This window comes from Canis lupus, chromosome 14 (assembly GCF_011100685.1).
Source record: "Canis lupus familiaris isolate Mischka breed German Shepherd chromosome 14, alternate assembly UU_Cfam_GSD_1.0, whole genome shotgun sequence".
NCBI lineage: Eukaryota > Metazoa > Chordata > Mammalia > Carnivora > Canidae > Canis > Canis lupus.
In genome coordinates, this window is record NC_049235.1 from 18,558,543 (window position 1) to 18,619,490 (window position 60,948).

General features: G+C 37.6%; 1 protein-coding gene and 1 pseudogene across 1 annotated transcript; both read right to left on the bottom strand.

Moving 5' to 3' along the window:
• Nucleotides 1-6,203: 6,203 nt before the first annotated feature.
• Nucleotides 6,204-12,262, bottom strand: LOC119876986 (annotated as a pseudogene).
• A 26,915-nt stretch (nucleotides 12,263-39,177) lies between these two features.
• On the bottom strand, nucleotides 39,178-60,681 carry SAMD9L (sterile alpha motif domain containing 9 like). Its single transcript, XM_038556828.1, has 2 exons — nucleotides 60,470-60,681; nucleotides 39,178-44,268 (listed from the first exon to the last, which is right to left on the bottom strand). Exon 2 carries the CDS (start codon nucleotides 44,246-44,248, stop codon nucleotides 39,491-39,493), a length of 4,758 nt encoding a protein of 1,585 aa, XP_038412756.1. The 5' UTR covers nucleotides 44,249-44,268; nucleotides 60,470-60,681; the 3' UTR covers nucleotides 39,178-39,490.
• Nucleotides 60,682-60,948: the final 267 nt, after the last annotated feature.

Here is a 60,948-nt window from a genome sequence, read left to right on the forward strand (position 1 = left end):
AGGTTATAGACTCACATGCAATTGTTAAATAATAAAGATCCAATGATATAGTTAAGATACAGACAATTTTATTCCTGTAAGGATCACTTCTATTGCCTTTTTATAATCCATTTTTCTTACTACTTGCCCAGACTGGAAGTTAACACCTGGCAACCAATAGCCTGTTCTCCAATTCTATAATTTTGTTATTTCAAGAATGTTGTATGAATTGAATCATTCAGTATATAAGCTTTTGGGACTAGTTTTTTTAAAAAAAAATACTCTACCAATTCTCAAGTTGTTGAGTGTATAAATAGTTTGTTTCATTTTATTGCTGAGTGACATTTCATAGTATGAAATGTCTATAGTTTAGCTATTTATTTTGGAAAACATTTGGGTTATTTCCAGTTTGGAAATATCATAAATAAAGCTGTTTTAAACATTTACGTACTGGTTTTGGGATGAACATAAATTTTTGTTTCTCTGGGATAAATTCCCAGGAGTGCAATTGTTGGATTGCATAATAGTTGCATAGTTAGGTTTTTAAGGAAATGGCCAACAGTCTTCCAGAGTGGCTGTATCATTTTATATCCCATCTATGATGCATGAGTTTTTCTGCATTCTGCTAGTATTTGGTGTTGGCACTATTTTTTTTTTATGTTAGATATTCTGATAAGTATGTAGTGATATTGCATTGTAGTTTTGGTCTGCATTTCCCTAATGGCTAATGATGTTGAACATCACTTCATGTGCTTATTTGTATGTCCTCTTTGAATGAAGTATCTCATTGTCTTTTTATGTCCCTGCCATTTCTAATTGGAATGGGTATTTTGTTTTGTTTTTTAACAATTGAGATTTGAGGTTTCTTTATATATTCTGGATAATAGTCCTTTGTTAGTTATGTGGTTTGCAAATATTTTCTTCCATTTTGTATCCTGTCTTTTCACTTTCACAGAGGACCTTTCATACAGTCAAAAATTTTTAAGTCCAATTTATCACTTTTTCTTTCCATGGATGGTGGTTTTTTTTTTTAAGATTTTATTTATTCATGAGACACAGAGAGAGAGAGAGAGAGAGAGAGAGAGAGAGAGAGAAAGAGAGAGGCAGAGACACAGGCAGAGAGAAGCAGGCCCCATGCAGGGAGCGTGACTCAGGACTAGATCCCGGGACCCTAGAATCACGCCCTGGGCCGAAGGCAGGTGCTCAACCACTGAGCCACCCAGGGATCCCCCGATGGTGCTTTTGATATCGTCTAAGAACGCTGTCTGGCCCTAGATACTAAAGATTTTCTCTTATTTTTTTTTCCTGAAAGTTTATAATTTTATAAAGTTAAAATATTAAACCTAAACTTTTGACTCATTTTGGGTTAATTTTTGCATAAGGTATGAGGTTTAGGCTGAGGCTCATTTTCTTAGCCTATGGATGTCTAATCACTCTAGCACCATTTGTTGAAAAGGCTATCTTTCATCCGTTGAATTACTCTTACAACCTTGTCAAAGATTCATGTGGGTCTATGTATAAGTTCTCTATTCTGTCCCATTGATCTATGTATCTATCTCTCTGCCAACACTGCACAGCTTTGATCACTATATAAGTCTTGAAGTCAGATATATTGATTCCTCCCACTTTATTCTTTTTAAAAATTGTTTTAGCTCTTCTTTTTAAAAAAAAAAAAAGATTTTAATTTACTTATTCATGAGAGATACAGAGAGAGACATACGCAGAGGGAGAGGCAGGATCCCAGGACCTGATCATGACCTGAGCTGAAGGCAGATGCTCAATCACTGAGCCACCCAGGTGCCCGTTTTAGCTATTCTACTTCCTTTGCCTTTCCATATAAGTTTTACAACAATCTTATCTATATCTACAGAGAATCTTGCTAAGATTTTGATAGAAGTTGCATCGAAACTATAAATCAGGGCAGCCCCAGTGGCCCAGCGGTTTAGTGCTGCCCTCAGCCTGGGGTGTGATCCTGGATATCCCGGATTGAGTCCCACATCAGGCTCCCTGCATGTAACCGTGCTTCTCCCTCTGCTGTGTCTCTGCCTCTCTCTGTGTGTCTGTCATGAATATATAAATAAAATCTTTTTTAAAAAAATAAAAATAAAACTATAAATCAATTTGGGAGGAATAGATACATACCTATACTATGTTCAGTCTTCTAGTTCATGAACATAATGTGTCTTTCCATTTATTTAGAACTCTTATTTCTTTCATTAGCATTTTGTAATTTTTGGCCTAGGAGTTATACACGTTTTGTTAAACTTACATTTAAGTATTTCAGTTTTTTTGATGATTACTAAAAGTATTGATGTTTCATTTTAGTGTCCATTGCTCATATATAGAAAGACAATTTTTTAATAATAATTTTTTGAGTATAGTTGACCAGGGTTACATTATTTCCAGTTACAACATAGTCATTCAACATCTCTATATGTTATGCTATGCTTACTGAAGGTATAGCTACCAACTGTCACGATGCAATGCTATTACAATACCATTCACTTACTCCCTATGCTGTGCCTTTTATTCCTGTGATATATCCATTCCACAATTGGAAGACTGTATCTCCCACTCCTCTTCATCCATTTTGCCCATTCCTTCATCTCCCTTTTATCTGGCAACCATCAGTTTGTTCACTGTAGTTATAGGTCTGATTCTGTTCTTTGTTTATTCTTGTTTTTTGGCTTTTAGACTTCACATGTAAATGAAAGCATTTGGTGTTTGACTTTCTCAGTGTGACATATTTTGCCTAGCATAATATGCTCTAGGTCTATCCATGTTGTCACAAATGACAAGATCTCATCCTTTTTATGGCTGTGTAGTATTCCATCACACGTATTTGCACACCCCCCACTCCCTACCCACATACACATCTTCTTTAACCATTAATCTATCAGTGGACACTTAGGTTGCTTCCATATCTTGCCATAGGGATGCATATATTTTTAAAATAAATTTCTATGGTTTTGGGGGCAAATACTCAGTAGTAGAATTATTGGATCATATGGTATTTCTATTTTTAATGTTTTGAGGAACTTTCATACTGTTTTCCATAACAGTTCTACCAATTAACATTCTCACCAACAATGCATGAGGGGCTCTTTTTCTTCACATCCTTGTCAATACTTGCTTCTTATCTTTTTGACTTTAGACATTCTGACAAATATAAGGTCTCATTGTGGTTTTAATATGCATTTCTTTGATTATTAGTGATACTGATTTTGTATGTTTATTTTGTATCTGGTGACCTTGTCTCGCTGAACTCACTTATTAGTTCAAAATGATTTTTTTTATAGGTTCCTTTGGATTTTGTATGTAGAAAATCATGTCACAAATTATGTCTTCCTTTCTGATCTGATATGTTTTTATTTGCCTTATTGAATTAGCTCAGACTTCTAGTTTAATGCTGCATGAGAGTTGTAAGAAGAGCTATCTTTGCTTTATTATCAATTTTAGTGGAAAAGGATTCATTCAGTCTTTTCAGTTAAGTATGATGTTAGCGGTATATATACATATATATGTTTTTGTAGATGCTTTTTATTAAGTTGAAGAAGTGCCCCTCTATTCCTAGTTTTCTGTGAGATTTATCACAAATGAATGTTGACTAGTATCACATGCTTTTTCTTTGTCAGTTCATATGATCATGTGATTTTCTACTATAGCTTGCTAATAATGACAATTGACTATTTTTTTATAGTTGATTAATATTTCAGTATTTAATCAGTCTTACATCCCTGCTAAAAGCCCCATTTGCCATGGTATATGATTCTTTCATACGTTGCTGAGTTATATTTGCTTATATTTTGCTAAAAGTCTTTGTGTTTATGTTTATGAGGAATATTGATCTCTACTTTTTTGGAGGTAGGCTGTCTCTGGTTTTGGCATCAGAGTAATTTCAAGTCCATAAAATAAATTGGGAGTTTTTCTTTTATTTTCTAGAAGAGATTGTTTAGAATTGGTGTTAATTCTTCTTTAATTTCTTCGTAGAATTCTCCAGTGAAACTTCATTTTGGGAGTTTTAAAATTATACATTCAATTTCCTTAGGAGTTACAGCGTTATTCAAACGATCTATTTCACATCGAGTGAGATATAGCAGTTTGCGCTTTTCTGAGAATCGGTCAGCTTCATCTAAGTTGTCATATTCATGTGTGTAGAGTTGTTCCCTTATGTTACATATACGTAGTATTCCCTTATTATTCTTTTGATGTCATCATAATGTGTAGTGATATCCCTCTTTCATTCCTGATAAAGGTGATTTATTTCTTTTCTCTCTCCCTACCCCTTTGTCAGTCTTGCTAAAGGCAGGGTCTAATGTCCATTTAATGGATATTTTCTAATTACCAGCTTTTTAAAAAGTTGATTTTCTCTATTTTTATTCTGAATTGAATTTCACTGAATTCTGCTCTTACCTTTGACCATTGTATCTATGTCTTGGTGTGGTTGTCTTTGTGTTTATTCAGTTGAAGTTTGCTCAGTGTTTTGAATCTGTAGATTTCTGCCTTTTGCCAAATTTGGGAAGTTTTCAGCCATTATTTTCTCCAGTACTTTCTCAGTCTCACTCTTTCTCTATTCCTTCTAGGATTCCCATGAAATGAATATTTGATATTTTTGTTATGATCTCACAGGTCCTGAGTCTCTCTGAATCCCACCCACCCACCTTGCCCCCAGTCTATTTTCTTTTTCTTACTCAGAGGGGGTGATTTCTATTGCTCTATCTATAAGTTCATTAATTCTTTCTCTTGTCCCCTGAACTCTACTGCTGGGTCCATCCATTGAGTTTTCTATTTTCATTATTGTGTTTTTAGCTCTAAAATTTCCATCTGGCTCTTTTTTATATCTTCCATTTCCTTGCTGAATCTATTTCTTTGCTGAAACTTTCTACTTTTTTATTTGTTTTAAGAATCTTCATAATTCCTAATTAAAGCATTTTTATGATAGCTGATTTAAAATCTTTCTTAGAAAATTCTAATCTTTGGGGACCTGGGTGGCTCTATTGATAAAGCATGTGGTTCTCGATCTTGGGGTTGTAAATTCAAGCCCCACATTGGATGCAGAGCCTACTTAAAAAAGAAAGAAAGAAAGAAAAATCTTATTTTTTTGCTATCTTGGTATTAACATCAATCAATTGTAGTTTATCATTCATGTTGAGGTTTTCCTGGTAATTGGTATGATAATTTTTATATTAAAACCTGGTACTTGGGTATTATGTTCTGAGGCTTTAAATCTTATTTAAACCTGTCTTACTTGGCTTTTTGTGATACTACTCTGTCAGAGAAAGAGGGAGTGCCCCTTGCCTCATTACTCCCAAGTAGGGATGGTGATCCACCTTCCTCCCTTGGCTTCCATTGACATTCAAGTGGGGGCATTACTACTGAGTAAGAGTGGAAGTTTCAGGTTTCCCAGTAGGTGCTGATAACACCCTGGCATTATATTATTTCTTTGATCTCTAGGTCTCTAGTTTACCTTTTTTTCTCCACCTTTCAGAGCCACCTTTTATATTCAGTGGAAGGAATAAGAAAAAGTATGTTTATTCCATCTTCCTAGAAGATGAAATTAATCTTTTTTACTTTATAATTATGTTTCTTTTTCATTCATTGTATATTTAATAATCTTTGATCAATTACATCAGAACTTGTCCTATGTTATTGGTTTTTACGAATAACCAGTTTTTGCTTTATTGATCTTCTGTTTTCTTCTTTTCTAAAACATCAATTTCTGCCTTTATCTTCATTATAATCTCTTTTATTTCTTTGAGTTTATTCTATATTTTCTAATTTATACCTACCTGATTATTTTTCATTCTTTTTATATTATTTAGAATAAGCAATTAAGGCTATACATTTCTTACCATGCAATACTTTTGCTGCATTTTGCAAGTTTTGAAATGTAATGTCTAAATTTTTATTCAGCTATAAGCACTTTAAAATTTCAGTTTTGATTTTTCTCTTTACCTCATGAACTTTTTTTAACTTCCAAATGTATAGCAGTGGTTCTATGTAGTTATTTTTATTATCCACTTCAAACTTTCTTGCATTACAGAGAATATGAGTCTCTATTAACCTTACTAGTTGAAGTTATTAAGGCCTCATCTTTAGACAATAAATTACCACACACTCAATAAAATACTAGCCCTAATTGCAGCCTCCTTGACAGTTGGGCATCTTTGCTAGAGAAGATTAAAATGATCTCAGGTATTTTAGCCATTGCCTATTTTCTAACCCTAGCAGAAAAAAAGGATCAGAAATGGAAAAGAGTATACATTCATAGTTTTATTGCAGGATTGTTCAAAGAGAAAAGTATATTTGCCTACTATATCTTCCATGGTGATTATAGCATCTTCTTGATTTTTGATAAGATATCCCACTAGCCCAGAAAACCTGTCTGCTTTTAAGATTTCTAGGCTTCTTCGAAACACATCTATTTGAAGTGGCAAACTTAGCCTTGATTTGAGGTTTTTTGACTTCCCTAAGAGACCAACTATATCTGCAAATTTCTTAAAATATATAGCCATCTTTCCTCAGGTTTTGGTCTGTTCATTTTGCTTAATGTTGTTCATGAATTTTAGAAGGACAAAATAATCATCAAAAAGTTCAAAGGATTTTTTTCAAAGAAAACTGCAAGTTATTTAGATAAGGAATAAAGTTCTTAAGTGTTAATTTATTTATGTTATTTTTAAAAAGATTTTATTTATTTATTCATGAGAGACAGAGAGAGAGAGAGACAGGGAGAGGGAGAAGCAGGCTCCATGTAGGGAGCCCGATGAGGGACTCCATCCTGGGACTCCCGGATCACGCCCTGGGCTGAAGGCAGGCGCTAAACTGCTGAGCCACCCAGGGATCCCCTTAGGTGTTAATTTAAATTCATTATTTGGATCTCCAGGAATATCATTATTGATATAAAGTTGATCATATTTCTTTTAGAAAGTTCATTTTTATTGTCAAAAACCGAGGGGATGAGCTGGAGAATCTGGATTGTGTAGAGCCCAACTTCTATCTCCCCTTGATATCCAGCTATCTTGTAGTTTGATATCATATTTTTGACTTCTGGTAAAGCTTTTCCGTCACTTTATACTCTGTATTTTCACTTTGTTGTTGAAATTCTTTGAATGCACTTGAGGCATATACTGCTAATCCAGAATATCAGCTAAATCAGCAAGTAAAATATTCCTGTTTCTTCCATTATCTTCTATTCCCCAACTTATTTTACTTTTGTAGACTTGACCCAGTGTATCTGAGAGATAAGAAGTCTCAGGCCCTATCTTTTATTTATTTATTTTTGCTTGATTTGCCCAATTTTGAGCATTGCAAAGTCCTTCTCTTTAATGTGGAAGTGTCTTGCAAAGGCTTGGCAAAGAAGGTATTTTGACTGAACTGATGAACACCTTCAAGCAATACTTCTTTAATTGCCATATTTCCTTCATTTTTATATAATGCTTTAATAAATGGGGAAAACCAAGTTCCAGTTTCATCTTCATGTTCGTTGTGGTGTCTAGGGAGCAGCAAGGCTTGCAGATCTTGGAAAAATTTGCTTTTTCTTTTTTTTTTTATTTAATTTTTTTATTGGTGTTCAATTTGCCAACATATAGAATAATACCCAGTGCTCATCCCGTCAAGTGTCCACCTCATTGCCCGTCACCCAGTCACCCCCACCCCCTGCCCACTTCCCCTTCCACCACCCCTAGTTCATTTCCCAGAGTTAGGAGTCTTTCATGTTCTGTCTCCCTTTCTGATATTTCCCACTCATTTTTTCTCCTTTCCCCTTTATTCCCTTTCACTATTTTTTATATTCCCCAAACGAATGAGAACATATAATGTTTGTCCTTCTCCGATTGACTTACTTCACTCAGCATAATCCCCTCCAGTTCCATCCACGTCGAAGCAAATGGTGGGTATTTGTCGTTTCTAATGGCTGAGTAATATTCCATTGTATACATAGACCACATCTTCTTTATCCATTCATCTTTCGATGGACACCGAGGCTCCTTCCACAGTTTGGCTATTGTGGACATTGCTGCTAGAAACATCGGGGTGCAGGTGTCCCAGCGTTTCATTGCATCTGTATCTTTGGGGTAAATCCCCAGCAGTGCAATTGCTGGGTCGTAGGGCAGGTCTATTTTTAACTCTTTGAGGAACCTCCACACAGTTTTCCAAAGTGGCTGCACCAGTTCACATTCCCACCAACAGTGCAGGAGGGTTCCCCTTTCTCCACATCCTCTCCAACATTTGTGGTTTCCTACCTTGTTAATTTTCCCCATTCTCACTGGTGTGAGGTGGTATCTCATTGTGGTTTTGATTTGTATTTCCCTGATGGCAAGTGATGCGGAGCATTTCCTCATGTGCTTGTTGGCCATGTCTATGTCTTCCTCTGTGAGATTTCTGTTCATGGCCCATTTCATGATTGGATTGTTTTTTCTTAAACCAGTATCATAGAATACGTTTTCTGTTAACATATCTAGAATAATTTGGCTTTTATCCAAGTGATAGCTTATCTTCTGTTCCTCCAGTGAGGAAATCACATTCAAAGGTTGAATAATATGTAATACATAGTACTTCCCACATTCCACCTCTGTTTTTATCCAAACAGGTAGTTAGTGCCTACCTTGTCTTCAAGTTTTTCTGTTTGCCAGAAAGCCTTCTTTTTGTGATTCCTAAGAATTTTTCACACTATCATAGTGAAATGGTGCTATCAGGCATATATGAATTAAGAAGAACCAGAAAAGAAGAGGTTTGTTTCTTGGTAGAAGTATTTTGTCTTAATACCCACCATTTGCTTCAATGTGGATGGAACTGGAAGGTATTATGCTGAGTGAAGTAAGTCAATTGGAGAAGGACAAACATTGTATGTTCTCATTCACTTGGGGAATATAAATAATAGTGAAAGGGAATATAAGGGAAGGGAGAATAAATGTGTGGGAAATATCAGAAAGGGAGACAGAACATAAAGACTCCTAACTCTGGGAAACGAACTAGGGGTGGTGGAAGGGGAGGAGGGCGGGGGGTGGGGGTGAATGGGTGATGGGCACTGAGGGGGGCACTTGACAGGATGAGCACTGCGTGTTATTCTGTATGTTGGCAAATTGAACACCAATAAAAAATAAATTTATTATATAAAAAAAGAAACATTTGTTCTATTACCAAGGCTTTGCCTGGAATGTCATGTATAAGAGAGATATGCATGAACTCAGACATGACCAGAAAGCTTTAAGGAACTAACATTGACTTTATGGACCCAATAAAGCTCCTTGAAAAAAAAAAGAAGAAGTATCTTGTCTTTTCAGGATGTGCCTGGCTACATTTTCTTTCTTTCTTTTTTCTTTTTTTGAATTTTATTTATTTATTCATGAGAGACACAGAGAGGCAGAGACCTAGGCAGAGGGAGAAACAGGCTCCTCACAGGGAGCCTGATGTGGGACTTGATCCGAGGACCCCAAAATCAAGCCCTGAGCTGAAGGCAGCCACTCAACTGCTGAACCATCCAGACATCTCTATTTTCTTTCTTTAAATTCCTTTTTTATTTTTCTTTCTGGGCACATTTTCTATGTATTTTTTAACTAAAAGTTATTTTTCATGATGATGAAGAAATATAAATCTTTAAAGTTTTTATGTTGCACTTCAATTTTTTTCTATTTAAACTCTATTCTTTGGGAGATGGTTGTTGTATTAGTGAGATCTTAGTGCTTTTTTTCAGGATTCTTTGATCTCATGCAAGTTAAGAGGATCACTGGAAGTTTCTCATATCCAATGTAGTTATTAGCTACTGCTAATAGAGGCTTAGAGAAGATAGATACTGTTTTGTTTTTTATTTTTATTTTTAAAAAAGATTTTATTTATTTATTCATGAGGTAGAGAGAGAGGCAGAGACATAGGCAGAGGGAGAAGCGGGCTCCACGCAGGGAGCCCGATGCAGGACTCGATCCGGGGACTCCAGGACCACGGCCTGGGCTGAAAGCAGGTGCTAAACCACTGAGTCACCCAGGGATCCCCTGTTTTGTTCTTTAAATCATCACCAAGAAGCAATCCAACTAAGTTTTCCTGATGGTTGATTGCCCCTAAGGTGACTAAATTAGTCACTTGTTCTCCAATTTCAGAAAAATCCTGTCTCGTTTTTCAACATAGTACCTCTGAATTTCTTCCTTAGTTCCCAAAGAATATGCACAGCCAAGATAGTCCCCCAATAGCCTGGATGATGATATGGATGAATAATTTTGGCAGATGTCGGTTTAGAAGAATTTGCCCAGTTTTGAATCATTGTTTCAAATTTTTTGTATTTATCCTTTTTGACAGAAGGAAAGTTGAAATTCCACCATGATACTTTACCACCTTAATAGAAGTCTTCCTCTTTTGATGCCTAGAATTCAAATACTTTATTTTTGTTCCTCTCTCAGAATTTCATATTCATTTTTACAGAGAAATTCCAGAGTGGTAATTATGACAACTTCTTCCCTTTTCAGAAGGACGGTTAAATGAACCAATAGATGGCAAAAATCTCTTTCAGGATTGAGTGACAGATTTTAGTTCAAGAATAGTGCCATTTATTTCTTCAAGATTTAAGTCAGAAATACATTAGCTTGACAAACCACTTTGCTGTTTTGTTAATTCTGCTTCAAGTAGATCTTTCCATCCCTGACATATGTGTGAATGTACACAAATACACAACATATTTTTCATTCTTTTGGGATCTCGATAGAAAGCACAGAAGTCTCAAGGAGGCAGTCTCGTGGGCTATCAATGGAAGAGATTAATAGAGTCATAGAGAGTAATAGTCTTTCTCTTTGTCAGGGACTTGGATCTAAGGGTTTATATTTTTCACTGTTATGGTATAACCTCCTGCCATTGCTGAAAATCCAGCTGCATTACTGATAAAGGTTCAGACTAGAAATCTGTGCATTTTATGTAGTTTTCCCCTCCACAGATAGACTTGGAAAGTGAAGGTTTGCTACTTGGCTTTCTTTGCAAGCTTTGCCCCTTTGCTTACAGATTTGGGATTAAACTCCAATAGAGCAAACATTTTAATTTCCTTTAGGAAATCTAGGTGTTTCATTTGGATGGAATTATTTGTTACAAGAATGTGTACCAGTTGTGGTATATATTATCAAACAAATCCTGATTTTCTGTCAACAATTTAACAAGTGTTCATCCCTTACTCTCCTTTTTATTTTTTTCACTTTGCTTTTTCTTCTGCCTCTTTTCTACACCTGCTAGTGCTTTTAAATCTAATTTAAATGCTCTGAAATCTTCATTATTTTTCATCATGTCCTTAGAGTTGGCCCCATCTTGCATGAAGACTAAATGTTTTGGATTTTGTTTCCCTGTTCTGTTGTTGTGATTTTGTATCTTAGTCTAGAAATAGTCATGTTCACATTCAGAGTACTTTGGAATGACATTCACTTCAATAACAAATCTGTCAGACAGATTTTACTATTCGGCAGTAAAATGTCTACAAACCTTGGCTCTCAATTGTACTTCTTTGCTTTTTGGACCTGATGGTCTTCAAAATACTAGTGGATCATCAGTTTGAATCGGTCAGTAAGGGCTTTCTTGGTGCAATTGGTGACTTTCATGTCAACAGTTTTTCCATGGGGTTTGCCTTTGACTCCAAAATGAATGGTGCCATTAGTAGGTGAATTTCATACAAGCTGAAGCAAATTGAAAAATTTGTTGCTGAATTTCACCTTAACATTTTTTCTGTGGCTATTTGTGAAGGCTTTGAATTCATGTATTGGATCAATGAAGTTGAGTGGTGGTCCTGTTTCAGGATGCAGACTAAAACTCAATTTGTAGTGATATGAGTCACGAATTCATCAAAAAGTATGATACACATGTTAATTCTCTGGATGGCTGATTTTCCTTTGTGTCAGCTATTTCATCTTCCATGAACTTAGTTTTTAGTGGCTGAGAACCTTTAGTAACTGTACTCATTGTAGAGGCATTAGCTATAGCTGATTTCTCTTTATCATTTTGTTTTTGCTTTGAAATTTCTCCATTTTCCTCTTGCATAAAAGGTTGTATTTTAGGAACATTTTTACTACCTTTTTCATCTTACATGTCTGAATAGGATCTTCAGAAGATGTTTTCTGTAAATCTTGAATAGGTTGAATGTCCATGTGATATGCCCAAATCAACAAGGTGATTTTTACCACTTCAAGATTGCTCCATGTGCATCTTTTGCAGGCAAGGTTTTCCTATATTTTTGATCAATTCTATGACTTTCCAACCATCTATTTACATCTTCTTTTGCCCAGTCATTTGTAATTTTTGGCAGGTTCAGTGGTGCTGTCATTCTGATAGCTGTCTATAGAAAAGGAAATATGATTTAGTATTTTTATAAGTAAAATTTCAAATAATTAACTAATTTTTAATAGGTTATATATAAAAATATATGTATAACTATAAAAATTTCTTACAAAATTCAGAATGTTTAAAAAGATATATATGCCATCTAATTATCTTCCTGAGAGGAAATTACCATTACCAGTTTCTTCCGTATCCTATCAGAAAAATACTTCCAAACAAGTACATAAGCACTTTTTTTCACACAAAGGGCAATATACTATACACGATTCCCTTTACTTGTTTTATTCACTAACTATATCTTGGGGATACTTCCAGTCAATATGTAAATAGAGATGTTTCATCCTCATTAATGGTTGTTTGCTATAATGTGTGTTAGCTATATTGTTTAAAAATACTCAACTCAGCTATAGAAAATAAGAGAAACAAAGGAGGATATATGTAACTGAATAGAGAAAGTTGTATGAAGTAAGGAGGACATAGAAACTAAGTATAGAAGCAAGTAGTTTGTGAATTATGTTATGATAGATGTATATAAAGAAATAGAGCATATGAGTGTTAAACATAGTTAGGAAGGGATGGAAGGGCTAAAAAGATATCAAATATTCATAAGATACACTTGAAGCATTTGGTATTTTTAAGGTCTTAATTGGATCACCTATTGGCGACACCCATTCTGATCCCTTGCATTTTCTGCTCAAGGAACATAAACAAGATCCACAGTAGCTTGTCAGGCTACGAGGAGTCATATCTGTGTTCAGGCATATGTGCCTCTCTGCGTCCCTCTGGTTAAAGCAAATGTATGCATTGACTCAGTGTGTCTTCTATCTGGAACCGCTTTGGACAGACCTCAACTCTGGTTCTCAAAATTACACAATCAGTGGAGAATGCTGATACGGCAGAAGGGGAGAGAGAGAGGATATATGATCTTGCATAATTTAAGTAGGAAGATTCTTCTACTCTTTTTTGCCTTATCCAAGCATGTTATCCATCTCTTCCCCCCTACTTTTTGCTGTGTATTTTAATTGATTTTAAAAGTCATATGCCTCAAGCATCTTAATCTGGTCTGTGAGCCATTCTGTTCCATGACTTCTGAAATAGTTTCTTGGGTAGTGATCTTGGAAGCTACTATTATATCAGAGTAATTTTTTTCACATAATAATTGATAATGGTTGATCCCTGAGCAATAATAAATGACATTGCATTGCTATTTGGTCTGCAAATTGGCAGTCTAGAATCTGGAAAATTGCTGGCCATCAGGGTTATAGAAACATAGCAATGGTTAGAAAAAACAAAATCTAAATAATAATAGTTAGCTTTAAGTATGATTCAAAAATGGCTCAAAAAATATGAGCCATTACAATGAATCCATCATGAGAGAAATCAAATTAACAGAGGAAGAAAGCCTGGAGAATTATGGCAAATAGGTTATATAAGCCCACTTCCATGGAATAATACATAGGAATATTGCCTCCCAGTTGTAGATATAAATTCAGATTAGGATTTACCTTCCTTTCCAAACATCACAGCAATGGTCCAAAGTTAAGGCTATTATTTTTTTGGTTAGTAACTCCTGTTGCATAGAAAGTGAAGAAAAGGGATCCCTGGGTAGTGCAGCAGTTTGGCGCCTGCCTTTGGCCCAGGGCGCGATCCTGGAGACCCGGGATCGAATCCCACGTCGGGCTCCGGGTGCATGGAGCCTGCTTCTCCCTCTGCCTGTGTCTCTGCCTCTCTCTCTCTCTCTCTCTCTCTCTGTGTGACTATCATAAATAAATAAAAATTTAAAAAAAGAAAGTGAAGAAAAACATATCTTATAGCTATGCTAATGTCAAATAGGCAAAGATATGCAAAATTGGTGGATTTTACTCCCTTACAAATACTATGACAACCAGAAACCCAAACAATTTAATGCATTCCAAAAAAATAAATAAAAGCTAGGCCTGTAGAGATCAGGAAGCTGACATATAAAATAAGCTGGGAAGAGAAAAAAGAGAATGAAGGGAGGAAAAATGCTTTAGGTATACAAATCTTGAAAGTAAACTCCGTTTTAGGACTACATCAAACTTAAAAAACTGCATCAAAAGACACAATTAGGAGGAGGGGCAAGATGGCGGAAGAGTAGGGTCCCCAAGTCACCTGTCTCCACCAACTTACCTAGATAACCTTCAAATCCTCCTGAAAATCTCCGAATTCGGCCTGAGATTTAAAGAGAGACCAGCTGGAATGCTACACTGAGAAGAGTTCGCGCTTCTATCAGGTAGGAAGACGGGGAAAAAGAAATAAAGGAACAAAGGCCTCCAAGGGGGAGGGGCCCGCGAGGAGCCGGGCTGAGGCCGGGGCGAGTGTCCCCAGGACAGGAGAGCCCCGTCCCGGAGACGCAGGAGCTGCACCGACCTTCCCGGGGGAAAGGGGCTCGCGGGGAGGTGGAGCAGGACCCGGGAGGGCGGGGATGCCCTCGGGCTCCCGGGGACAGTAACAGACACCTGCGCCCCGGGAGATGCGCCGAGCTCCCTAAGGGCTGCAGCGCACGGCGGGACCCGGAGCAGCTCGGAGGGGGGAGGCGGCGGCTCCGCGGAGGGGGCTGCGGGGCGGGAGCGCGAATCCAACAGCGCAGGCCCCGGAGCACAGGGCGCCGGGACACAGCCCAGGATCTGGCCTCCCCCGGGACAGGCAGAGGCCGGGAGGGCCCAGGACCCCAAGGACGCCCCTGCCCCAGCTGAGCAGATCAGCGGCCCCGCCCCGGAGCCTCCAGGCCCTGCAGACGGAGAGCTCCGGAGTTCCTGCGGGGGCTGAATCCAGGTTTCCAGAGCTGGCCCCGCCACTAGGGCTGTTGCTCCTGGGGCCTCACGGGGTAAACAACCCCCACTGAGCCCTGCACCAGGCAGGGGCAGAGCAGCTCCCCCAAGTGCTAACGCCTGAAAATCAGCACAACAGGCCCCTCCCCCAGAGGGCCAGCTGGACGGACAAGTTCCAGGGGAAGTCACGGGACTTAAAGTATACAGAATCAGAAGATACTCCCCCGTGGTTCTTTTTTTCTTTTTTTTTTTTTTTTGTTCTTATTTTGTTTTGTTTTGTTTTGTTTTGTTTTGCTTTTTGATTTGTTTCCTTCCCCCACCCCCCTTTTTTTCCTTTCTTTTTCTTTCTCTTTTTCTTCTTTTTTTTCGTTTTTTTCTTCCTTTTTTTTTCCCATCTTTCTCTTTTCTTTCCTTCTTTCTCTCCTCTGTTTTTCTCCTTTTCCCAATACAACTTGCTTTTGGCCACTCTGCACTGAGCAAAATGACTAGAAGGAAAACCTCCCTCAAAAGAAAGAATCAGAAACAGTCCTCTCTCCCACAGAGTTACAAAATCTGGATTACAATTCAATGTCAGAAAGCCAATTCAGAAGCACTATTATACAGCTACTGGTGGCTCTAGAAAAAAGCATAAAGGACTCAAGAGACTTCATGACTGCAGAATTTAGAGCTAATCAGGCAGAAATTAAAAATCAATTGAATGAGATGCAATCCAAACTAGAAGTCCTAACGACGAGGGTTAACAAGGTGGAAGAACGAGTGAGTGACATAGAAAACAAGTTGATAGCAAAGAGGGAAACTGAGGAAAAAAGAGACAAACAAAAGACCATGAAGATAGATTAAGTGAAATAAACGACAGCCTGAGGAAGAAAAACTTCCGTTTAATTGGTGTTCCCGAGGGCGCCGAAAGGGCCAGAGGGCCAGAATATGTATTGGAACAAATTCTAGCTGAAAACTTTCCTAATCTGGGAAGGGAAACAGGCATTCAGATCCAGGAAATAGAGAGATCCCCCCCTAAAATCAATAAAAACCGTTCAACACCTCGACATTTAATAGTGAAGCTTGCAAATTCCAAAGATAAAGAGAAGATTCTTAAAGCAGCAAGAGACAAGAAATCCCTGACTTTTATGGGGAGGAGTATTAGGGTAACAGCAGACCTCTCCACAGAGACCTGGCAGGCCAGAAAGGGCTGGCAGGATATATTCAGGGTCCTAAATGAGAAGAACATGCAACCAAGAATATTTTATCCAGCAAGGCTCTCATTCAAAATGGAAGGAGAGATAAAGAGCTTCCAAGACAGGCAGGAACTGAAAGAATATGTGACCTCCAAACCAGCTCTGCAAGAAATTTTAAGGGGTACTCGTAAAATTCCCCTTTAAGAAGAAGTTCAGTGGAACAATCCACAAAAACAAGGACTGAATAGATATCATGATGACACTAAACTCATATCTCTCAATAGTAACTCTGAATGTGAACGGGATTAATGACCCCATCAAAAGGCACAGGGTTTCAGACTGGATAAAAAAGCAGGACCCATCTATTTGCTGTCTACAAGAGACTCATTTTATACAGGACACCTACAGCCTGAAAATAAAAGGTTGGAGAACCATTTACCATTCGAATGGTCCTCAAAAGAAAGCAGGAGTAGCCATCCTTATATCAGATAAACTAAAATTTACCCCGAAGACTCTAGTGAGAGATGAAGAGGGACACTATATCATACTTAAAGGATCTATTCAACAAGAGGACTTAACAATCCTCAATATATATGCCCCGAATGTGGGAGCTGCCAAATATATAAATCAATTATTAACCAAAGTGAAGAAATACTTAGATAATAATACACTTATACTTGGTGATTTCAATCTAGCTCTTTCTATACTCGATAGGTCTTCTAAGCACAACATCTCCAAAGAAACGAGAGCTTTAAATGATACACTGGACAAGATGGATTTCACAGATATCTACAGAACTTCACATCCAAACTCAGCTGAATACACATTCTTCTCAAGTGCACATGGAACTTTCTCCAGAATAGACCACATATTGGGTCACAAATCGGGTCTGAACCGATACCAAAAGATTGGGATCGTCCCCTGCATATTCTCAGACCATAATGCCTTGAAATTAGAACTAAATCACAACAAGAAGTTTGGAAGGACCTCAAACACGTGGAGGTTAAAGACCATCCTGCTAAAAGATGAAAGGGTCAACCAGGAAATTAAGGAAGAATTAAAAAGATTCATGGAAACTAATGAGAATGAAGATACAACCGTTCAAAATCTTTGGGATGCAGCAAAAGCCGTCCTAAGGGGGAAATATATCGCAATACAAGCATCCATTCAAAAACTGGAAAGAACTCAAATACAAAAGCTAACCTTACACCTAAAGGAGCTAGAGAAAAAACAGCAAATAGATCCTACACCAGGAGAAGAAGAGAGTTAATAAAGATTCGAGCAGAACTCAACGAAATCGAGACCAGAAGAACTGTGGAACAGATCAACAGAACCAGGAGTTGGTTCTTTGAAAGAATTAATAAGATAGATAAACCATTAGCCAGCCTTATTAAAAAGAAGAGAGAGAAGACTCAAATTAATAAAATCATGAATGAGAAAGGAGAGATCACTACCAACACCAAGGAAATACAAACGATTTTAAAAACATATTATGAACAGCTATACGCCAACAAATTAGGCAATCTAGAAGAAATGGACGCATTCCTGGAAAGCCACAAACTACCAAAACTGGAACAGGAAGAAATAGAAAACCTGAACAGGCCAATAGCCAGGGAGGAAATTGAAGCAGTCATCAAAAACCTCCCAAGACACAAGAGTCCAGGGCCAGATGGCTTCCCAGGGGAATTTTATCAAACGTTTAAAGAAGAAACCATACCTATTCTCCTAAAGCTGTTTGGAAAGATAGAAAGAGATGGAGTACTTCCAAATTCGTTCTGTGAGGCCAGCATCACCTTAATTCCAAAACCAGACAAAGACCCCACCAAAAAGGAGAATTACAGACCAATATCCCTGATGAACATGGATGCAAAAATTCTCAACAAGATACTGGTCAATAGGATCCAACAATACATTAAGAAAATTATTCACCATGACCAAGTAGGATTTACCCCCGGGACACAAGGCTGGTTCAACACCCGTAAAACAATCAATGTGATTCATCATATCAGCAAGAGAAAAACCAAGAACCATATGATCCTCTCATTAGATGCAGAGAAAGCTTTTGACAAAATACAGCATCCATTCCTGATCAAAACTCTTCAGAGTGTAGGGATAGAGGGAACATTCCTCAACATCTTAAAAGCCATCTACGAAAAGCCCACAGCAAATATCATTCTCAATGGGGAAGCACTGGGAGCCTTTCCCCTAAGATCAGGAACAAGACAGGGATGTCCACTCTCACCACTGCTGTTCAACATAGTACTGGAAGTCCTAGCCTCAGCAATCAGACAACAAAAAGACATTAAAGGCATTCCAATTGGCAAAGAAGAAGTCAAACTCTCCCTCTTCGCCGATGACATGATACTCTACATAGAAAACCCAAAAGTCTCCACCCCAAGATTGCTAGAACTCATACAGCAATTCGGTAGCGTGGCAGGATACAAAATCAATGCCCAGAAATCAGTGGCATTTCTATACACTAACAATGAGACTGAAGAAAGAGAAATTAAGGAGTCAATCCCATTTACAAGTTGCACCCAAAAGCATAACATACCTAGGAATAAACCTAACCAAAGATGTAAAGGATCTATACCCTCAAAACTCTAGAACACTTCTGAAAGAAATTGAGGAAGACACAAAGAGATGGAAAAATATTCCATGCTCATGGATTGGCAGAATTAATATTGTGAAAATGTCAATGTTACCCAGGGCAATTTACACGTTTAATGCAATCCCTATCAAAATACCATGGACTTTCTTCAGAGAGTTAGAACAAATTATTTTAAGATTTGTGTGGAATCAGAAAAGACCCCGAATAGCCAGGGGAATTTTGAAAAAGAAAACCATATCTGGGGGCATCACAATGCCTGATTTCAGGTTGGACTACAAAGCTGTGGTAATCAAGACAGTGTGGTACTGGCAGAAGAACAGACACATAGATCAATGGAATAGAATAGAGAACCCAGAAGTGGACCCTGAACTTTATGGTCAACTAATATTCGATAAAGGAGGAAAGACTATCCATTGGAAGAGAGACAGTCTCTTCAATAAATGGTGCTGGGAAAATTGGACATCCACATGCAGAAGAATGAAACTAGACCACTCTCTTTCACCATACACAAAGATAAACTCAAAATGGATGAAAGATCTAAATGTGAGACAAGATTCCATCAAAATCCTAGAGAAGAACACAGGCAACACCCTTTTTGAACTCGGCCACAGTAACTTCTTGCAAGATACATCCACGAAGGCAAAAGAAACAAAAGCAAAAATGAACTATTGGGACTTCATCAAGATAAGAAGCTTTTGCACAGCAAAGGATACAGTCAACAAAACTAAAAGACAACCTACAGAATGGGAGAAGATATTTGCAAATGACATATCAGATAAAGGGCTAGTTTCCAAGATCTATAAAGAACTTATTAAACTCAACAGCAAAGAAACAGACAATCCAATCATGAAATGGGCCAAAGACATGAACAGAAATCTCACAGAGGAAGACATAGACATGGCCAACATGCATATGAGAAAATGCTCTACATCACTTGCCATCAGGGAAATACAAATCAAAACCACAATGAGATACCACCTCACACCAATGAGAATGGGGCAAATTAACAAGGCAGGAAACAACAAATGTTGGAGAGGATGCAGAGAAAAGGGAACCCTCTTGCACTGTTGGTGGGAATGTGAACTGGTGCAGCCACTCTGGAAAACTGTGGAGGTTCCTCAAAGAGTTAAAAATAGACCTGCCCTACGACCCAGCAATTGCACTGTTGGGGATTTACCCCAAAGATACAGATGCAGTGAAATGCCAGGACATCTGCACCCCAATGTTTATAGCAGCAATGTCCACAATAGCCAAACTGTGGAAGGAGCCTCGGTGTCCATCGAAAGATGAGTGGATAAAGAAGATGTGGTTTATGTATACAAGGGAATATTACTCAGCTATTAGAAATGACAAATACCCACCATTTGCTTCAACGTGGATGGAACTGGAGGGTATTATGCTGAGTGAAGTAAGTCAGTCGGAGAAGGACAAACATTATATGTTCTCATTCATGTGGGGAATATAAATAATAGTGAAAGGGAATATAAGGAAAGGGAGAAGAAATGTGTGGGAAATATCAGAAAGGGAGACACAATGTAAAGACTGCTAACTCTGGGAAACGAACTAGGGGTGGTAGAAAGGGAGGAGGGTGGGGGGGTGGGAGTGATTGGGTGACGGGCACTGGGGGTTATTCTGTATGTTGGTAAATTGAACACCAATAAAAAAAATACTATAAAAAAATAAAAAAATAAAATAGAAAAAAAAAGACACAATTAACAGAATGAAAACACAAACTATGGAATGGAGGGAAATATTTGCAAATTATATATCTGATAATATCCAGAATATATTTAAAAATTTCCTAACAATACAAATAACCTAATTAAAAATAGTCAAAGGACTTGAATAGACATTTCTCCAAAGATAATATACAAATGCCCAACAAGCATATAATAATGACCAACATCACTAATGATTAGAGAAATGCAAACCTAAACTACAATTATATATCATTTCACATCCATTATGATGACTACTATTAAAAAAACAGTAAATTGGGGCATCTGGGTGGCTTAGTCAGTTAAGTGTCAGCCTTTGGCTCAGATCATGATCCCAGGGTCCTAAGACTGAGCCCGCATCCAGCTTCCTGCTTGGCAGAGAGTCTGCTTTTCTCTCTCCTTCTGTGTGTTCTCTCACTATTAAATAAATAAATCAAATCTTAAAAAAGAAAAACAAATCATGAGTATTTGCGGAGAAATTGGAAGAAATGTTTGTGTACTGTTGGTGGGAATGTAAAATGGTGTAGCCTATACAACCTACCTTAAAAGAATGGTTAAAGGAAGCTCTTTAAACAGAGGGAAATAAAGGAGAAGAAACCTTGAGGGGTGTCTGGATGGCTCAGTTTGTTAGGCAATGGACTCTTGATTTTGGTTCAGGTCATGATCTTAGGGTCCTGGGATCAAGCTCCATGTTGGGCTCCACACCCAGCAGGGAGTCTGCTTGAGGATTTCTCTCCTCTTTCTGCCCATCCTCCAACTTTTTCCACTTTAAAATAAATATATCTTTAAAAAAGAGATAGAGAAGGAAACTTGAAACATGAAGGAGGAAAAAAGAACACAGTAAGCAAAAATATTGGTGAATAAACTTAACTTTCTCCTCTTCGGTTTTCTAAATTATGTTTGATTGTTGAAGCATTATCTGATATGGTTCTAAATGTATATTGTAGAATTATTTAAGATAATTATATTATGTGGATAATTATAAATGGATAGGGTAAGGGTTAAAAAGGGAAGAAAGATTTTTACACTTCATTCAAACTAGTAAGATAACATCATTAGACTGTTGTAAGTTAGATATATATATATATATATATATATATATATGTAAAATACACTCACAAACACTGTAGATAAAAGTAGAATTGTAAAAAAAAAATTCAAGTTACTACAGAGGGTCAGGAAAATAGAGAAATGAAAACCAGAGAGAATAAATAGAAAGAAAAAATAAAATGGTAGACATAAAACCCAATAGACCAATAATTATATTAAATATAAGTTGCCTACACACAGAAATTAAAAGACAGAATTAGTCAACTGGATTAAAAACATGACCCAACTATACCTTTTTTTTTTGTAAGATACTCACTTGAAATATAACAACATAGGCAGATTGAAAGTAACAGGATGGATAAAAGTATATAATAAGCACAGGAATGGCTATATTAATGTCAGATAGAGTAGAATACAGAGCAAAGAAAATGACCAGAGACAGAAGAATATTATATAATGATAAGTCAATCCAGTAAGATGACATAGCAATCCTAAAAGTGTATATGCCGAAGAAGGAAGTACCAAAATATTTGAAGGAAACAGTGTAGAACTTATTATTTTAGACAAATCCACAATTGTAGTTGGATATTTCAGCACCTTTCTTTTAACAATTGATAGAACTAGATGGAATATAAGTGAAGATATAAAAGAATTTAACACCATCAACCAACAGTTTCCAAACCACAATTATAGAACAGCTCATCCAACAGCAGCAGAAAAATCATTCTTTTCAAATGCCCAAGATAGACCACATCCTAAATGATAAAATAAATTTCAACAATTTAAAGGAATTCAAACCATACAGAATATATTTGCCAATCATGATGGAATCTTATTAGAAATTGATTACAAAAAATGAGGAAAATTTAGGAACTACACATTCCCAAATAATTTATAGATCAAAGAAAACTCTCAAGTGAAATTAAAAAATACATTGCAATGAATGAAAATGAAAATACAACATATCAAAATTTGTGAGGCAAAGTTAAAGCAGTGTTGAAAGGAAAATTTATAGTGATAAATGCATACATTAGCAAAGAAGAAAAGTTGCAAAAACAATCATCTAAGTTCTTAGAACCTAGAAAACCTAGAAAAACTTGAAACCTAGAAAAGCTAGAAAACCCAGAAAAGCTTCAAAAAGTAGAGCAAGATAAAACCAAAGCAACAGAAGGAAGAAAACAATAAAGAGCAGAAGCCAATTAAATTGAAAAAAGAAAAATAACGGAGAAAATCAATGAAACAAAGATTGACTTTTTTTGAAAGATCAGTAAAATTGGCAAACCTCTACTAAGACTGACAAAGAATGATATAGGATAGACACAATTTACCGACACCAGAAATGAAACAGTGGGTATCATTTAAAACCTGGTAGGCATCAAAAGGACAACAAGGGAGTACTATGAACAGCTTCAAACTCATAAATTTGGCAACTTAATTAAAATGGACAATTCCTCAAAACCCACAAGCTTCCACAACTCATTAAATATGAAACAGATCCTTTGAATAGTCCCATAACTTCATAGAAAACTAGATATTTACTTAACCCCCCCCCCCCAAAAAAAAAACCCTCTCTAGGCCCATATAGATTTGCTGGAGAATTCTACTGAACATTTAAATAATTAACACTGATTCCACAATCTCTTCTAGAAAACAATAAAAGAGGGAATATTCATCAATTCATTTAGTAATGTAGTAGTATTAATCCTGAAAGCAAGAGTTCCAGTGGACCCAGCCTCCAGAAACGTTTCCGTATAGCCAGACTCCTGCCTCACCCTGATCCCAGGCCAGGTCCTTGGGCCTTAGGCTCTCTGCTTGTCCTGGTATAGGACAATGGCCCATAGGAACAGGACTCTAGATTGGCTCCCATGGACTCAGGCACATGGTCTGCCTCATAACTGTTCTGAATAAAAAAAAGAAAAAACACAAGAGACAACACAACAAGTGCTGATGAGGATGTATAGAAAAGGGAACACTCATGCACTGTTGGTGGGAATGTAATTTGGTACAGACACTATGAAAAACAGAATGGATATTCCTCAAAAAATTAAAAATAGAAGTACCATATGATCCAATAATCCCACATCTGGATATATATCCAAAGGAAATGAAAACAAGATCTTGAAGAGACATTCATACTCCCATATACATTACAGAATTATTCATAATAGCCAAGATGTGAAAGCAACCATCATCCATCCATCCGTGGATGAATGGATAAAGATGTGCTGTATATTAGCCATGAGAAAGAAGGAAATCCTGCCATTGTGACAACATGGATGAACCTGGAAGACACTATGCTAAGAGAAATAAGCCAGAAAGAAAAACACAAATACTGTATGATCTCACCTTTATGTGTAATCTAAAAACAAAACAAAGTAAAACTCATAGAACAGTGGATGCCAGGGGCTGGAGGGGGAAGGGATGGACAGTAGTAGGTTAAAGGGTATAGATTTGCAGTTTTGTAGCATGAATAAGCCAGAGATCTAATGTATAAGCATGACAACTGTTTCTAATAATGCCTCACTGAACACTGGAAATATGCTGAGAGTAGATTTCAAGTACATTTCTCACACACAATAAATGGTAACAGTGAAGAGATGATATGTTATTAGCTTGACTCTCAGTCATTTCACTGTGTGTATGTATAAATATACATATATATATCAATTCATTGTGTTGATCACTTTAAGTATATACAATTTTTATTTAAAATACTGCATTGAAAACATGTAAGATACAATGTCAACAGTACTTGGAAAGATATTTATAACCTAAATGCTTTTATAAAATTAGAAGAATGACTGAAAAGTCGTTCAATTGAATGAACCAAATGTCAATTGAATACATTCAAGGAAGAATAGAATAAACCCGAAGGAAGTAGATAAAGGAGAAAATAGAGATGAGACAGAAATATAAAAAATGGGGGAAAAAGTTACAATAGAATCAAAGAAGCCCAAAAGTTGTTCTTGGTAAAGAATAATAACATTGACACATCTGTGGAAAGAGTAACCAAGAAATAAAACCATGACACAACTAACCAATATCACATGCTGTAAAAATTCTAAGCTTTAGAGGATATTGGAAACAACTTTATAAATAAATTTGAAGACTGAGATGAACTTAAAACATTCCTTGAAAAATATAACTTACCAAAACTGACCTAAGAAGAAATGGAAAATATTCCACGTTCCAGCGTGATACTATAGATCACAGCAGACTGCCAACACTCCCATTGAAACTGGAAAAAAGGGCAGCCTGGGTAGCTCAGCGGTTTAGCGCCGCCTTCAGCCCAGGGCGTGATCCTGGAGACCCAGGATCAGGTCCCACGTCGGGCTCTCTGCATGGAGCCTGCTTCTCCCTCTGCCTGTGTCTCTGCCTCTCTCTCTCTCTCTCTCTGTCTCTCATGAATAAATAAATAAAATCTTAAAAATAAATAAATAAAAATAAAAAAGATTAAAAAAAAGAAACTGGAAAAAATCAGATAAATTATAAAACTTATTTTTGAAGTTATCACAGAGTTTTAGATGGACTTGATAGCAAGGACTGGATGTGCTAATATTCCAGAGAGGGGCGATCCCTTCCTAGGTGAGCTTTGGAGCATTTGTTGATTCTGGGCTGGAGTTGAAGACCAGACTTGGTCTACTGGGAGAGGGAGAAACCAGTGGGGCTTTGGTAGTCCCATGGATAGATACGATGGATTGGAATCTAGAAGTGCTCCAAAATATTTAACCATTACGGAAATGCAAAGTAAAACTACAAGGAGGTAATACTGTGCACCCAGCAGAGTAACTGAAACGATAGACTGATAGTATCAAGTATTGGTGACAATGTAGAGTCAATGAGTGGAACTCTCACACATTGCTAGTGGGAATATAAGTTGTTTCAGCCAATTTGGGAAATGATTTGGCAGTTTTAATAAAGTTAAATGTACACTGACCCTATGACCCAGCAATTATAAAGAAAAAGATTAGAGTGCTGATATAGACAATAACATGGGTGAATCTCACATATATGACATTGAGTGAAAGAAGTCTATATTGTAGAACTCCATTTATGTGAAACTCAAGAACAGGCAAAATTAATCTATTGTAGCAGAAGTCAGAATAGTGGTTATCTTCGGGGAGGAAGATATTTTCTGGGAATGGACACAAGGAAAACTGATAGGATAAAAATATTTATGTCTTGATCTGGTTAGTGGTTACACTGATGAATACATATATAATTTTGTAGAGCGTACCTTTCAGATTTATTCCTTTCATAAACATTATACTTCATTTCAAAGGCAATGATACCTCCAAAATACGTGATAAAATAAAGAGATGAATAAAAGAGATACTTGCATAGAAAAAAATGACAGTGTATTAGTAATCAAGGATAACAATTAATGTAATTCTGGGCCTCTGAGGACTAAAAGTTTCACTGGAGATTTGTAATCGCAACCTCAGATGATATGCAGATATAACTGTGGCTTCAGAAACCTTTTGGTTTCACATGCCACTGTTGATTCATACTAGTTGATTCATAGTTGTCTTTTTACCCAACCCTTCTCCAGTTAGTCTGCCATCTAAGTCATTTTCATGTGTCCACCTGCTAAGTGCCATCCATTCCACCCCATCAAGTACAGCTCACCTTGGTTGCACCCACATCACCCACACCTAAATCAGGGGGCCTGATCACTCTGCTGTCAGCTGTGCTCAAGCTCCTGAGTTCTGTATGCCTTACCTCTTACCCCATCCTACAGTATACTTCTCTTGCGGTCTCCCTGACTTTGTCTCACAGTTTTAAGAGCTCAGCCCTTATGCATGAGCTGCCTACCATACACACGTAAAAACAAAAAGCTAGGTTCTCATACAAAGTTTGGGGATTGGGGAGTTAGGCCTGACTGGTTGGTTGGGAATGTGAGCAAATGAAAAAGAAATGACTTTCCACAATTTTCTCTACCAGATTATAGATTTTTATATTGTGACCGAACAGCTTTCACTTTCAAGCTGCTTCCCCTATAGCCTTTGTCAGAGTCTTGATAGCTGTATATTTCAATAACTAAACTTTTCAAAAAACTGTTGAAGATGCCACTCTGGGCGAATATACACTAGAAGAATTACTGCTGTCTAATATTTGTTTTTTTTTTTCATTTATTCCACCGTTTGTAGGTATTTCACATAGTCACAATCTCTTTATACCCTCCCTTGTTCCAAAAATGGTTTTCATGTAATTTAGGAAGTGCTATGGGATTGCACATATATGAAAACCCTTAGGTAATGAGATCAGGGAAAGACTAATGGGGGGAAAGTAGGAAGAGAAAGAAAGGTGAAGCCATGGAGTAAAGTGAGGGCCTAAAATAACTGTTTTCAATTCTATATGTTTTATGAGAAGTGGCCTGAAATTTTGGGTCTGAGCTCAGCAACAATAATAAAAAAGGAAACACAATTTGTTATATACAGAACTGAATCCCCATACATTTTTTAGCCCTAGTGTTAACTGTAGGGTTTGCTCGCTTTTCTATAGACAGTTGAAGATCAGGCCTTTATTCAGAAATGTAATCCTCTCCTTGCATCACCTTGTTCCTTGCTTTGGGGGAAGTTAGACACAAGCCTAGGATTTTTACTAGGAACAGAAAACTGCCATAGTTTCAAGGACTTTCCGAGGTAGTCTGTCTGTATCTCTTTTTGTCTCTGCCTTCGTCTGTCTGTCCCTCTCTATATATCATCTGACACTAACATCTGAGAAACTATGGGGAGTTTTATTTTCTGGCATCTCCCTACTCCTTAGAGTAGATGGCAAAAGATACATTTGATCAATGTGAAGTGCATCTTAAAATTTTCATCATATGTTCTTTCTGAAGATGCTGCTAATGCCTTGGGGGATTTCATCAATAAAAATGCCTCTAGTTTTCAATGACATCTTTTATAGAATGTTTTCAATGACTCATTTTTCAACTAATGCAAAGCAGATGCCTGTCACAGTAATGAATAGTCTAGAATTTCTAGGCTTAAAATATTATTTTTTGTTTTGTGGTATATTTCAATCTTCTAATTGAGAAATAGATTCCTTCCTATTCAATGAAATGCTGTAATAGTAACAATAATACTAATAATAGATATACTCATCCAGATTGTCTTGCAAATTGTTTCTGCATAAAAAAGGGGAAATTATGTATTTCGGTGCAGGAAACATCTAACATCTGTTTTCTTCCTCTCTCAATGTTAGAGCAAAATATTTTCTTCATTCTAGTTTTTAAGAAAGTTTATTTAACCTCTGCTTCTACTTCACTTGGCTTAGAAACTATAGGGTGTGTCTCAGAATGAGTGTGTCGAAACCTGGCAGGTGGGGGGAAGGAAGCCTGGCAGGACTGATTTCAGTTTTGTTTTCCTCAATCTGAGTTTATAGAAGTGACTTTACTCTATGAAATGCTTTTTTAGTAAGTCATTAATTACTCTGTCACAGTCTGGTCTGTTTGATCAGCATCCAAGGGTTTAAAACCTCTTCTTTACTTGGGAGTTTCAAGAGCTGCAGAGAGCTGTGTTGTCTTGGCTGCAGACAAACTCCCAGATATTCTGAGTGGATTCCTTTGCAATAATGATTTTCCTTGCCATTGGGAGCCTGTGGGGGATTTGGGTAGGGAAGAGCAGATGTTGGTATATCCTTGGCTTTCCAGAGTGGACTCACCTCTGTTTTTAAGTGTAAAGGAATGCTTTCAAGGACTCTTTGAGGTCCCTATAAATGCTAAAGCCCTCTGTGTTAGTTCCATAGGGCAGACCAGGGTTAGATGGCCACATTGCAGGGATTTATCTTGTAAGATCTGTCTCGGGGCCAGGTAGAGAATGGCCTGAGTGAGAGCGGCAAAACTAGTCAACTTTTAAAAGTTAACATCAGGTGCTATCATGTATTGTGTGTGCTCAGTTAACTTTTGGTTTCCACATTCCACTGTTGATTCACACTGGTTTTATATGGTTTTTAAACATTTTTCTTGCACTTACTATGTACCAGGGACTGTGCCAGGTGTTTTATATTAACTTATCCGCCGTTCACAACAATCCTCTGAGGTAGGCGCTGCTATTTTCTCCATTTTATTTATTTATTTATTTGTTTGTTTGTTTGTTTATTTATTTTTAAGATTTTATTTATTTATTCATGAGAGAGAGAGAGAGGCAGAGGGAGAAGCAGGCTCCATGCAGGAAGCCTGACGTGGGACTTGATCCCAGGACTCCAGGATCACGCCCTGGGCTGAAGGCAGGTGCTAAACTGCTGAGCCACCCAGGAATCCCTTATCTCCATTTTATAGCAGAAGAAACTGAAGCACAGAGACATTAAGTAATGTGACTCTCTCTCTCTCTCTCTCTCTATATATATATATATATATATATATATAAAGTATATATATACTTAAATGTTTATGTATTTACATGTCTATATACACTTATATCTATATTTATATATCCTATGGGTTCTGTTTTTCTCAAGAACCTTAATACAATCAAGACTATAAAAATTAACATTTGCTCTGCTCTCCATAACTGAGTTTCTTTTTTTTAAGGATTTACTTATTTATTCATGACACACACACACACACACACACACACACACAGAGAGAGAGAGAGAGGCAGAGACACAGGCAGAGGGAGAAGCAGGCTCCATGCAGGGAGCCCGACGTGGAACTTGATTAAGGGTCTCCAGAATCAGGCCCTGGCTGAAGGCAGCACTAAACCGCTGAGCCACCTGGGCTGCCTCTGTATGTCCTTTTTGGGGGAAAATGTCTATTCAGGCCCTCTGCCCATTTTTAAATTAACAAACAAAAGGCAGGATCAGATCTATAAATACAAAGAACAAACAGGTTGCCAGAGGGGAAGGAGTGTGAGGATGTGCAAAATGGGCAAAGGGAAGTAGGAGATAAGGCTTCCAGTTATGGAATGAATACGTTGCAGGAATAAAAGGCACAGCATAGAGAATGTAGTCAGTGGTATAGTAATAACATTCATTACATGGTAACAGAGGGTGGTGACTCTTGTGAACATAGCATAACGTATAGAGTTGTTGAATTACTATGTTGTATGCTTGAAACTAATGCAACATTGTGTGTCAACTATACTAACAAGAAAAAAATCTACCAAAAAAAGGAACAATATTCTTTTGTGCTTCCAGGAACCAAAGTTCACTGCTTGAAGATGATATAGCCCCAGTTGAGAATGCATGACCTAGACCTGCATCTATCAACTGTTGAGATTTCTTATTATTTCATCCACTCTGATGGCTCAGTCCTGGTATTGCATATGAACTTCTTGGGGCAATTGTTTGCTGAGACAATCCTGCAGAAAATGGAAACCAGTAATAAAGGACATGTTCAAACTTTTAATGTTTGGGGCCCTGTTCTGGGCTTCCAGGGAAATTATACTTTAACATTTACCAAGGTCAAAATGACTCAGCAAAACCTCAAAGCATGGGCTCTTAAATCTGCCCAGAGCACACGATGAACATCTGCTTTGTTAAAGAAAATAACCAAAAAGGAATATTCTGAACACAAAGATAAGAAAAAGAAATAAATCTTCCTCATTCCTTTAGGATTAAAGTCATACAGCCCAGAATACTAGAAACTTAAGAACTGCAACTTTCTGAAATGTCCTTTGTCTAATGATTTTCAACCTTTATGTAAAAATGTATGTAACCTACACTAAATGTTCCTTTACCAGAGCACTCTCTTCTTTGTGAAGATTGTGTATCCCAGGTAGCTGTCCTAACTAGGGTTTAAGTAAAACTCTCTTCCTTTTATTTAGGAATTCTGAAGTTTGTTCATTTGGTGTCAATGACAGTTATGCCTTCCCTTGCTGTTGATTTCTGAGGTGATCTAGCACCTCACTGTCCCTCCACACATCAAGCTCTTTCCCACTTTGAGTAAGCCTCAGATTAATTTGGGGGTGTGGCTTGTGTTACTAGTGGTCATGCTCTGTGTTTGAGGGGAATTCTCTGCTAAAGATCAGGGGAAGTTCTTTCCCTTTTCCAGGTCTTCTTGTTGATTGTTGAAATGAGATTTTATCCTTTTTTTTTTAGTTTTTATTTAAATTCTAGTAGAGTTACATACAGTGTTATATCAGTTTCAGGTGTAAAATGTAGTGATTCAACACTTCCAGACATCATCCTGTGTTTTTCACAGGTGTGCTCCTTAATCCCCATCACTTACTTCACCCATCCTTCCTCCCATCTTCCCTCTGGTAACCCTCTATTGTTCTCTATAGTTAAGAGTCTGTTTCTTGGTTTGCCTCTTTCTTCCTCACCCCCATGTTCATTTGTTTTGTTTCTTAAATTCCACAAATGAGTGAAATCATATGGTATTTGTCTTTTTCTGACTATTTTGCTTAGCTTTATACTTTCTAGCTCCATCCACATTGTTGAAAATGGCATGATTTCATTCTTTTTTATGGCTAAGTAATATTCCATTATGTGTGTGTGTGTGTGTGTGTGTGTGTATATATATATATATATATATATATATCTGTTCCACTTTTTATTTTTTATTTTTGAGAGAGAGAGATAGAGAATGCCAAGCAGGTTACATGCTTAGCTTGGAGCCTGATGCAGGGCTCATTCTCGTGACCCTGAGATTATGACCTGATCCAAAATCAATAGTCGGATACTTAACCAACTGAGCCACCCAGCAGTCCCTGTATACCACTTCTTTATCCACTCATCTATCAATGGACATGAAGCTGCTTTCATAAGTTGACTACTGTAAATAATGCTGCTATAAACATTGGGGTGTATGTTATCTTTTAGAAATTATTTTCATAACCCAGACAGTGAGGTCCCTTTCTTAAGAGAAGATTGTTTAAAGTTTAGCTCCCTGGATACCATCTGGTCAGTTTTTTCTTTTAATTTACTGATGGTCCTGGGGTGGAGGGATGTAAGGAGGTGTTTCCTCTATTCTCTGATAAAATTATAAAATAGCAAGCACAGAAAATTTTTTCATGACCTAGAAATATGTTGTAGGATATCTCTTGCTTTTATTCCTGTCTCTTGTTTTTATATGAAATTTATCTTAGGGATAGAACCATCAAAGATTTTGCATTTTATCAGGTTCTTCTTTCTCTTTGATGGAGGAAGTATTGACAAATTACAATACCAAGAAACCTCTTACCCTATGTTCTCGGTTTTTTTTTTTTTTTAAGTAAAATTTATGGTGTATTTTCTAATTAAAAAACCAATATGTGTTCAATTAAAAAAATCAGAAACAACTAGAAAGAAAGAAAAACATAAGATACCTGGATCCCATTTCCCATTCAAAATTGTTAACACTTTTGATATAAAATCTCCTGGTTTTTTATGGGTAGGCAAATATTCGCCCAGTAGTAGAAGCATGGGCTGTTCAATATTGTGTTTTTCTACTCAGCAAAATATAGTTTCAATTTTCTTATACCTTTAAATATACTTTTATAGCATAATTTAAAAACCTTTTCCTTGGAAAATTTCAAATATAAGCAAAGTAAAGAAAATAGCATAATGCACCCCCTTATGTATATCACTCAGCTTCAAAGCCATTAATATTCTGCTACTCTCCCCCCCCCCACCTCTTTAACGTTCTTCTACTCCTGTTTAGTTATAGCTCTACTGAGGCGAAATTGGAGTGCATGTTTACTAAATGTAAAATTATGGCAAACGGCTTGACAAACTGGAGTAACTGACACCCCAATCTAGATATATAACATATCTGTAATGACATGTCTTTCCCCAGTTACTCCTAACCCCCAGGAGAGGAAACTACTCTTCTGATTTTTTTCACCATACACTAGTTTCCAGGTGTTCATATATATGGAATAATATAGTATGAGTTTTCTGTGACTGGTTTCTTTTATTCAATATAATGTCATTGTGATTGGTCCTACTGTTGCATGTATCAGTAGTTGGCTCTTTCTTATTGGTGATAGTATTCTGTTTTGTCAATATATCACAATCTGTTTATCCACTTTCCTTTAAATAGACATTTGAGTTATTTCCATTTTTGGCAGTCATGCATAAACCTGCTGTGACTATTTTTGTACAAGTCTTTTTGTGGACATATGTCTTCATTCTCTTATGTAAATACCATGGCTTGGGATTGCTGGATGAAATAGGCACATGTTTAACTTTTTATGAAATTGTTGAGACTTTGTCTAAATTTATAAGAAACTGTCAAGCCTTTGTCACAGGAGCAGTACTCTTTAAGACATGGTGTCTTTGCATCAGTCTTTTGTATAAGTCAAAATGAAACAAGGAACTGATGTCATCTCACCTGACAAGTTTAGCAATAAAGAAATAATGATATTCAGCACATCCATATCAAGAGTCCGGGACTGCCAAACATCACAATTTTGCCCCACCACATCTGTGAATAACAGATGTTTTAGTTTAATTGGTACCCGTAATACCTGGCCCGATATTAGAACTGTCTCTTATGTTCTTGCCATCTTAGGAGTGGTAAGATGTGGCACCTATTAGCAAATGTTCATATTTTTACAATATCTGTGGTGAACATCATTTCAGAACTCCCAAGATGAGCTTATTAAATGAATGTGCTTTAAACATGTTGAGTGGGCAGTTAGAAATTCAATACAGTTGGTTGAAAGAACAAGGTAAAGTAGTGTTATAAGGTCACATATAGATATTGTATCCTACGAGCAGATATTGTTCCTTTGCGCACAGTTAATTTTTTTTTTTTTAAGATTTTATTTGTTCATTCATGAGCGACACACACACACACACACAGAGGCAGAGATACAGGCAGAGCGAGAAGCAGGCTCCATGCAGGGAGCCCGACGTGGGACTTGATCCTGGATCTTCAGGATCACACCATGGGCTGCAGGCGGCGCTAAACCGCTGCGCCACCGGGGCTACCCCAGTTAATGCTTTTTAAATAATAGCGGGCCACATGGATATTGCCTATTAATTCTCTAGCTATCATTAATTATTCTTTCTAGATGGAACTGTAAATTGTATGCCATGACTCATTTGTAATGTTGCTTTTCACTTTTTCTAAGACTGTAAGAACAAAATGAATCTTCCTGTAGCTATTTATGGCCAAGGCACATCTTCAGTCTTTTCAGACACATGAGGCTCCTCAAAGAGCTTACTCCCTTTAGGAACTGGCTTGTGCCCTGTGACAGTCAGATGCAGCATTGCTAACTGTCCCCCTGGAGGGCCCAAGTTTCCTACAGAGACAAGACATGTTTGGACAACAGAGTCTCTATTTCACAGAATGTTAAAAAAATGATTAATTAGACCCAGAGCATATAGGTATGCTTTTATTTACCCAGGGGTTATTCGGCTTTAAGCAGAAAGCTTTGACCTTTGACTTCTCTTTAAAAATTTCTTCCTGCTTTTTACGTTCCTCTTTGTTAAGAGTCTTTGTTAAGTACGTTAAGTACTCTTCACATGATAAATCCCACATTGGTTATGTATTTCATATCATATATGTTTCTGAACTAATATACCGGTAATCCCTTCAGAGTGATATTGAGCTTAACCTAAATTCTCTTTAATCCAGTCTTTTTTTAAATCAAGTCATGTGTTCTGAGGAAATATGGAAAGTATTACTAATACTGAAAATAACATGATTGTTCTCCAAGGGATTTGGTGATCTGAAGGGTCAGCATTTATCCACCCTTCATGAAATAGTGTAATGTGGCTTCACAGTACTCAGTACAAGCCAACTGTGTTTAAAGACATTCTGCCTCTCAGATAACTCTTATGTATTTGATACTCAGGAATAATATTTTCTTTCTTTAAATAAGGATGCAAAAATAAAACATTTTGAATAGTCTGAAGAAGCATCTTAGGGTATATTATTTTTCAGTTCTTACTTAACTTGGGTATGAGTAATGAACTATGGGTTTTTTGTTTTATGTTTTTTTTTTTTTCATGTAACTGTTCAGTTTCTTGTCCTCAATGTGACAGTTTTTCAACTATTGGGGAAATGTTTTTTTTTTTTTTAAAGATTTTATTTATTTATTGATGAGAATACACAGAGAGGAGAGAGAGGAAGAGGCACAGGCAGAGGGAGAAGCAGGCTCCATGCAAGGAGCCCGATGTGGGACTCGATCCTGGGTCTCCAGGACCACGCCCCGAGCTGTAGGCGGCGCCAAACCGCTGAGCCACCGGGGCTGCCCTGGGGAAATGTTTTTATTTAAAATCATGAACTGATGTCCTGCAATGTACCTACTTGTAAAGATGAGTATTGGAAAAGAAGTAAACAATACAGTGTGAGAACACTCAGGTTGTATGATAAGGGGGAAGGGCTTCAATTAGAGTGTCATTGGGTAAGCTTCTTTAAACAAAGACTGACACAGAGTGACAAAGATGGCTAGTATTTAAATTCAAGAAGGCCAAGGGTGTCTGGGTGGCTCAGTTGATTAAGCATCCAGCTCTTGGTTTCAGCTCAGGTCGTTATCTCAGGGTTGTGAGACCAAGTCTTGTGTTGGGCTCTGTGCTAGGCATGGAGTCTGCTTGAGATTCTCTGCCTCTCCCCCTCCTTCTCCCTCCCTACCCTCAAGCATGTGTGTGCACACATATGCCTTCTGTAAAGGAAAAACAAAGGGAAAATAATAATGCAAACTTGGTAAAACGTACCCATCTTAGATCAATTAAACATCACTCATTTAGTGATTCATAAAAATAAATGGCCTTTTGTGACTAGATAAACAAAATTTCATATATCTACACAATGTAATTTTATTTGACTATAAAAAGAAACAAAGTAATGACATATGACACGACATGGGACATGGACGAAACTTGAAAACGCAAAGTGAAAGAAGCCATTCACATACTCAAAGAATAACTCACTCCATTTATATGAAATGTCCAGAATAGGCAAATCCATAGATACAGAGAGAAGTTAAATGGTTGTCAATTGCTGGGGGAGGGGTGGATGGTGATTGCTACTGAGTACAGGGTTTCTTTGGGAGTGATGAGAATGATCTAAAATTGGTTGTGCTGATGGTTGCACAATGAGAATATACTAAAAACCATTGAATTGTATACTTTAAATGGGAGAATTTTGTGGTATGTGAATTATCTTAATAAAATTGTTTAAATTTGCCTCCTAATAAGAGTGTACTATGTGCCAGACATATGACTTATGCTATCCAATTTAATCCTCATCAGATGCTTGCAGACAAAGTTGATTTTTCTCATCTTACAAAGGAGGAAACCAGGAAACAAAACAAATGAGCAAAGGAAAAAGAGAGAGAAAGAGAGAAAGAGAGAGGCAAACCAAGAAACAGACTCTTAACTATAGAGAACAAACTGATGGTTATCAGAGGGGAGGTGAGTGGGGGGATGGGAGAAATAGGGGATGGGGATTAACAGAATACTCATCATGATGAAAAAAATGTATAAAATAAAATGATAAAACAAAATAACACTCATGAAAAATAAAGACACTGCAAATAAGAAAAGTGAAGGGATGTGAAACAACTATCTAAGGCCAAGGGTGCCTGGGTGGCTCAGTCAATTAAGCATCCAGCTCTTGGTTTGAGAAACAGGTATTTTCCAGAGGAACAGAAAGTTACCCTTGTTTAATTGTATATGGAAAGCACAAATGACTTAGTTTTATTCACTTCAAGTTTGAATTAAGTTATAAGTATTGGGTTAGTTTAACAATAATTGTTATTTTCTTTACTTTTCATTTTACTTATTGGTCATTTGTATTACATGTAGAATTATAGTTATAAAAGAAATATAAGCACACCTATAGAAAAAATTATAACCTGAAATCTTTACAAAATTTTCATAAGACCCTAGCAAAGTAAACTTGGAAGTTGGCATATTGAGATTAAAAATAGCAGATAACTTGATTTAGACCAACCACAAATTCATAGCAAAAAAAGATATAAACCTAGGGGTTGAAACATAGTTTCTAAGTTTATAACTCAGAATTTTGATTACCTTGTTTAAAATTCTGCTTCATGTAGGGGCACCTGGGTGGCTCAGTCAGTTGAGTGGCTAACTCTTGATTTCACCCTGGGGTCCTGGGGTTGAGCCCCGATGTCAGTTTCATGCTCAGCAGGGAGTCTGCTTGAGGATTTTCTCTCTCTCCCTCTCCCTTCACCCCTGTCCCCTCTGATGCTCTCTCTCAAAAATAAATGGATAAACCTTCAAAAGAAAATTCTGCTTCACTTTAATTAAATATATCTGTATCAACTATAAAAAATAAATGAACACATGAGAAAACAGGTTCTGACTCACTTGTATACACTAACTTGAGGAATGTTTGGCACTGCGAGGCTTGCAATGAAAGGCTGTCTACTTTCTAAATGTGAGCTTCTCATGTTGGCTGTCCTGGAACATCACTGGATGTCTTGCTATCATCCTTCCAAGTGATAGACCTACTGGGGCAATCGCTTGTTGCACTGCTATTAGTGGTGAGTTAGTTTACCTAAGTGGGTAGGGTTAGTGATTTATGAACTATCTGGAATCCTGAACAGGCAGATGACATGAGGAAACATGCAGCATCACAAGCTGATAAGTACTCAATCCTAACAATATTTTGTTTTTCTCAGTTTTCCCTGATGGCAACTTGGAAAAAAGAGAAAAAAAAGGAGGATGTTTGAAGAGAAGAATCCGCTAAAAATTATCGTTTTTGTTTTTCAGGGGACTTCCCTGAGCAAAAGTTGGATCCCAATATATTTGAAACATAGGTGGCAGATGTGGGATGAGCTGGAATTTAAGGCTAGTATAAATTTTCATGACTTTCTATAGGTAGGACTCAAATTCACCTTTGAAGGAAGACTAGGTATTTATTTTGGGAAAAGCATTTTAATGACCTCTTTGATTCTAGAAGAGTAAGCAAAGCATCTGTTCTGAAGTTGGGAGTTGAACTTCTCTACAAAATAGTGTCAAACTGTCCTCCTTGTGGGTGCATGACATCTTTGCATATTATAGTTTTTTTCAGAAAAAAACATAATTCTTTCCAGGGACCTCAGAGGGTTGATAGCCTAATCTCTAAGTCAATGTCTCATGTTTAGAGGTTGTCTCATGTAGGAAATCTAAGCAAAGGCCACCCTATGACATGGCTGTTTAAAGGGGATTGAGTAGAGAGAAGCCCTCTAAAAAATCTTGTAGAGAAGCTGGGCCTGTGAACTAGGAGGTTATTTATGGATAACAGGGATATTTAATAATTTTTCCTCTTCTATTATAACTTTTTCTTTTATGTCAAGCCATTGGTTAAGTCTTGCTAAATGTTGTAGTTCAGTCTTAGCTGAGTTGTGAAGGTTAAGGGTTGGGCCTGTGTCCAAGGCAGTGTGGCCACTTGGGACAGACTATTACCAGATGGACAGGTGAGCTGTGGAAGAGGGAGACAGCAGTGTGGAGCAAGATTAGCAGCAGATGTGGCTTCTAGCAACAGAGACATGCTCATGGACCATGTGAGCATTCCCCAAAGAGTCATAGAAATACTGGTGAAAAGAACCCTGATAGAGAATAGACATCTTGATGACAAGAGAAAGTGGGTTTGAAACCTGGACTATCGGGACGCCTGGGTGGCTCATTGGTTAAGCCTCTGCCTTCCGCTCAGGGCGTGATCCTGGAGTTCCGGGCTTGAGTCCCACATCAGGCTCCCTGCATGGAGCCTGCTTCTCCCTCTGCCTGTGTCTCTGCCTCTCTCTCTCTCTCTCTCTCTCTCTCTGTCTGTCTCTGTGTGTCTATCATTAATAAATAAAATCTTAAAAAAAAAGAAACCTGGGCTATCTAAGTTACTTATAATGAGATATGAAGAAGTAGATAAATAAACATGTATTTGTGAAGTATTTGATATAATCTACGTTAGCATGTATTTCACTTTATAGGCAATGGTTATCTCTTAAAATCCAAGCACTGGAGTGCTGTTTGAGGCTGTTCTAGCTGGTTCAAGTCTATTGCCAAGCTTCTGGGATGGCATTTCTGGCACTGGAAAGTTGGGAACGCATACTGCTACGAGGAAGTCATCTAATAAGGCAGAGGGTATCAGGGTCAGGGAATACTTCCTGGTAGAGCCTATTCAAACTAAGTTGTGTTGAACAAAACAGAATAGCCATATGGAAAGCATTGGATGAAAATAAGGGAATAGTTGACAGACAGAATAGCATGCATGTATGCATGTAGCACAGGTTGAGAATTGAAAAAGAGAAAAGATGGCAGTGGAAAACAGAAGACGGGGAGATGGGCTATAAAGAACAGGTGGAGATAAGACCATGTTGACAGGAAGCAAGAATGGCCAAAGAAATGGATTTATCTGTAAATGGGAGGAAGAGGGCAGAGGGATTTCAAGCTTGTGACTACTTTATTTTCTGTTCTCTTCTCCTCCTGGAGCAAGGAGTTGTGAGAAGGGCAAGGAGTACAAGGAATTGTATGTGTATATGTATAGGTGGAGGGGTGGATGGAGGATGAGAACAAAATGTTTACCTTCCATACATTTTTGTTGATACCAAGTTGAAGTAAGTGGCACACTGGTGCAGCTCCCTTGGTCTGATTTCCAAAAACTGAGGAGGGGCTTTTCTCCACATTCATCTTATTTAAATCTCTGCTTTCATGGTAAAGAAATAATTCAGAATATTCATAAGAGCAATAGAATGAAAACAGATTTTATTGACCTAGATAACCAGTTATGATGTGACTGGTGGATACCAAATGAACATGTTAGCCTGAAAATGCATATTTAAAACATAAAACAGTCAACTCTACTTTGTGCCAAACTCTGTGTGTAGATACATTTCATGCCCTCAAAAAGCCTTGTGATTCATTTAGGGAGACAGAAGCAAAATCTGTGTTTTACAGGTAAGCAAGTAATGTTATCAAAATGCCATGGGAATACAGAGAGGGAATAAAATCATAGCAAGATATGAATAAACGTATTTGAATTAATATAGCTTCTTAAATTATTTCTATCTCATATGCCTGAAGGCCTTCCATGGAAAATCCTAGGTAGAAGGACACTCTTTCTATGTTGCCACCACTCCTGAGTGGACCCGAATAAACAGGTATCACTGGTATTTTAACTTTTTTCTCTGTTCCATATTCCATAGAGATCAGCTTGCCTTCAGCCTGACCAGTTAGACGACACAGGAGGTCTTTGACTTTTTTTTTGCACACATCTGCACTCTGTGAGAGGGAACTTGTATTTTGTGCTTTATTGAAGTATTGCTCTATCTCAGCCTTGCAAACAAGACTATGGAGCCCCTTCTGCTTCCCCAGATAAAAAAGTGTGCTTGCCTGCTTAGACCTGCACATGCTCCTATATTGTCTCTTGAAGTTTCTGTTTAAGGATGAAACATACTTTTCCATGAATTTGGAATCTTCATCTAGTTCTTGATTTTGTGGCCAGAACAGAAGGCAGGCTAAAAAGTAAGGGTTTGGATATTGATGACTTGGTCCTATGGATAGTAACACTTCTCGGAGCTGTTTTTTCAGTATGGGAAGTGGTTGAATGAACTTAGAATGGGGTTTTAGACAATTAAGAATAATGTTGGCTAAAATGAAATTTTGTTTCTCCTTTGTCATTTGCTTTTTTGGGTTTTGCTGCAACAGGAAATTATATTTGTTCACTATATTTTCCATGTTGGTTGCAGCCTCTCTGTGATTTGGGTTAAGATATTCCAGGAGTCCAGAAAACCTATCTGCTCTCAAAGCTTCTAGAGCTTTCCTGCAATTCTCCTCTTGGAGTAACTGGCTCTCTCTGTGCAGTGGACCCGAATCCAAATGGCAGAAAAGTTCCACATATTTCTTGAAACAACGGGTAATTTTCTTGCTTAATGAGATTTCTCCTGTTTCTTTTTGGGTGTTCTTCATTTTCAAAAGAACAAGGTAATCATCAAAAAAGTCAAAACACCTTTTCAAATCTGATTGTAAATTTTCTAAGTAGGATGTGAACTTGTTAAGAGCCAAATAATATTCACATTTTGGATTTGTGGGAATCATTCCCTTTCCTGATAAAAATTCTACCATAGCTTTTTTAGATAATTCATTTTGTTTGAGGAAACAGGGTGTGAGCTGGAGAATCTGAATAGCATAGAGACCAACTTCTATTTCACCAAAAAAGCCGGCTGTGTTGTATGTGTCATATTTTCTTTGCAACGTTTGTTTTGCCCAGGTGTCTGCCCAGGTTTCATAGCCTTTCCGCTCAGTTTGTTCTTGGGATTTTTTGAAAGCTTTTGAGGCATTTTCAGCAGCTTCCAAGAGGCATATTAGATCATTAACTGTAATATCTGTGGAGTTTTTATTTTCATCCAACCACCATTTGATTTGACTTTTGTAGACTTGACCAAGCGTATCTGAAATATATGAATTTTTAGGTGCTTTCTTTTTGGCCTGGTTTGCCCATTCCAGAGCAGTGCCAAAATTCTTCTCTTTAATGTAAAAATATCTTGCTAAGGCCTGACAAATGAACGCATTTTGTGGGAATCGAGTAGCCCCAGCTATCAAGACCTTTTCAATGTCTTCGTTCTGTAAAGCTTCAATTAATGGGGCAAACAAAGTGTCTGTTTCATCTCCATATTCCCTGCGCTGTCTCGTAAGCAGAAGAGTTTGCACATCATGTTGAAATTTTTCTCTTCCTATTCCAGAAACATAGAATAAATTCTCATTTAAGATCTTCAATGCAATTTGGCACTTGTTCAAGTCATAGCTTTCTTCCAGTTCTTTCAGACAGGAAATGGCAATCAAAGGATGAATGATGCGCACACCTGTGTATCTCCCATATTCTGTGACTTCTGTGTTTATCAGAAGTGTAGAATAGGCTCCCATCTTGTCCTCTAGGCTTTCGGGTTCCCAGGGCATACTAGTGTATATGATTCCCAAAAATATTTCACACTGTGATACTGAAATTGTAGACTCAGTGACATAAGAGTTGAGTAGAGCCAGGAAAGAAATGAGTTGTCCTTCCTTGCTGTCAACATTCTGTCCTTTTAGGATATTCCTGACTACCTTTTCTATATACATTTTATTAAAATTGCTTTTCATGATCATGAAGGAATAAAAGTTTTCACAGTTCTTATGTTGCTTTTCAATTTCTTCCAGTTTGGCCTCAAAAGCTCTTTGTTCCTTGGAAGAGAGTTGGTAGGTTAGTGCAACACTGTCTGCTAATTTTGCAGTTTCATCAGGATTCTGGGATCTCATGCAGTTTAAGATAATCACCAGTGTTTTTTCATATCTCAAACCCTTCTCTCCCAAAATGGAATCGATGGCATTCTGTAGCACACAAACATTTTCCTGGTCTTCAAAATCATCCACAAGGAGAAGTACGGGAAAGTAATCTTCATGGCTGGTGGCTTTATAGGTAATCAATTTGGTCACTTGTTCTACAATTTCTTCGAAATCAGTTGTTTTGTTTTTTAACACAGCACATCTAAAGTTTTTCTTTAGGTCCCAGAGAACATTCATGGCCAATGTAGTACCTCCACAGCCTGGATGGTGATAAAGATTGATGATTTTTGCAAATTCTGGCTTAGGAGACTCTGCCCAGCACTTTATCAGAACTTTAAGCTTTTCATAACTATCTCTTTTGACAAAAGCTGAAGAATAGTTTTCAGAAGAAAAATAGAAGTTCCACCAGGATACTTTGCCACCTCGATAAAAGTGTTCCTCTTTTAATTTCTTAAATTCTTGGAATTTAGATTTATCTTTCTCTATGTCTGTGTCTTTACATTCATTTTCACAGAGGATTTCCAGTGCAGTCAAGATATCCTCTTCCTTTTTCTCTAAGATAATCGAAGAAAATCCATGGGAGGGCAAAAATCTTCTTAGAGACTGAGTCACTGGTTTTAGTTTAAGGATAGTACTGTTTATCAGTTCTAAATTTAAAGTGGAAATACTGTGGTTTGTTAATTCATCTGCTATTGTCAGTCTGGTTTGTAGCAGATCTTTCCATCGTTGATAAATATGTGAGTTTACACAGATACACAGTATATTTTCCATTCCTTTGAGAGCTTGGTAGAAAGCACAGAAAGTTTCAATGAGGGGATCTCCTGGGCTTTCCACTGGAGAGAGCAATAGAAACACAACCAAAAATTTCCCTCTTGTCATTATATTTTCATCTGTGAGAAATAAAATCAGCTTCCTGACTTCAGAAGCTCTTTCTCTGTGCCATAAATGTGGTTCTAGAGGCTTATAGCTCTCGTTTTTCAAGTCTGACCTGCCATTGCAGAAGATCCAGCTGGTCTGCTGGTAAAGATTCAAACTAGAAATTTTCTCCCTTATGTTGTTTGTCTTTTCTTCAAACTGATTTGGAAAGTGAAGGTTTGCTATTCGGCTTTTTTTGTAAGCTTTGACCACCCCCTTGCTTACAGATTCAGGATCAAACTCCAGCACAGCAAACAATTTCATTTCCTTTAGAAAATCTAAGTTCTTTGTTTGATTTGGATGGCATTTATTTGTCACAAGAATGTACCAGTTGTAGTAGGAATTATCCAGTGAGTCTCGGTTGCCTATGAGGAGTTTAACCAACTTTTGTCCTTCACTCTCCTTCCTATCTGCCTTCATCTCGTATTCTTCTTCAGCCTCTTTTCTAGATGCTACTACTGACGTTAGATTTTGTAAAAATGCTTTTAAATTTAATTCTCGTTGCTTGACATTGGCCAGGATATCCTTACTGCTGGGCCCATCTCTCACAAACAGTGAAAGATCTTGGTTTGGTTTCCAGGTTTCACTTTTACAATTTTGCATTCTAATTAAGAAATACTTTTTTTCACACACAGAATGTTTTGGAATAACATCTACTTCAATGACAAATCTGTCAGACAGTGTATTGTTCTGCAGTAGGACTTCCACAAACCTTGGCTCCCGAATGCACTTCTTGACTTCATTGATCTCGCTTTCTTCAAAATATTGTCTGATCATTATATTGAAGTGGTCAATGAAGGCATCCTTATTGGCGACTTTCACACCAACAATTTGTCCGTGAGGTCTGTTCTTGACTCCAAAATGGATAGTGCCATTGGTGCGAGAATTCATACAAGCTGATGCAAATCGGAAGACTTCATTGCTAAATTTCATTTTAATGTCCTTTTCTGTGGCTGCTTCTGTATTTGTGAGGGCTTTGAACTCATGTATTGGGTCTATGAGATTGAGTGGGCCAGTTTCAGGTTGTAGAACACTATTTTCTATGTAACAATGGCTGTTATGGAACTGATCGAAAGGATATGGCATACAAGTCAACTGTTTAATTCCTAGCTTATCCTCATTTTGGTCTTCAGCGGTTGCTCCCTCATTTAATGCATCTTCTTTCATAAGAATTGATTCTTGCTCTTTTGTATCTCTGGCCTCTCTGAGATCATGATCAATATCGGATAACACTGATTTTTGCTCTTCCTTTTTCATCTGTTGTGGCTTTTTTGGGTGTTCCTTTTTGGAGGGTTTTGTATGATCTAATTGTCCAGAATCCTGATTGTTACTTTCAGAGGAACTGTTATTCAATTTGTTATATTTACGTTTTATCAAAAGTGCTGAACCCCATGGTAGCCCCATTTCTCTAAGGTCCTTCTCAGTTAATTCCTGCAGGACTAATCCAGTTACCTCTTCACTGAGCAGAATCTGCCCATATTTTTCATCAACATTAAGGTGTTTGGTCACCCATTGTTTCACATGCTCTTTGGTCCAGTCATCGACCACTTCAGGTAGATTTACTTCCTCATTCATTTCAGCTTGCAGTTTTCTTCCTTGGAAAAAGTAATACAATAAGTATTTTAGTATTATACTTTATCATTGAAATCACATAGCCACTTATGTAGTTTGATATAAACAACATATATAAAATACTGTTCAAGGCTGACTCTTAAAATTACTTGATATTTTAAAAAAATTTTATAGAACTTATACATTACACAAAAAACAAATAATCTAATTAAAAATGGGCAGAAGACATGACTAGACATTTTTCCAAAGACATACAGATGGCCAACAGACACATGAAAATATGCTCGTCATCACTCATTATCAGGAAATGTAAATCAAAACTACAATGAGAAATAAGATGAAGATGGCAGCAGAGTAGGAGGACCCTAGTTTTGTCACATCCCACAAACACAATTGGATAATATTAAATTATCCTAAATACTCCAGAAATCAACCTAAAACACCAGAATACACATTTTTTTTTCAAATGCACACTACATTCTCCAGGATAAATCTACTATTAGGTCATAAAACAGGCCTCAACAAATACAAAAAGATTGGAATCATACCATATTCCTTTTCTGACCATAACACTATGAAGCTAGAGCCAGCCACAAGAAAAAAAATTGGAAAGATCACAAAAACATGGAGGTTAAACAAGCATGCTACTAAACAATGAATGCGTTAACCAAGAAATCAAAGAAGAAATTAAAAAGTACATAGCAAAAATGAAAATGAAAACACAACCCTCCAAAACCTTCTAGATGCAGCAAAAGTAGTCCTAGGAGGGAAGTATACAGCAATACAGGCTTACCTTAAAAAGCAAGAATAATCTCATATAAACAATCTAACTTTACACCTAAAAGAGCTAGAAAGAGAACAACAAACACAGCCTAAAAGCCAACAGATGGAAGGTCATAATAAAGATTAGAGCTGAAATAAATGATACAGAAACTAAAAACACAGTAGAATAGATCAATGAAACCAGGAGCTGGTTCTTTGAAAAAAAAAAAAAAACTAATAAAATTAATGAATAAAATAAACATTTAGCCAGACTTATCAAAAAGAAAACAGAAAGGACCCAAATCATTTACCATGATCAAATGAGATTTATTGACCTGGGTTCAATATTTGCAAATCAATCAGCATGAACGTCACATTAACAAAAGAATAAATAACTGGGGTACCTGTGTCACTCAGTTGGTTAAGTGTCTGACTTTTAATCTTGACTTAGGTCATGATCTCAGGGTTGTGAGATCCAGCCCCACATAGGGCTCTGAGTTGGGTATGGAGCCTGGCTTAAGACTCTCTCCCTCTGTCCCTCTCCTCCCCCAAAAAGAAAAGAATGTCTACATACCATATGATCATTTCAATAGATGCAAAAAAAATAAAATAAAATAAAAGCATTTGACAAGGTACAACATTCATTGTTGTAGAAACTCTCAACATGATAGAAACTCTCAACAAAGTAAGTTTAGAGGGAACCTACCTCTCAATATATAAAGGCCATATATGAAAAACCCACAACTAACATCATCTTCAATGCAGAAAAACTGAGAGCTTTTATAACATGGTCAAGAACAATGGGGGGATATACACTCTCACCACTATTATTTAACATATACTGAAAGTCCTAACCCCAGCAATCAGACAACACAAAGAAATAAAAGGGATTCAAATCTGTAAGAAAGCAATAAGACTTTCACTATCTGCAGATGACATGATATTCTCTATAGAAAACCTGAAAAATTTCACCAAAAAACCCCTGCTAGAATAAATGAATTCAGTAGAGTTGCAGGATACAAAATCAACATACAGAAATTTGTTGCATTTCTATACAGCATAATGAAACAGCAGAAAGAGAAACTAAGGAACTAATCCCATTTACAACTAAAACAATAAGATACATAGGAATAAACCTAACCAAAGAGGTGAAAAATCTGTTACTCTGAAAAGAATAAAATGCTGATGAAAGAAACCAAAGGTGATACAAAGAAATGGAAAGACATTCCATACTCATGGATTGGAAAAACAAAGATTGTTAAAATGTTGACACTACCCAAAGCAATCTACACATTTAATGCAATCCCTATCAAAATACCAATAGCATTTTTCACAGAACTGGAATAAATGATCCTAAAATTTGTATGGAACCACGAAAGACCCCCAATAGTCAAAGAAACCCTTGTAAAAGAAAAACAAAGTTGGAGGCATCACAATCCTGGACTTCAAGTTATATTACAAAACTGTAGTGATCAGTATAGTATGGTACTGTCACAAAAATAGACACACAGATCAATGGAACAGAATAGAAAACCCAGAAATGAACCCACAACTATATAGTCAGTTAATCTCCAAAAAAGCAGGAAAGAATACCCAGAGGGAAAAGTCTCTTAAACAAATGGTACTGGGAGAACTGGATAGCTACATGTAGAAGAATGAAGTTGGGTCACATTCTTACCAAACAAAAATAAATTCAAAATGGATTAAAGACCTAAATATGAGACCTGAAACCACAAAAATCCTTCAGGAGAACACAGGCTGTAACCTCCTTGACATCAGCTGTGGCAACTTCTTTCTAGATATGTCTCCTCAGGCAAAGGAAACAAAAGTAAAAATAAACTATTGGGACTTTATCAAAATAAAAAGCGTTCACATAGTGAAGGAAACAATCAACAAAACTAAAAGACAACCTACTGAATGGGAGAAGATATTTTCAAATGACATATCAGATAAAGGGTTAGTATATAAAACACAGAACTTACAGAGCTGAACACCCAAAAAATGAATAATCCAGTTAAAAACAGGCGAAGATATGAATAGACATTTTTCCAAAGAAGACATCCAGATGGCCAACAGATATGAAACAATGCTCAACAGCATTGATCATCAGGAAATACAAATCAAAGCTACAGTGAGATATCCCCTCGCACCTGTCAGAATGGTTAAAATCAACAACATAAGAAACAACAGGTGTTGGTGAGGATGTGGAGAATGGGGAACTCTCTTGCAGTGTTGGTAGGGATGCAAACTGGTGTAGCCACTCTGGAAAACATACGGAGGTTCCGCAAAAAGTTAAAAATAGAAATACCCTGGGATCCCTGGGTGGCTCAGTAGTTTGGCCTGAGGCATGATCCTGGAGTCCCAGGATCCAGTCCCTCATTGGGCTTCCTGAATGGAACCTGCTTCTCCCTCTGCCTATGTCTCTGCCTCTCTCTGTGTCTCTCATGAATAAATAAATAAAATCTTAAAAAAAATTAGAAATACCTATAATGCAGCAATTGCATTACTAGGTATTTACCAAAAGAATACAAAAATACTAATTCAAAGGGATATATGCATCCTAATATTTATAACAGCATTATCTATAATAGCCAAACTATTGAAGCAGCCCAAGTATACATTGACTGATGAATGGATAAAATAAGTGGTGTGTGTATGTGTGTATATATATATATATGTATATATATATACAAACACACATATATATGGTGTTCTCTTAACATTTCTGAAAATTAATTTTGACTTAATATGTTCTCCATGTTAAAAAAGAACATTTCAGATAAGACTAAAATCTCTTTTTATCATATCTGTGATCCCAATCTCTTTCTCCTACCCTATAGGAATGCTATTCTTAATTTGGTAATGTTCTTATATATATAATATATATATAAAATGAAATATAGCTGCCATCAAAGAAATTGAAATCTTGCCATATGCAACAACATGGATAGAGCTAGAGAGTATTATGTTAAGTGAAACAAGTTAGTCAGAGAAAGACAAGTACCATATGATTTCATTCATATATGGAATTTGAGAAAGAAAACAAATGAGCAAAGAGGGAGGAAAAAGAGAGAGAAAGGCAAATCAAGAAACAGATTCTTAATTTTAGAGAAAAAAATTTATGGTTACCACAGAGGAGGTGAGTGAGGGGATGGGTAAAATAGGTGATGGGGATTAAGGAGTGCACTTGTTATGATGAGAACCAGGTGATGTATGGAAGTGTTAAATTACTATATTGTACACCTGAAACTAAGATAACAGTGTACAGTAACTGGAATTAAAATAAAAACTTTAAAAAACTAATGAGATATCATGTCACACCTCTCAGAATGGCTAAACTCAGCAATATAGGAAACAACAGGTGTTGGTGAGGATATGGAGAAAGGGGAACCCTCTTATAATGTTAGTGGGAATGCAAACTGCTGCAGCCACTGTAGAAAACAGTAAGGAGTTTCCTCAAAAAATTAAAAATAGAATTACTATATGATCTAGTAATCCCACTACTGGGTATTTACCCAAATAATATGAAAATACTAATTTGAAAAGATATATGCACCCCAATGTTTATTGCAGCATTATTTATAACAAATTATGGAAGCAACCCAAGTGTCCATTGATAGATGAATGGATAAAGATGTGATATATATATAAAATGGAATATTATTCAGTCACAAAAATAATGAGATACTGCCATTTGCAACAAGATGGATAAATCTAGAAGGTATAATGCTAAGTGATATAAATCAAAGAAAAATAAATACCATATGATTTCACTCATGTGGATATTAAAGAAAAAAAAAACAAAAGAACAAAGGGAAAAAGAGACAAACCAAATAACAGACTCTTAACTATAGAAAATTCATGGTTACTAGAGGGGAGGTGGGTGGGGATGGGTGAAATAGGTAGTGAGAATTAAGAGTACAATTATCATTATGAGCACTGAGTGATGTACAAAATTGTTGAATCACTATATTGTACACCTGAAACTAATATAATACTCTGTTAAGTATGCTGGAATTAAAATTATACTGTAATTAAATTAAAATTTAAAAACAAACAATTTCAGCCTAAATTATTTATGTGAGACTAACGAAGTTACATATTTTGCTGAATTGCAAGAACTCAATATCCCGGAACACCCTAGAGCAGGGATTCTCAACTTTGGCTGAGCATTAGAATCACCTGGGGCTTCACATTCTGAGATTCTAATTGGTTGAGGGAATGGGAGTGGAGTTCAAGCATTAGTGTTTTTAAAAAATTTGTCAGTGTCATTTTGTTGTGCAGATGAGTTTGAGAGCAGTTCTCAAAATGTAATCTCTAGATCAGCAGCTCTTGGGAGCTTGGTAGAAATGTCAGGTCCCAGTCCAGACGTAGTGAATCAGAATTTAAAAGGGAAAATAAAGTGACTTCTTGGTGGGAATGTGAAATGGTGCAGCCACTCTGGAAAACTGTGTGGAGGTTCCTCAAAGAGTTAAAAGTAGACCTGCCCTACGACCCAGCAATTGCACTGCTGGGGATTTACTCCAAAGATGCAGATGCAATGAAACGCCGGGACACCTGCACCCCGATGTTTCTAGCAGCAATGTCCACAATAGCCACACTGTGGAAGGAGCCTCGGTGTCCATCGAAAGATGAATGGATAAAGAAGATGTGGTTTATGTATACAATGGAATATTACTCAGCCATTAGAAACGACAAATACCCACCATTTGCTTCAACGTGGATGGAACTGGAGGGTATTATGCTGAGTGAAGTAAGTCAATCGGAGAAGGACAAACATTATATGGTCTCATTCATTTGGGGAATATAAATAATAGTGAAAGGGAATACAAGGGAAGGGAGAAGAAATGTGTGGGAAATATCAGAAAGGGAGACAGAACATAAAGACTCCTAACTCTGGGAAACGAACTAGGGGTGGTGGAAGGGGAGGAGGGCGGGGGGTGGGGGTGAATGGGTGACGGGCACTGAGGGGGGCACTTGACGGGATGAGCACTGGGTGTTATTCTGTATGTTGGCAAATTGAACACCAATAAGAAAGAAATTTATTATAAAAAAGGGAAAACAAGAAAGTGAAAATATTATATGGGTAAGTGGATTAAAAGCATTATCAAGCAAAACAAAAATATTAAACTATAATGAGAAAATACAAACATTTCAAAAGATTTGTAATTTTTTTAATGAAAGATTTAAAGATCCTAGGTTTTTATTTACCAAGTCACAAAGTCTAGCCACATTGTGAATTTGACCCATCTGTGTTTGGGGTTTCTTGTAAAAACTTTTCCAGAAGATCTTCTTGAGGTCATATGTGAAGAATGAGCTAAACCAAGGCCTTAGCCGATAACCTTATGACCAGCTAGAGTAGAAATGCATACTAGTCATTTATGGTGTGAAGATCATAAGCACACTAGAATAATTTACCCTGTCTATAGGCATGCAACCGTTGGGCATAGCAGCTTCTGCTTGCTTGCATAAAACTCTTCCTGGTGCCTTAGAGTCCTGAATCCTCTTAGTCACTTTGACTTCATTCTAAAGGACACACTTAGTCCTGAGCCAATTAGCGAACTATGAGCAACTGGCACAATGAACATCATAAACATATTTCAGATAATCAATTCCATTCACTTATAGTGTAGACGGAAGAGATCTTAGAATTAGCATACATATCACAACCAGAGATAAATATCATTTGTTTATTCACTTGACAAATATTTATTGAGCACCTATAAGGCATCAGGCTCAAGAAAACTAGTGGTGACCAAGAGATATGTCAAGTTCTTTCATAGTATTTAGAGTTCAATAGAGAAATTTTTAAAAAGAAAGAACCATACACTGAAACATACGAAACATTTTAGCATGACAAATTGTGATAGTGCTTTGTGTAAGACACAATAAGGGGCAAAGGACTGGGATCTGTGAGGAGAGGAGTATCACTAGGAGGAAAGGGGGACACTGGGCAGGTGAAGTGAAAGCAGAGCTCTGGAGTAGGGTAGGAGCCAGGGAGAGGGAGCAAGTCAGGGGAACAGAATGAAGGGAGTAAGGAATAGTCTACCTGGTGGGATTTCCAAAGGCCTATCTAGTGGGTCCAAGAAGGTGGGTATGGTGGTGCTCTGCAGTGGGCTCTCTGTGCTTCTGTACCCACAGCCAGATGCTGGGCCTGCCAAAGAGAATTCCTGGGCAGAGGGAGTCACTGACCAGGGAATGACTGACTAGAAAATCCTGGATTTTGAACCCGGGAACCTGCAGGCTAATCCCTGATCCTCCTGTCTTCTCTGCAGAATCCTTAAGTGTCATCACAGATAAGAACGAAGGGAGCGTTTCTACCTTACTTGTTTATAAGCACTATATGGAGCTGATAGTATAAGCAGTTATTTTTTTTTTTTTTTTTTAATTTTTTTTTTTTTTTTTTTTTTTTTATTTATTTATGATAGTCACACAGAGAGAGAGAGAGAGAGGCAGAGACACAGGCAGAGGGAGAAGCAGGCTCCATGCACCGGGAGCCTGACGTGGGATTCGATCCCGGGTCTCCAGGATCGCGCCCTGGGCCAAAGGCAGGCGCTAAACCGCTGCGCCACCCAGGGATCCCAGTATAAGCAGTTATTAATAAGTATGTTCCTGGGACGCCTGGGTGGCTCAGTGGTTGGGCGTCTGCCTTCTGCTCAGGGCGTGGTCCTGGGGACACCAGATGGAGTCCCACGTCAGGCTCCCCTCAAGGAGCCTGCTTCTCCCTTTGCCTGCATCTCTGCCTCTCTGTGTATCTCTCATAAATAAAATAAAATCTTTAAAAAAAAGTATATTCCTAATGAAAGATTTTTTTTAAAGGCCTCTAATTTAAAAAAGAAAGATTTTATTTATTTTTTTGACACAGAGATCACAAGCAGGGGGAGTGGCAGGCAGATGGAGAGAGAGAAGCAGTTGAACCTCCTGTTGAACCAGGACCCCAATGCAGGGCTCAATTCCAGGACCTCGGGATTATGACCTGAGCCAAAGACAGACACTTAACTCACTGAACCACGTAGGTTCCCCTAATGAAAGGTTTTTTGAAGTCACTGTGGAGAAAAGGCTGAATAAAAAGTGACTAGTATATTATTTTTAAATTTAGTCTTAAAATGTCTCATACTTTAAGAATTTGCTGAATACTTGCTTTTTATATATTTTAATGTATTTTGACCCCTTTTGTATTGGCTGTCGAAGGGAAGAGGCACTCATGCCCTCAGACACTATTCTCATCACAATTTTTGGTGGCTCCATAGATACCTAGATGATCCTTCACTACACTGGCCTTTCTCCCTCTTGACTGCCTCTCATCCAATGATCTTGACCTCCCCCCAATTCCATTCTTATGGTCACACCATTGACCTTTGCACAACTGTCATGGTTTGAACTGTGACCAACACCCCAAATTCATGTGTTTGTGATAGGTAAAATGGGGTCATTTATGTCAAGGGGTTTTAAAATAGAGCCAAGAAGCCATTAAGGGAGATGGGCCTTTTGCATGTCCTCACTGTGGAATCATGAGCTTTTAAATTGGGCCAATAGAAAATATTTTAAGGACTCAGTCCTAACATTTAAATTTGCTGCTTGCTAGGAAGAGGTTTTACTTAGTGATAGCCTTAGCAATTAGTTCTATTCAATCAAGATTAGCTTTCTACCACCAATACCAATAAAAAAATTCTTTGTAAGCAATGTACATAGGCATTTTCTTTTGCCTGAAAAACCCCTGACTTTTGCTTAGTGGGGTACTATTTGGGTTGCTACCCAAATCTGTGTACTGAAAATTGCAATTCTTTGATTCCGAATAAACACTCTTGCTTAATTATTGCCTCCTGACAAGTTTAGGTTGATGTGACAAAGTCCTAGCCCCAGTACCTTGGAGTGTGACCTTTTTGGACATAGAGTCATTGCAAATGTTAACATGAAAAAGCCATTAAAAAGTGGGCCCTAATTCAATATCTTTACAAGAAGGGGAAATTTAGACACTGAAGGCACACACAGTGAGAATGCTACATGCAGAAGGCAGAAATTGGGGTGATCTATAAACCAAGGAATGCCAGAGATTGCCATAAAATCACCAGAAGCTAAAGGAGAGTCAGGGAATTCATTCTCTTTCACAGCCCACACAAGGAACCGACCCCACCAACATCTTGATCTTGAAGACTCCCAGCCTCCAGAACTGTGAAACAGCAGATTTCTGTGGTTTGAGGCAGGCAGTTTGTGATACTTTGTTATAGAAGCCCCAGTAAACTAACAGAATCACCAATAGCTACAGGCCTTTCAACATCTCAGGTTCAAATATCTCCCTCTCCCCAAGATCTCCTGCCCTTTAGACTCGCTACCCTTATTTATTTTTTTTAAAAGATTTTATTTATTTATTTATTTATTTATTTATTTATTTGAGAAGGAGAGAGAGAGACAGAGAGAAAGACAGAGAGACAGAGACAGAGAGAGAGAAACAGAAAGGAGGGGCAGCGGGAGAGGGAGAGAATCTCAAGCAGAGTCCCCGCCAAAAAACAAGAGTTGGACGCTTAACCACTGAGCCATCCAGGAACCCCTAGACTCATTACCTTTAGTGCTCAAACTCTAGTATTTCTTTAATACCAAGACCTACAACTCACCGGTTTGAGAGATTCTATTACTTCCTCCTCCTGGCCTCATACCCTCACATCTCCTCACTATCTCTCCCTCGTAACTAACTTGATTTTTTTGTTTATTCATTATAATAATATGTTTTCTCCTCCTTCTTCTTGTACTCTGCCTGTGTCAGCTCAGTGGAACATGGCTGGACAATGACCCTCCAGAACTTGACTGGTCTCACTTTAAAGTCATGACCACTGTCCTCCAGTGGGCTGTTAATGCTCTGAGTTAACATGCTGTTTCCCTGATGTATTCACTCTCTCACTGTCCTAAATGGCTCTTGCACACATTCTCCTCTCTCATCAAATCTCCAACATCTCCTCACCATTGTTTCTTTCCGCTGTAACACTGCTTCTTATTGCAACTGGGAAACTGAAGCTATCAGAAGAAAGCTTCCCTGAGCTCTTAAAACCATATTTACCACCTTCCTGGTTCTTGACTTTTCTTCTGTTACTAGGTCCATACATTCTATTTTAGTCTCTGTTCTCTGAATGGACTTTCCAAACCTCTTGCTCTGGAGAGGAGATCTGCACATCTCTGCACATCTCCTCCGGAGATGCTCTCATCAGACTTGCTTTGTCCAGGTCCGTGACACTATCTTCTCTTAGAGTCCTTTCTCACCTTTTCCTCTGGTCACCCCAAAGGAAAAGCTGTAGATTTTCTTTCCTGATTTAGCCAGTGATAATGGCAGTTCCATTAGACTCCAGCACTCTCCAAGAAGCAGCATATGAAGGATTTCCTGCTTATCAGCTACTACATGCCCAGAGACACATGTGTGTATATGTATGTCTAATGTGGGGAAGGTGGAAGGACTCATCCTTGTTATATCTCCCAGAGACACTGCATCCCCCTCATTTTCTTCTTTATTGTTGAATTGTGTCAGGAACCAGAGGAAGATGGGAGCATTCTTCTGAATTTGGAATAGCACTGTCCTCCCTAAATCTGTATTTTTTATCTCTACTTTATCTCACAGGCTCCCCCATTGCTCAAAGATGAAGACTTTTTATAACATCAAAAAATTTCTCAGCTGCTCACTGCTGTGGTGGGAGCTGAGAAGATACATAATGATCTGAATTTACTATATATTTGACAACACTTTCACATGAATTTTGCATTCTGTCAATAATACCAGCATCTTATATAGTCTATGAAACATATTTGGTTGGAGCCATGTATTTAATTCAAGGTGACCATGACATGTGCAAAAACATTTTTCTAATGCTTTGGTATATCTCTGTGGCCCAGTGTTTTCAACCTTGTTTTGGGTGATGATTTGTTAATTTTTATATAGAACTTTAATGTATTTCACTGTTCTGAGGCTTACAAAGTCCTTTCATGAACATTTGATTAGATTTACATCTGGAGTGTTGGCATATTTTTTAAACATGAGGGACATTTAAGTTTGGCAAGAAGCTGCATAGTGTAAATAAAGGGGGAAGGGGCCCTGACCAGGGAAACAATTTCTTGATGAAATGTGTCTCCTTTTAGCCAACCTGTTTTTATTGTATAGGAGCATGACATTAGAACCAGTGTTGTCGGGATCCCTGGGTGGCGCAGCGGTTTGGCGCCTGCCTTTGGCCCAGGGCGCGATCCTGGAGACCCGGGATCGAATCCCACGTCGGGCTCCCGGTGCATGGAGCCTGCTTCTCCCTCTGCCTGTGTCTCTGCCTCTCTCTCTCTCTCTCTCTGTGACTATCATACATTTAAAAAAAAAAAAAAAAAAAAGAACCAGTGTTGTCTTGGTTGGTGTTTGCTTTTGTTTTGATTCTTCAAAAGTAAAGTACATGAAACCTCTGTGTCTAAAATGGATAAGGGTGTTGCTCTGTTTGGAGCTGGGGAGAAGACTTCTACCTTAACTCCTTTATTCTGTTGTGGAAAATTTTTGAACCCTGGAATTTTCCTTATAAGTACTTGATTTCAGGACCCATTCCTTAAGGACTTTTATCTCCTCTCTTTGGGGCTGATCAAGAAGGATCAAACTACCTGCTTTTAGGGCAAGCATTGGTGCTCACTCCCATCTCCAGGAAGCTGGGCCTCCACGCTCCACAGATATCTTTACCTCTTGGAAAGAATGCTCACAATCAGAGACCAGCCGGCCTATGCCTTGTTGTAATGTTCTTCAGAACTGAAACTGCCAAGCAAGGTAGTTACCTTTTCTGAAAATGCATGTTATAATGATATATTTCTTCCCATAGACTTTGTACAAGCTAGTTGTGAAGGAAAGCCTTAAAGAAAATGATTGATCTTTAACTTTTGATATCATCTTGAGTTCTATAGGACAGAGTTTGGCATAGCTGCACATGGTTGCAATTTTCTAAACAGGTTCGTATGTTTCAAGTCCTGATCTCTGATCTACATTCTATTTAGGTCTCTCTAGCTTCATCTCCAGAGTCTTCTACCTCTAGAAATACTCTGCACCATACTCGCTAGAAGGTGTCTTTTTTTTTTTCTTTTAAAGATTTATTTATTCATTTTAGAGAGGGGGGAGGCAGAGGAACAGAGAGGGGAGAGAAACAGACTCCCTGCTGAACTCAGAGCTTGACTCTGCATGATGACCCCAACTCCGAGATCACAACCTGAGCTGAAATCAAGAGTCAGATGCCCAACTGACTGAGCCACCCATGTGCTACTGGAAAATTTCTTTTTAAAGAATTTTGCAGTCAGTGAAAATTACATCTAGTGATATACATATGTGAAAGCAGCAAAATTTCTCCTTTCTTTTAGAATTAATTCATTAGAAAATAGCTCATGTACACTTGAAAATATATTCAATTTCAAAGCTCTGCTTTAGTTTTTAGAATTAGTTTTTAAAGAAAGTTGATGAAGCAGATATCTTTAATGATTAGAAACTTACCAGGACTTTTCTGAAAACTTCCCTTTTTTTTTTTGAAAACTTCCTTTTTATAGCAACAACTTGAAATAAATCTTTATGAGGTTCTTTGGTCTCAATCTGTTAGATTAGTTGCCTTTTCTTAAAAATTTGCAAGTCAGGCAGCCCTGGTGGCTCCGCGGTTTAGCGCCTGCCTTCAGCCCAGGGCCTGATCCTGGAGACCCAGGATCAAGTCCCACGTCCGGCTCTCTGTGTGGAGCCTGCTTCTCCTTCTGCCTGTGTCTCTGCCTCTCTCTCTCTCTCTCTCTCTTTCTCTCCCCCTCTGGCTTTCATGAATAAATAAATTTTAAAAATCTAAAAAAAAAAAATTTGCAAGTCATGTCCATGAAATCATCTATGTATGAGGGAGTAGAGGTATAGGCAGAACAGATCTGTTCCTTTTCCAGTTTTGCCTTTTGTTGAGAATCTGTTACAACAACAACAAAAAATGATATCACAGAAAATTAAAATTCAGTTGATTGTACTGTTGCTTAGAAAGTGTTCATGAGACAGATCCCCTGGCAAGTTTCTATTTGTTTTTTTGTATCTTTTTTTATTGGAGTTCGATTTGCCAACATATCCAAGTTTCTACTGTGAAAAATTTCAAACATATAGAAGATTTGAAAGAGTAATGAAAAGAACATCCTCCACAGAGATGGTGTCTCTTCCTATATTTAAATCCTTTTATAAATTAGATAAACATCCAAAAATATGTTGCAGGCATTTTATCTCCTCCCACATTCCACATTTGATGTGAAGCACATCCTGTAGGTGGCCTCTTCAAACCACATCCCATATCTGATCACCGACTACTACCTCCACCACTATTAACCTGTGCAAGCCCCCACTTCTCTTCTGGATGACACTTATTTCCTTCTTGCTATTATTGATCCTGCTGGGGACTTCTTCAAAATAGCAGCAAGACCCACCCTGTGCAAATATAAATAACACGCCAGTATTCTGTTCAATCCCTCCAGTGGCTTTCCATTTTCCATTTGACTCAGAGTGAAAGCCCAGTTCCTTATTATAAACTATAAGGCCTCACATGACCTGACACCCTGGTACCCCTCAGATATGACATCTTATTTTCATTTCCCTTTCTAAATCTGGTCTAGCCCCCTTGTTGTTTCTTGCAGGCAGAACCTGCTTCTACTTCTGGCCTTGTGCCCAGTTGGTCTCCCAGGGAGATCCCTGGGTACCTGCAGGGCTCCCTCCCTCCCTTCTCTCAGGCCTATCATCTCCTGTCTTCTCATTGAGGCATGCTTGTCCAGGCTGCAGAAAACTTCATTCCATCTTCATTCCCTCCCCTGGTTTCTTTCTTTCTTTTTCCCTTTAAATATATATATATATATATATATTTAGAATTTATCACAATAAAATAATCTGTATACTCCCATATACTCCTACTCATTTATCTTGTTTCTTTTTCTGTCTCCACCCATTATTCTGTCTATTTCATGAAGACAAAGATTTTGTACATTTTGTTCACTATTTTATAGTGCCTAGCACAGAGTAAGCTTCTTAACAAAAATTTGTTGAATGAATAACATTGTCTCATGGTAGGTTAAAATAATGAATTTTTGAAAGCTCTTGAGTTAGCAATGTCTTCTGAGTCAAAGGACCAAAGGCCTTTGCTCATTTCACTAGGGCAATTATTCCTCTTGGCTTGAATCCCAGACAGAAATCTAAAAATATGTTTACTGTGTTGCTCATTAGGCCAGAACTAACTCTAGCTCCAATCATCTGGTCACAAAGAAGGGAAAGGAAATTTGTCAAAGGAAAGAAAACTTAATAAGTATGTTTTCTGCTACCAGTCCTTCTAGGTAACCCAGTTTCATAACATCCTGTATCATTTCTGCTATGTCACTTACAGCTCCCCAAATAAGGCCTAAGGCCTCTCTTCTGGGTCCTTCGTGTTGGGGCTCCTCCATACCTCTGCTGCTCTCATTTGCTACCTGTGCTCTGGAGAGCTGATCTCCTGAGGAGGGTCTTACCCCCTTCCACAGACATGGTCTTCAGATCTGCTGCAATACCTTCTCTTAGCCAGAGTCCTCTTTTAGTAATTGAATTATCTACCCCACTCTCTGGATATCCTAAATACTGAGAAGACAGACTCCAGATTTTCTCTTTTGTTTTAGGCAGTATCACAATTCCAATAAGGCCTAATATTCTACAATTAAAAAAATTTTTTTAAGTAAGCTCTATACCCAACATGGGGCTCAAACTCATGACCCCAAGATCAAGAGTCAAATGCTTTTCTGACTGAGCCAGCCAGGAGCCTTTTTAAATTTTTTTGAAAATGTATTTTCTTTTTTCAAGGCTCAACATTCTAGAAATGAAGCAGCACATCAGGAATTTCCTTCTGCAGTATGTCCCTTTTTCTTACAGCTTTTAGGCTCTATACACACCCAGTGACTCACTGCGTGGGGGAATTTTGTGCTACCTAGTAGATGACCGCTTCCTCTCACTTCTTTTTGTTCAGATTCTGACAATAGGTACCAGAGAGACAGAAGAACCTCTTCTCAGATAAGGTCTACAGAAATTTATTCCCCAAATATGGAGTCTTCTTTGGTGTAGTGGAAAAATCAGCAATACATTGTCTTAAAATGATATATTAAACTCTTTAATAATATTCTTGAACTTATTATAATGTCACAGGTTTCTCAACCCCCTTCTTCTCTCATGAAAGCAATTGTAAACATATGATGATTTGAACCTATCATATTCAATAATACATTTTTAAAAAGATTTTACTTATTTATTCATCATTGACACACACACATAGAGAGAGAGGCAGAGACACAGGCAGAGGGAGAAGCAGGCTCCATGCAGGGAACCCGACATGGGACTTGATCCTGGGACTCTAGGGTCACACCCTGGGCCAAAGGCAGGCACTAAACCCACTGAGCCACCCAGGGATCCCCACAATAATACTTTTAAAATAGTTTATACTGTATCAGTTACAAGAGCATCTGCATATATATGTTGTTGGAGCTAAGTAAAGATCAAAATGACTGGTGTGGACAAATTTTGAGACTGACTTGACATAATTCTTGGCTTCCTAGGGGCCCTCATCTTCCTGTTTTGAAACAATTATGAACACAAATCTTATCAGTAATAACGTTAATTACTGGTAAAGGAGCTATAGGATGCCATTCTCCAGCAACTACTCCAGTTTTCTCTCTTTAGGTATTGAACAAGAAGACCAAATCATCAGAGCCTTTAGGGTCAAGCACTGGTGCCCACCCACCCTCGTCTCACAGGGTTCTCAGAGCACCCCAGATGCCTATGCCCCGAGGAGTTCTGTTCTGCAGGACTTGGGAGGAGAGATACTGTAGAACACTGATGCTAGTCTGGGAGGGCTACACATACCCCGCCTGCAGTTCTGACAAAATGAAACCACATACGAGCAAGTTAAGTTTCATTTCCTGAAGTTAAGTTTCTATTTCAGTTTTTAACCAGATTGCTCTAAAAAAAAGAATGTGAAGGGAATTCTTACAAAGAAAAATAACACTTTGGATGAAGAGTGTTATCTTTGATTAAAGGTAAAGCTTCTAATGACATCTTAAGTTATGAAAGACAGAATTTTATATTATTGCTCATGACCACAAGTTCCTTTACAATCTTTAATGTTTACATTCCCGAACTTTGCATTGTTTCTCTGTTGCCTTTCCTACTGCCCTAATATGACCAGGAAACTTCTCACCACTCATTTAATGGTACATTTCTTTTTATTTTTATTTATTTTTTTGGTACATTTCTTTTTAGAAGAGCATTTACAAAGTTAGCCTCAGTTAAATATGTCAATATGTATTTAATCCATTGATATTTCTAATTACTTTCAATAAATTTACAATCATTTATATATGAACACATGTATTTATATAAAAAGTACAGCTAGAGTTTAGAAATAGCTATCCCACAGGCAGAAAATATAAAAGTTTAATGATGTAATAACTTACCAGGATTTTTTGGAAAACTTCCTTCTTTTTATATCAGGAACTTGAAGCAGTTGATTTTAACCATCGTTTTCTCAATCCTTTCCTAATGGCCAGGAGACAAAAGATTGTTAAGATCCTTTTAAAAAACTAAGCAATAAGTTGTGGAGTTCTCTCTCCTGAGACTCAGACTCCTCTGAGGGTGTGTAAAATCTACAGTGAAAAAGCAGAAGGAGGAAGTAGAAATGTAGAGAGTTTCAGTTTTGCTTAAGAGTGGTTTATTTGGATTTGGAAGGATGTGAAATATCAAAAAGGTAACATCACAGAAAATTATTAAAAAATTGAACCATTGCTTAGAAACTGTTCATCAGACAGAATTTTAAGTCATAAAAGTTATGAAATTGCAGTGAAAGAACACTTACCGAAAAAAAGAAATAAATACAGGGGAGAACATTAAAATCTCAATGTGATCTAAGTGCGTGTTATGGGATGAATGGTGTTCC

What these genes read in the sequence shown, in the direction of transcription:
- SAMD9L (XM_038556828.1), bottom strand. Translation starts at nt 44,248, where the DNA reads ATGAATGAGGAAGTAAATCTACCTGAAGTGGTCGATGACTGGACCAAA.